At 32.3% G+C, this 69,561-nt stretch overlaps 2 protein-coding genes, 1 long non-coding RNA gene and 1 pseudogene across 4 annotated transcripts; 2 read left to right on the top strand and 2 right to left on the bottom strand.

Moving 5' to 3' along the window:
• Positions 1 to 19,060: 19,060 nt before the first annotated feature.
• On the bottom strand, positions 19,061 to 21,027 carry LOC145796584 (uncharacterized). Its single transcript, XM_082881799.1, has 3 exons — positions 20,694 to 21,027; positions 19,729 to 19,768; positions 19,061 to 19,380 (listed from the first exon to the last, which is right to left on the bottom strand). The coding sequence occupies exons 1-3, from the start codon at positions 21,005 to 21,007 to the stop codon at positions 19,093 to 19,095; spliced, it is 642 nt and encodes a 213-aa protein (XP_082737925.1). The 5' UTR covers positions 21,008 to 21,027; the 3' UTR covers positions 19,061 to 19,092.
• A 2,622-nt stretch (positions 21,028 to 23,649) lies between these two features.
• On the top strand, positions 23,650 to 34,399 carry LOC145796978 (protein LAZY 1-like; annotated as a pseudogene). The gene is made up of 6 exons (XR_014337836.1): positions 23,650 to 24,208; positions 24,424 to 24,835; positions 27,242 to 27,383; positions 31,074 to 31,134; positions 31,771 to 32,597; positions 33,342 to 34,399. The product of XR_014337836.1 is annotated as a protein LAZY 1-like (transcript).
• Positions 34,400 to 51,226: 16,827 nt separating this feature from the next.
• Positions 51,227 to 52,792, bottom strand: LOC145796583 (uncharacterized). Its single transcript, XR_014337069.1, has 3 exons — positions 52,681 to 52,792; positions 51,716 to 51,755; positions 51,227 to 51,367 (listed from the first exon to the last, which is right to left on the bottom strand). It is a non-coding gene; the product is annotated as an uncharacterized LOC145796583 (long non-coding RNA).
• A 2,849-nt stretch (positions 52,793 to 55,641) lies between these two features.
• Positions 55,642 to 67,583, top strand: LOC114271754 (protein LAZY 1). The gene is given in 11 exon segments (XM_082882833.1): positions 55,642 to 56,196; positions 56,412 to 56,823; positions 59,230 to 59,371; positions 63,063 to 63,123; positions 63,784 to 64,586; positions 65,345 to 65,448; positions 65,450 to 65,629; positions 66,335 to 66,534; positions 66,916 to 66,997; positions 67,084 to 67,205; positions 67,283 to 67,583. Coding segments are annotated over 5 exon segments (1,110 nt in total). The 5' UTR covers positions 55,642 to 56,196; positions 56,412 to 56,823; positions 59,230 to 59,314; the 3' UTR covers positions 65,535 to 65,629; positions 66,335 to 66,534; positions 66,916 to 66,997; positions 67,084 to 67,205; positions 67,283 to 67,583.
• Positions 67,584 to 69,561: the final 1,978 nt, after the last annotated feature.

Raw genomic sequence — 69,561 nt, 5'->3', positions numbered from 1 at the left:
TGACGTTTTGTCTTATTAACTTTTCAACTTATTTTATCATTTTATAACTATTTTAACCCAAAATTGGAATGCCAAATGAAGGCATTGTAGATTCCTGGCTTCATCTAGAATATGCAGAGCATTATTACGTAATAAAAAACAATAATAACATAGTAATTAGATTTATATATTTTTTTTATATTTCACTATATTGTTATTGTATTAATTTAATAGGTCTAACTTCTTTTTGTTGGCAAATTACACTAACAGTCCCTGTAGTTTGAGACTCGTGTCACTTTAATTTTTGACTTTTCAATTATGATACATTTGACTCTGAATTTTGAATATTGTTCCAAATAATGACTATTAAAGATACCATTGCTCAATTTCCAGGGCAAAATCGTTAATTTGATAAAATATAAACTAATTTGACAAAAATAAATGTTAAAAAAATATTTTTGAATTTTTAAAATTTTTTCGACCCACCACAAACAAAATTATGAAAAATTGATAAATCTTGTAGACATTTATTTATTTACTAAATTAACTTTTATTATGTATTTGGATAATAATCATGTAATGAGTGATAGTTAGGCTTTTAATGTGTGATCGATATATTTAATATATAAAATATTTTTAGTCTTGAATTTTTTGATTTAATGGATTAGTTTAATAATAATATCAAAGTTGTCGCCATATTTGATTTTTTAAAAAAAGAATGTTATTGTGATATTGTAAACAGATATGGTTGGGATATGAATTGAATGAAATTATGTGTTAAGTCTATGATTAAGAATGTTAAGCAAGTAATTAAATGAAATTATGTGTTAAGTCTATGATTTGCATAGCTTATTGAAATACAATAATATCTTATTGATTAATTGAGATACAAATATTTGAAAAATAATTTTCTAATAAATTCTCCTTAAAACTACTAGTATAATTTTTCAAAAAAAATATATTGTTTTGTGTCACATATTTTGAATTTTCATAAAATGTACCTGTAATTAATGGTTATGTAAAAAAAGAAGAGAATACGACTTAAAACTAAGATAATAAATTTAGCAAATTAAGCCCTTACCACTTGAGTGAGTAATAAATATTTTATGTATATTTTTTTAATCATTATTTTTATATTATTATTATTATTTTTTTTAAATCGCACCTGCATTAAATGTACAACCCGTTAATATATATATATATATATATATAGAATTCAAATACAACCTAACGGACCTTCATTCTGTCTAGTATAATTATTCTATATATACATGGGCATCTTGAACACAACTTGCAAGTTGAGTGATCAGGTTCATTAACAGCTTGCATACTGCATAAGCTCATAGCCCAGTCTTCTCTCTCTGGTGATCCGCCGGAATCCATGGGTACCATGGTCATCTCTACCGAAATTCGGTACTCGAGCTTGCCTGAAAGTTATGTCCGGCCGGAGTCGGATAGGCCGAAACTGTCCGAAGTGGAAGACTGCCAAAACGTTCCGATAATTGACTTGGGTTGTGAAGATAGAAGCTTAATAGTCCACCAAACAGGCCAGGTTTGTCGATTCTATGGATTTTTCCGGGTTTTTATTCATCCCCTTTTCTTTTAAGTTATTCAACTCATACAAAAAATCAATTACAAAATCAGATATAATCATTTTATACAGACGTGTGACCCATAAAAGAGTAAAATTTTTTGTAGGTTATGTCCGATTTTATAATTGATTTATATGTTATTAGACATTTTGTTTTCTTCTTCTTCTTCTTCTTCTTCTTCTTCTTCTTCTTCTTCTTCTTCTTCTTCTTCTTCTTCTTCTTCTTCTTCTTTGGCATAAAATATATGTTAGTGAATTAATAATTTAATTATTGCACAAGTCGGTATCTCTTCATATACTCAAATTGAGAGTTTACTGAATCGAGTGAACGGGATGAGATTCAAACCCTCATCAACAATGACATTTCTTAAACCTAAACTCTGTGTTTGGTTGGGGTTTTTGGGGTGGGATTTGGAAAAGGAATGAGAAATGTAATCCTATTTATGTTTGATTATAATAAAAAATATATGGAAAAAGAAACGGGGTGAGAAATAAATAAAGAAATAGGAGACCTTTTAGGACATCAATTCTATTTTATAACCAACACAACCAAACATAGTTGGGATTTGGAATTCTATTAATTATTTCTCGTGTTCCTTTCATTTCCATTTCCCTTTCCATTTCCCTTCCCAAATCCCCCAACCAAATACAGCGTAAATTGTTGTAGGTGATAAATCATGGAGTATCAATGGAGGCAGTGGAGAAAATGCAACAAGTGGCGAATGAGTTTTTCAATTTATCGGTGGAGGAGAAGATGAAGCTCTACTCGGACGACCCGTCGAAGACGATGAGACTCTTTCAACAAGTTTTAATTTGAAGAAGGAAATGGTTCACAATTGGAGAGACTATCTCAGACTCCATTGTAATCCTCTTGACCAGTATGTGCCTGAGTGGCCTTCCAATCCCCCTTCCTTCAAGTAACACACCTCTCTCTCTCTCTCTCTCTCTCTCTCATATTTACAATTAATTAATTTAATTTTTATTTTTTCATAGATAGCTAAACAGATCGATGACATAAACAAATAAGTAAAAGGAGAAATTACAATTAAGTAGAAAGTCCAAAAAAATTTTTTACAAATTAATGGTAAAACTTAGCAATTTTAATAATTAACATTACAACATATAAGAGTTTTAGAGATCAAATTTTTTGATTCCTAAAAGTAAAAATTTTGTTGTAAAAGACATTTAGGAACTAATTTTTATTGTCGTGAGGATAGTCGTTAAAAGGTCGGTTCAAAAAATAAAAATAAAATTTTTAGTGACAAAATTTAAAAAATGTCACTAATAAATATATTTTTAAGAACAAAACAATATAATTTAAAAAACAAAATTTAAGACAAAAAATTTAGTCCTAAAAAATAATTATTCACCACTCGTACAAAAATTGTACTTGGACATAGAAGGAGACAAAACAGCGTGAAAAGTGTCAACTCTTATAAAATTAAACCATTTAAAAAAGTATTGTCTACAAAACCATTTAGGGCTAGTTTGGCATGTACTAAATAAGTCAAAAAGTCAAAAAGTCACTATCTTATTTAAGTCACATCATCTTATTTAAATCACATCACCTCTCTAACACATCACATCAAACCCAACCCAAACCCAACCCAAACCCACCAATAAGTCAAAAAGTACACTTTTTTAGGACATCCCAAACCAATCCTTACTCTTCACTAATCTATTCATTTATTTAGAAATTAAGAAAAAAATAGTTAGTCAAATTGAGCTATATTCAAATATTGTACGAAATTTATTCTAATGTACCAAAATATTTTATGTAACTATGTGAATATGCTTTTGGAAAAATTATAAAATATTTTTAAAATATCACGTATTTATATTCTTAACTAATTATCATTTAATATATATATTTTTTTATGTTTCTCAATCAATTAATATAATCCAACATCTATTTATCTTCTTTATTAATTATAATGGTATAAAATATCATATATTTATATTTTAAATTATTGAATAATTGTCCTTTCGTCGTACCAACAAAATCCGTGCGGGTCATGTGCCGTCATCACTCAAATATCTTTCTCGACTCTTCGAATTTCTTAACGCTCCACAGTTATTGGCCATGGTGCAATAGTGACGTAAACCAATGATGTCACTATGGGTAAAAAAAAAAAAAAAAAAAAAAAAAAAAAAAAAAAAAAAAACTTGGTCATACAAAAATTAAATTGGGTTTGAAATTTTTTTATAACTGTTTTTTTGAAAAAAAAAAATTTGATATTTTTGACAAATGTTAAAAAGTTCTTTTTTATTAGTTACAAAGTTGAGTGGATTATTTCATTTTTTTTCATTTCTCAGCTAAATAAATAATTACTAAAGCCACAAATTTTTTTTTGGCTGAAACCGAAACTAATTAAGTGTTAAAATTGTATTATTTTATGTAGGTTATGTATTAGTCAAACAGTAATGTTAAGTATTATAAAAAAAAATTATAAAAATAATCATGAAAATTTCATAATTCTTGAATTACACCTAAAATAAAATATCACACATTAATCAAAATAATTTAAGAATCATAAATTTTTCATAATTATTTTCGTAAAAAAAATTTCATGACCTCTAACTCGTTGTTAGTGGTGGTGACAACTCTTATAACACATGAAAGATGTGAATTACATTCTTATTGACTTGAATTCTATCTTGAAAAATGTTAGAGGTCCCAAATTTTCTACCAAATAAATGACCAAATGTCTCACATGGGTGTGGAGCCCACAAAATTGCGGACCCCACACCCATGTGAGACATTTGGTCATTTGTTTGGTAGAAAATTTGGTGCCCCTAGCATTACCCATCTTCTATCTTGGACTAATTGGTGATTCTGTGGGGTGCACCTGTACGCGTTGACGTAAGCAAAACTGAATCATGTGATGCATTATTTTATTTAGTACGTGTCAAACCATCGCATTAGCCGTATGTGACACGAAACATTTTTAGGCCCCGTTTAGGAAAAAGATTAGGATTAAAATAGTTTTATGCGAGAAAATATGTTATTTTAATTAAATAAAATAAAATATCATATTTAATTTATAATTATTTTATTTTATTTTTTTTAAAAATTAAAAAAGTCAAAAAGTCTATCTTTAATAAGATTTTTTAATCTTAAATTAAAATAATTAAAAAGTCAAAAAGTCAATTCACATCTCAAACGAACCCTTAGTAGATGTTTGGAAAAAACTAAAAAAGTATACTTTTATATATATATATATATATATATATATATACATACACTTATTTAGATGAAATCAATCAACATCTTCTCTTTATTTTTCTAACAACATTCTCTACTTTTTTACCTTTTTACTTATTTGTTAAAAATTAAAATACACTTATTTAGAATATTTTAAACCGCACCTATGGTAGTTTGCAATGTTGCCTAGCTTTACTACTTCTAGAAAATGCAATAACATTTTTTAGAAAAATAAAATTTTATAAGCGAGACACCCACCCAGGTAAAATATCTTTTATTGAAAAAAATTTATCTGATGATCTTTGACAAATTTACATGGTATTTCAATTTAATAATTATTAATTATAATATTAGGAATTGATACTTTTTATTAAGATTTGAAAAAATAATTTGACACATTAAATGACAAATGATATATGAATAATTTGGCACATTAAATGACAAATGAAAATTAACTTTTTTTTAATGATTTTTTAATTTTTTACAAAATGAATTTTAAAAAAGTAAAAGGAATAATTAATTTCTTTATAAGGATTTTTAACTAAAATAGTGACTTCTCAAAATAAGCCTTAATCAACAATATTTTTCTTGTTTATTCTGATATTATTATTATTATTATTATTATTATTATTATTATTATTATTATTTTAGGTATTGGAGAATGGAGAAGCCTTTGTTTAGAAAGAAACTATCACCTTCAGATGTTAGAACCTGCTTGGAGATACCTCGGAGGATTGCACTTGATTTACCCATGTACGAGGTCGAGGGATCCAATGGTAAAGCCGAGATGGTTATGCGAGTACGAGATCAAACTGGAAGGAATTGGAGGTTTCGTCGTGGATCAAGGAGAGATGGTAGAGGTTTCTTGGTGAAGAATTGGAAGAAATTTATAACTCAACATTGTCTCAAGGTTGGTGACAGTGTCGAGTTTTATCTCTCTGCCAATCCTCTTGAATATGAATGTTTTGTCGAGTTTCAAACCTATGAACGCCACACCCAGAACTTTTTTCGTTGATTTCTCTGAACAACGAAACATGTTTGGTCTGGTCTGGTGTGAAAGAAAGAATGCTGTTGTTGTTTCTCTTCCGTTTGTGCAGTTGTTTCTCTTAGTATTTCCAGAATATAGACAAATGCTATGTTTTGATTGCATGAAAGGAATAAAGAGCTAAGTAATTGATAATTGACTTGGAATATGGTATTGTGAAATTATTGAATAATTTTTCCTTTAGAAATAGGCTATTTCAATTAGTTTTTTATTTTGTTATTAATTTTTTTTAATTGTTTTAACTTGATTAAAAAAAGTTATATTCAGAATGATAGTTGGTTTTTTTATTTGGTTTTTTTTAATTGATTTGATGATTGTAAGAGAAAAAATAAAATAATTATAATGTTAATGTGACATTTTATTATATTAATTATTTTAATTTATTTTATCAGTATTTATTATTTTAACTTAACTTCTTAAACAAGCCTGTGCTCGGTTATTGTTGTATCCAAACAATCACTTAATTTTTTTTTGTTTTTCTCTAGTGCTGTTTTGTTAATCATAGTTAGTTTATGTGGAGTGTAATTTGTGAAGGATATAATGTTAGAAATTTCAGGAGTTTATTAATTTTTTTATCATATACTTATATGAAAAAAATTTGATAAAACTCTTGGGTCACTATTTTTATTTTTATTTTTATTTTATTATTAGTGTAAATTATAAATAATCACTTAAAATTTGTTTAAAATACGAATTGCCCTTTATGGTTTAAAAAATTACAAATACCTTCCTATCAAAATTTTTTATTTAACAGAATTAATTGAAAAAGTGAAATTTCTAACTGTTCACCTATACAATAATAAAATTATCTGAATTATTAATTGAAATAAAATTTTAGCATTATTAAAAATTATTAATTAACTTGATGAGTTACTAATAAAAGAACCTAATTGTTACGAAATTAGAAACCTTAGGAGGCATAATGTAATTTTTAAAATTACAGAAATTAATTTGTAATTTAAATAAACCTCAGAAGATATGTTTGTAATTTACCTTTAGGGTAAATTATAATTTAACCTCCTGTGGTTTGCCTAAAAAACACGAAGCCCCCCTATAGTTTCATTTATAACACTTAAACTCTCTATACTTCATACTAAAGTGCAATTTTCGACGGAACTGTTTGTTTAAACAGAACGTGTGCTACACGACCATGAATGGAGAGTGGAACAGTTTTTTCCACCCAAAAACATATGGCAAATGACCAAGATACCCTTATTGCCATATATATATATATATACAAAATGGTGTACTGCAATAAAACATGGATTACACTCTTGGCAAAACATTAACATCTTTATCCCCAAACGAAATTCAGTGTTTGAGCATGGGTTTCATTTACTTCAAGCATTAACATCCTTTGAGCATTGGTTTCATTTACCTCAAGCATTAATATCCCTTGGTTTGTTTCATTTACCTCAAGTTCTCTCTCTCTCTCTCTCTCTCTCTCTCTCTCTCTCTCTTATTATATAAATATACAACACCATAATCTTCCATGCAAAACCACCACCATCACCTTTTGTTTCCCCTCTCATCTCACCACCATCACCTTCCATGCAAAATCACAACCAACCAACATCACAACCATCATATTCCATGCAAAACCACAACCAACTTCTTATTCCATGCAAAACCACCACTCAAAATCACCACCACAGCTTCTCTCTCTAAAAATTATCCACAACCAACTTCTTATTCCATGCAAAACCACCACTCAAAATCACCACCACAACTTCTCTCTCTAAAAATAATCCAAACCCACTTTTCTTCTTATAATTCAAATTAGTAACAAACCCAACCCATGAAATCAAACAATTAATATGTGTAAACATTTAGATTTTTGAAATAGCATTGATGGGATTCATACCAATCAAACCCACTTTTTCTTCCCATTTTTTATATTTCTTTGGCCCATCTTTCGGACTCCATAACTTTCTCAATTCTTAACGATTTTATCTCGTTCTTTCACCAATCTCCTCACCTTGCTGTATAATTCATTCTACGCTACCTCGTTTTTTCACTTCTTCCTGAAATGGGTGGTTTCGACATACCGAAAGTTGTCCAAAAATTTCACACATTTCAAAAAAATATCTCCAAATCTATTTCTTTCTTTTTCATCATCCACTCTCTTCTCTTGCTTCATCTATAGCACTTTGTAAATGGTGGTTCTTGGTTTTGACAAAGCTGGGCAATGGTGGTGATGATGGTGGTCGCGGTGAGAGAGAAGATATATATATATATATATATATATATATATAGAGAGAGAGAGAGAGAGAGAGAGAGAGAGAGAAGAATTCAAAGCTTGGATTTACCATTTATCCTTCTCCTCAAGTACACATGTTAACTTATCCATGCTTGGGTTCACCACTATCAAGACCAAACGGGCTGTACAATTTGTTGATTGGTGGTTTATAATGGCATTAAGAAGAAAATTCGAGAAATAAATTAGGGTAATTTAGATTTTTTACAATTTCTGTTACATCCGTCCAAAATTGTACTTTGGTATGAAGTATAGGGGTTTAAGTGTTACAAATGAAACTATAGGGGGGCTTCGTATTTTTTGGGTAAACCACAAGGGGTTAAGTTATAATTTACCCTTACCTTTATTATATTATATATATATATATATATATATATATATATATACATATTTTTGAAGCATTGCTTCAAAACTGGCCAATAACCTCCACTACTCTATTGCTAGAGAAGTTATTCAGGGCCTCTGGACCGAACTAGAACGAGATTGGTGATTGAAAGAACAGTAGAAAGACTCTGGCAATTAATGGTTGGTTTATGACGTAGTCACCTGATTTCCATGAGGCACCCGATAATTTTGAAAATTATCAACTAGTAAGTGTATTGGCGGATTGGTTGGGCCTTCCAAACTTTTAATACGTTATTCGTCCAAAACTAGTTAAATTAGAAAAAATTAATTCGTAATCGTCTGCCAAATTGACTGATAGATGTGAATCGGTTTGATAATTTATATTTTTACAAATTTTTAACATAATAAAAACCTATCAACATAAATTATTTTTTTTTGTTGGATAGCAATCCAATCTATCTTCTATAAACATGGATAATAATCCAATCTATCTGCAAACATGGATAATAATTCAACAAACATCTATCTTAACATTTACTCACTACAACAAATGTCACTTTTGGCAACTAAATTTTTAGTCGCCAAAAGTCACATTTTAGTCGTCCAAACCTTTTGCAAACTATATTTTTTGGTCATAAGCTTTGTTGTTGAATGATTGTCGGGAAAGGTAATTGGTGACTAAAAAAGATTTAGTCACTGAAAATTCACAATTGTCGACTAATTTTTTAGTCGCCAAAAGCTTTCAATTAAATTTAACATGACGTTTTCAACAACTAACATTTTGTGTCGTCAAAAACATAAATTGTTTAGCTACTAAATTTTTAGTGGCCTAAGCACTACTAAAAAGCAGGGCTTTTGAGTCGGCAGCTTGCCGTCGCAAATAGCGGATTTGCCAACGCAAAAACTTTTTGCGACGGCGTTTCGACGGCAACTCAAGCGACGAAAATGATGGGGTCGCAAAAAGTTTTTGAGTCGGCAATCTGCCGACGCAAAAAGTTTTAATTTTTTGAGACGGTAGATTGCCGACTCAAAAAGTGGTTAAATGTTTTAAAAAATTTAACTCATAATTTTCTCACTGAGGCTCCCAAGGTTCGAACACACACCCATTTGGACAAGTTGACCCAAGGTCAACGCACTACACCCACTTCACCACCACACCTCTTTCAGATATTAAACGAGATATATATTATTTATAGTATATACACTCAATATTAATATAAAAGTATATGTATAAATAAATATATTTATTAAATATAATCAAGTAAATAAATATATATCTTGGTTATAAATATTTTTTTTTGCTACGGCATCAGTTGCCGACACAAAAAGGTCTAATTTTTTGCGTCGGCACAAATTTGCCGACGCAAAAGGTCTATGCCGACTCAAAAGGTCTAATTTTTTGCGTCAGCACAAATTTACCGACGCAAAAGGTCTATGCCGACTCAAAAGGTCTATCTTTTGCGTCGGTAAATTCAACCGACTCAAATAATACTATCAAATATTAATTTTTTGTGTCGGCCAACGGTGCCGACACTAAAGGTTTGGTATTTGAGTCGGTAACTCGGTGCCGTCTCAAAAAGGCTACCTTTTGCGACGGTAAAATTTGCCGACTCAAAAAACCGACTCAAAAGACCCTTTCTTTAGTAGTGAAGGTATAATATTTTTGTTTTGGCTACTAAATATTTTGTCACCAAAAGTGTTTTATTTATTTATTTTTTATTTTTTATTTTTTGGCTACTAAATCATTAGTCGCCTAAAGTCTTATTTTTTATGATTACCAAATATTTAATTGCCAAAAGATTTGTTTTCATTTAATAGTGAAAACCCATTATCAACAGTGAAAATGATATACATAAACCATTTCCTAATAAACAAGACATGTCTCACAAAAAATGTCTCACTTGAGTGAAACCCCCAAACTTTGAACTGCGTATACAAATAAAGAATTTTCAGATCAAGTTTACAAGGAATAAACGGAAATGGAGATGGAGATTACACACATAGGATGGGATGGAACTACTACTACTACAAACACCACCAACAATCCTATGAGAAAATTAGTGAAAAATTCAATTTAAAAATGGTACAAGGCATTAGATTTTAAGTAAAATCTTATTTGGTGATAAGAACAAGCCGGAATAGTACTGAAAAAATCGCTGAAAATTTTCGTCGACGCTGGGAAAGTTGTTGGCAGCTACGGTGACTAGCGGCAGCAGGTGATGGTAATGAGATAGAGAAATGCGTACTATTCAATAAATAGGGTGTTGAATGAGTGACATATGCCATATTTTAACAAATAAATAGTTTGGTGAATTTCAACAGATAGGAATATAAGCTTGGTGAATTTCAATAAATAGACAAATTAGGTAATTTCAAGATATTGAGTGATTTTAATAAATAGACAGATAGGTTGATTTTAACTGATAATTGTCCTTTTGAACAAATTGTATCCTTTTAATCTAAAAATATTAAAACTTATTAAGAAATGAATTTATGACCTGAATGTTATTGATTAAATAACACACAAGTGCTTTTCTACACCTTATTGTTTAATTTTTACATAAATATGGAGGCTAAGGACGACCTATTTGGCCATATGTTTAAAATAATATACTGTAATACCTTATGAATAATAAATTTTTGAACAAATTACGTTGATAGTCGTGTATTTTGGTCTTTGTGTTATTTTTGCTTCTATAATTTTAATTAGCTCAATTTTGACTATATATTTATAATTTTGTCTCAATTTAATCTAATTGCTTACAATTGTTAATATTTTTTAATGAAAAATATTTACATGAGTGCCATATGTCATATCTTTTAAGGTAAAATTATAAATTTGTTCAACTCAATGAATTAATTTCAATCAATTTAATGATAATTTTTTATCAAAAACACAAACACCGTTATCAATTGATCTAAATTGAGCTAATTGAAAATGTAGGGATCAAAATGACACAAGAAGTAAATGTAAGGACTATTAGTGTAATTTTCTTTTTTTTTTTTTTTTTTGGCCATATCTAGAAACATAAAAACTTTCTTGAATAATTCTATGATACTTATTATTAAAAACGTAAGAGAACAAATTTGATTGATTGTCAAACAAAATAATGATACTTGGTCATTTAATAATACTTGGATGCATGTATTTTTAATAATACAGAATTTTAGTAATTTTTTAGATACTATTAATCATGACGTGTTTGCGCACATACGCATACCACGTCAGCCGCCGGCGTCTAATTAGCCGGTAAAATTGATAAATGTTGAAATTGCTCAATTTCAAAACGTCTTTTACCTCTCATTATTCGAAAGGTGAGGAAAAAAAAAACAATTAAATATGACTATTGTGGAAGAAACCAATTTTGGAAGATAATTTTTTTTTAAAACAGTTTGAAAATTTATTTGATTGAATATTTTAAAAATAATTTTGGTATGATTTATAATTTTTTTTACAATTGTAATTTTTTTTTTATATATCGCAATGTATGAATCTATATAATAATAATATGGGTAAATTAAAAATACACTTATAAAATTTGATTAAAATACGAATCACTCACTATGGTTTTGAAAATTACATTCCACCTTTTGAAGTTTCTAATTTTATAACAAATCGTTTATTTTATTAATAAATCATTAAGTCAATTAACAGTTTTTAATGATGTTAAAAATATATTTCAATTAATAATTTAAATAATTTTATTATTATATGGGAGAGTAATTATGAATTTTATTTTTTTTAATTAATTATGAATAAAAATTCTAATAAAAAGTATTTATAATTTTTTAAATCATAAAAAATAATTTATATTTTAAACAAATCTTATAAATATTTTTTTAATTTACCCTAAAAAATTCATCGAGTTAGTTAGAGAAGTGAAGTAGCATTAGGGGTGTCCGCGGTTTGGTTTAGGACAGTTTGCGGTTCGGTTTGGACCCGCCCGCATCTATGCGGTTTGGGAAAAAATCAACCCGCAACTGCCCGCAATGCGGTTTGCGGTTTGTGCGGATAGGGTTCGCGGTTGTGCGGGCGGTTGCGGGCGGTTTGCGGATTGAACTTTTTTTTCAAAAAATTATTTTTAAACCTTTTTTTCCCCCTATTTTGTCAATCTTTATTTTAAACCTTTTTTCTCATATTTTCTAAAATGCTCCAACATTAATAATTAATAAACTAAAATTTATAAAATAAAAAAACACAACAAATTCAATTCGTAACCTAAACAAATCATTCAAAATCTACATTCTATCATTAACTTACATTCATCCTATCCTACATTCATCATTCATAATCCAAATAAGAAAATCTTACATTAAAAATTCAACATTCATCATTCCAATCTTACATTAAAAATTCAACATTCATTATTCCTAACCTCCCAAAAAAAAAAAAAAAAGAAGAGTAATTCTTCATTAACTTACATTCATCCAAAATGCAAAAAAAAAAAAAAAAAAATTCATTAAGTTACATTCATCCAAAACCAAAACGCAATTAAAAAAAAAAAAATTGTTGTCAAACTTAAACTTCATTCAATACAAACCCATGAAATAAAATTAAAACACTTCTAAGATATCAAACTTCATCTTCATGAATCACATCCAATTCAACTTTCGCAAATTTCAATTCTAATTCCATGCATTTGGTTGATGAACCTTACACAAACAAATTGAAAAAATATAAACTTTAATCTTCAATTATAGATAGTAAGAAATGAAAAAATAAACAAATGTCTATATATTGCATCTCAATATAGTAAGAAAATGTGTTGATATGAAAAAATTACCAATGAGTAAATGGATATTAGACATCAATTATAGCATCAACATTATAGGTTGAAGTTGAAGATGAGCTTGACTCCAAAGTACCTAATTAGAAGTCAAGAAGAGAAGATTAATAAAACTTACATTAGAAAATGAATAATAATACAAATTAAAATAAAGATAAATAAATTCTCATTTACCCGAGTCATATTGCTCAAATTCTTCCACATCATCCATCGCCTTTCGAAGAGAAATTGGAAGGTTGCTCCGAAGCCAATTTTGAGTACATACAAGAGCTTCAACCCATAAAAGGCGAGAGTGAACTACGAAATGGGTCAAGAATACGTCCTCCCGTACTAAAAGCCGACTCCGATGCAACGGTAGAAATAGGCATGGCCAACACATCCCTAGCAAGTTGTGATAACACCTTATATTTGGTTGCATTCAACTTCCAATAATCTAAAATCTCAAATGTTTGATTCTTTGCAAAATATTGAACCTCGGATAAATATTGTTCCAATTCCAACTTAGATCCACTAGTGCATCGCCCCTCCAAATAGGAATTAAATTGGGAGTCAACTAAAGAATAGGGATCATCATCATCATCATCTTCCACCATATTCACAACTTCACTCACACTTGGAAATTTCTCATTTGAAGGATAAAATGTGACATAATGGCTATACAAACGATTCAAGCAACTCTTAACCTTGTCTACCATCTCTTCCACCTTCCTATTATCTCCAAGAAACAAATTGGAAAAAACAAAACTCTAAGTATGCCATTTTTTTGGTAGGATCAAGAACCACCGCAACATACAACAACAAATTGATTTTGCTTCCATCTCCCCAATACTTGCTAAACTTTAGCTTCATAGTCTTTGCCATTGTGCTCAAAATATCATCCTCCTCCAAAATTAATTGGTTAATTTTGTTTTCAATAACAAACATCTCTTTGTAAAAAGCATTGGAAGTAACAAAGAGAGACCCCGAAAATTTCTTGGTTGCAACATAAAATAATTTTAGAAACCTCAAAAAAATTCTACACTTTTTCCAATCCAACTCATTCGGACTTCTTCTTATGCCACCATCAACATCCTTAAAATAAGGTTCAAAGTTGGAATCCACTAACTTCAATCGGTTAAAAGCCTTCTCATACTTTTCGGCGGCCTCTAACATCAAATAGGTAGAGTTCCACCTAGTTGGTACATCTAGGCATACAAGAGCTTTTGAATCAAGTTTGAGTGTGGCCGCACACTTCTTAAAAACATCATGCCTATGAGGAGAAGACCTCACATATCTCACCGCAAGTCTAATGTTGGAAATAGAATCATCCATTTCTTTCAACCCATCACTCACAACGAGATTAAGAATATGTGCACAACAACGCATATGAATAAACTCATGTTGCAAAATAGTCCCCTTCCAATCTTTGGTTATCGTTTTCAAATATTGAATGGTAAGATTATTTGAACTAGCATTATCAACTGTTAAGGTGAATATGCTATCAATGTTCCACTCAATTAAACACGACTTAATTTTTCGACCCAATGCTTCTCCTTTGTGATCTTCAACTTGTTGAAAATTTATGATTCGTTTTTGAAGTTTCCAGTTATCATCAATGAAATGAGCAGTCAAACACATGTAACACAAATTTTGAATAGATGCCCAAGTGTCCGTAGTAAAGCAAATTCTACGACCCTTCACGGCCTTCTTTAACTTATCCCTTTCATTCTTGAATATGTTGAGCACTTCTCTAGATATGGTTTGACGAGAGGGAATTGGTGTGAATTTGGGTTGCATGACATTACAAAATCTTCTAAACCCAACACCCTCCACAAATCTAAATGGTAACTCATCAATGACAACCATCTCCGCAAGAGCCCTTTTACAAGTATCAAAATTAAAAATTGTTGCTACAACCTCAACACCCTCTTCATTTTGTTTCGGTTTAAGATTTAATGTTTGTTGACCATCTGTATCCCTATTTGGATATTCTTTACAATTGGGTGTATGACTCCTTAAATTGCTAGTCCCATAAAGTCTAGAGTCAGCCATATACTCTTTCTTACAATATTTACATACGGCTCTACGCTTCCCATCGGTCCCTATAACCTTGTCAAAATGATCCCAAACTGTGGATGGTGCTCTCCCCCCTCCACCCTCACTCTTTCTCTTTGGGGGTCTAGGAGGCTTAGGTTCAGGTTCATGTTCGGGTTCGACTAAGAGGGGATTCATTTGAGAATTAGAGGATTCCGGAGGTACAAGATTGATTGCGGGAGATTGAATACTATCCTCTATTTAAACTGGATTACAAAAACAGTCAATGATTCAATTTTAATTCAATCAAACAGATTAATTCAACAGATTTAATCAAAAATTCCCTAAACAAACACAAACACAAACTATCAAGAAGACTGGATTAACTCTTCTTTCTTGCACATAACACAAACTATCAAGAAGACGTTTGAAAAGTTGAAGGTATATAATTAGGCAATCTGGATATCATATTAAATTCAAACAGGCTGTGCAGTTCTGCAACTGCAATGCATTAAAAGGGAAAAGTTCACCTTCTGGAAGAAAGACATTACAGGAGTTGGAATCATCATCATAATTTATGTATTACATATAAAAAAAAGTGATCACAGAAACTTAAAATGGCCATGTATTTACATGCACTTTAAGGATGAAAACTTGTCCACAATATCAGCATTATGACTACTAAAATGCACTTTAAAATACAACTTGGTAGGCATTTATAGGCTAAAATGCACTTTTAGTCATTTTTTTTATTAAAATTCAGTTTTTGACTAAAATTCCCTAAAAACAGACAGATTTAAAATTCCCTAAAATTCAACAGATTTAATCAAAAATTAATTCCAAAAAACAAAATTATTTTTAATAACAGATTGAATTCCAAACAGATCTATGAAGTTGCAAACAGATCTATGAATTCCAAAAGTGTAAACCATGCTTCTATACGAATTCAATACAGATCCAACACAGACAGATCTATACAAATTCAATACAGATTCAACACAGACAGATTTAAATCAACATAGACAGATCTATACAAATTCAACACAGACAGATTTAAATCAAAAAATCTGTTGCTTAAATCCAAAATTAAATCAAAGATTATACATTCCAAACAAACAAACACAGACAGAGATCGGGGCGAGAGAGAGAGAGAGAGAGAGAGAGAAAGGCTTACCTGTGAGAGAGAGCCGATCGGTGTGGATGCAAAACCAGAGAGTAAGAGACTGAGATGAGATAGTGAGGGAGATGAGATAGTGAGGGACACAGATCAGAGTCAGAGAGAGACAGATCTCATATGTTCGAAAAAAAACCAAAGATCGGGGAGAGAGAAACATAGACAGAGATCAGAGAGAGGGGCTTTACCTGTGTGCGATGAGGTCGATCGATCGGTCGATCTTGTGAGAGAGAGATTCGATCGCTGAGTGAGTGCACAGATGAAAATCGCGAGTGAGAGTGAGAGAGAGACCGAGAGGAACAGAGGAGATAGATAGATACAGTTCTGATGATGAGTGATGAGTGAGTGGGTTTGATTAGGTTAGGGTTTTCTTTGTTTTGGACGATCAGATTTAAAGGGGCAAAAAAGAGGTAATTTTGAACGGTCAGATCAGATTAAAAAAAAAAAAAAGAGTTTTATGCGGGCGAGTTGGGCGGGTGCGGGTCAAACCCGCAACCCGCCCGCAACCCGAAATTTACATAAAATCCAAACCGCACCCTACCCTAATGTGTTTGCGAAACAGCCCATACATGCGCGGTTCGGATCTGGTAGGGCAGTTTGGGCGGTTCGGATGACCCTATGCCCAGCCCTACATGCAACCGACTTAAAAGAAAGAGAATGCAAATGCTTTAAAAAAGCAAAGTGCAAGCTCAGAAAACAAAGACATATATAGAGTCAAAAAAGTTGCGACGAAAATAAAATAAATAAATAAATAACCTTACTTTCGAATGTTCTTTTTTGGGGGTTTGTAACTGCTAATAGTACTGGTCCGTAGAGTTTAGATTTTGTTTGTTTCCGTTTGTTGTTTTCTTTCACCTGTCTTTTGAATATAAATATATTATATGATATACATTATGATTAAAATTAATATTGATTATAAATTACTATAATATTTAGTATAAAAAATCAATATATTTGGATTTTTTTATATTTTTTAATATACAAAGTGTATAAATAAAAAGTGTGAAAATAATATTTTTTATTTACGTTATATTTTTTTAATTAAAATAATATCTTTTCAAATTTATAAGTGTATCTTATTTTTTAAATAATTTTTTATAGAGATAATATGACACCAACAATTCAGTTCGACGTTTCGACGTGACCCTTTCGTAATCACATGACACATGTCTTTACAACCACAAAATTTGTGAAATGTCAAACCACCTTTGCACTCTTTGTTTTTAAAAAATAAAAAAACTTTTACTCTTTGGCTGGCCCTATTTTGTGTCACTTAGCCAAACACAATTTTCTTTTTTTCTTCTTGCAAGTGCTTCATATTTGTCATGTTGTGTGTTGGACTATTCAATATCATTAATTTTGTGTTGTCTACTATTATGTCACATGATTTGCTTTATCACGTGTTCATCAAATAATTGAAGGGAATGTTCTTATTTATTTATTTATTTTAAATATTTAAATGTGTAATTAGGTACACATGTAATCACATTTATATTTTTTGACTTATTTTATAATTTTAAATTATGGGTCCTAATGATAGTTTTAAAAAGGGTCAATAAGTGCTGTAAAAATTCAAAAAATTTACATATTTCAATACATTTTTTACACTTTTTTTTTTCAAAATTATCAATAGTTCTAAGAGTTGTTTTTTTATTATTTATTTTTTTTTATATAATTATTATCCCACAATAATGGCAAGGCCACTAATGGGGTGCTGTCCAGCACCCGATTGAATTCATTGTTTCGAAATCTATTGAGTGAGTTTGACGAATGGATGCAGACTAAATTGATGGATTGAACAAATCTTTGTTTACAATAAAAATGATAATTTTTACAAAACAAATACTATTTTGCAAAGAGAGAGAGAGAGAGAGAGAGAGAGAGAACACTAATTTTTTAAACTAACGAGAAGTGAGGGTTATGCTTTTTCTAAAAATTTAAAAAATAATTATATTTCATGATCTCTAACTTTTCCCAAGAACAAATGCTTTGCACCCTCACACAGACACCAAACTCTTTACACTTTTTGCTTTTAATCATTGAGAAAATTATTTTGTAATAATTTATAAAGATTGAGAGTTAAATATTTTAGTTAAAAAATATTCTCAAACATAAATTGTCACAATATTCTTTTCATTTTTTATATAAATTTTTTTAAAAAATTAAAAAAATTAATAAAATAACATATTCTCAAACCAACAGTCATTGAAATAAGACTGCGGATAGCTACACTAAATTTATTCTTACTCGAGTGGGTCCCCTTCTGTTGTGCATGGTTTGGTTTTTCCACTAATTCATTATTATATGCAAGGAGAGAATGGAAAAGAAAAAAAAAAAAAAAAAGGTCACTTTGCTTTGCACAACGACATTCATTTATCATTTCTTTAATGTAAAACGCACATGATATGATATATTTTTTATAAGTAAAAAAATCGTTTTATTGATGAAATGAAAATACAAATCATACAAATATCAATAAAACAAAGGAAACGTAGCTTAGCAAATCTGGAGGTGACACATGATATGATAATACAAACGAAACAAAATCTATTGCAAGCACATCCACTGATATATATATATATATATATATATAATAACAGGTTACCAGGCACAGAAACAAAATCTATTGCAAGCACATTCACTGAAACGAGAAAGAAACTTGTTGTTGCAGGTCCCTCATTTAGTTCTTCATCGTATCAAAGGAACTGACGAGTCGGGATGCGGTTAGGGCCTTCACATTCGGCAGAATATGTTCCTTCAGTGAGAGAGTAACGAAGCTTCAGTGTTTCTCCTGCCTCCAGTTCATTACGAGGTACAAATTGAATCCATTTTTCGCGATTCAACATCTTTTTATTACCATTATCACCACCTATTGCTATCTGAAACCTCCACTGCATATCTTTTTGATCCCACACAACCATGACGGGCTGGTTGTTCTCATGAATCAGTGGTATATTCATGTCGGTTAAATCTTCTTCGGAGAGCTTCTTCTCAAAGCTTATTCATCCACTGCTATGTTATCTTCCCAAAGGTGTTTTCTGGTTGCACCTCTTGCACTTTGGATTGCACACTTTGTTTTCTGGATGCACATGCACATCATCCCACATGAGATGGCAATATATCTCATAGCTAAATATTCAACAGTATAGAAGCACAGAAATGGAAGTCTAAAAGCAAGCAAAACAAATGCCCATATCCATAGAGAACAGAGTCTTTTCACATATAGAGTCCTTCTGGCACCCCCTCTTTCTTCTTGAACATGACCTTATCTTTAGCCTTCTTGAAGTCTGAATGCGTAAACCTTCATACGGCGCTCTCTTAGAGCAAGTAACCTTCTTCTCAAAGCTTATTCTGGAAGTAGTTCTCCAACCACTGAACAAATTAGACGATGTGATGATGAATCAAAATATATGTTCTTAAAAAAAAAGAAAAAAAGAAAAAAAGAATTGAATGTATTGTATATGTGCATAAAATAACATAAACTCATCCGAACAAAAAAGAAAAGAAAAGAAAAGACAATATGAGTTTAGAGTGAAAGAGATAGAGCAAACATATAAACCAATTGACGTGGTAGATTTGATATTACAAAATTACCCACTTTCTAACTTAGAAACAAGTAGTAGTAGCCTCATTCACAGAGAGGTAGTAGATGATAAGAAAGGAGAATATGTAGAATAATTTAGAGAGAGAGAGAGAGAGAGAGAGAGAGAGAGAGAGAGAGAGAGAGAGAGAGTACTCCGGAAAAAATCCCGACATAGTACTCCGGACCCACCGACGACGACACGATGGCGTGATTCTCATCGATCAGCTCCTCGAGATTGCCAACGCTCATCGGCGAGCCCCGCAGATCGTCGACCTTAGATCGATCCTCCTCAGTCTTCTCCTCTTGGGGCTTCAATCTCTCCTGATTGGTCACGAACTCTTCTTCCATCAAAAGATAGTCCTTGATTCGCTCCAGCTTCAACAGCCTCAGCTTGCACTTCGTCAGCGGCGTCACCGTCGGAAGCAGAAGCCGGGCGGCGGCCTCGGGCCCCTTCTGCTTCCGCTGCGCTTCTTGTTTCTACTTCAATCATTTATATTGTCGGCTTATATATCCGGCCCTACCCCCTCAAGTCAATTAACCCCTCTAACAATTTTACTCATGTTTCAAGCTTATCTTTATACTTTCAGCTCAAATTTTTTTTCTTTATAAAATTTTTAAAATTTTAATAAAATACTTTTAGTTGAAGTTCAAAATTTTTTAAAAATTAATAATAGTTTCTATAAAGACAAAAAGAAAAAGAAATTCAAACCCGACCTGAGCAGTTGGCCTTTCAATTCCACGTAATATAAATTTTCATTGGGATTGAAATAAAACTTGACAATAACACCTTTCATGAGACCATGAGCCTTAGTAAACTGGCTCCATTCGCCTTGCAACCTTTTTTGCTTCTCATCATCCTTTATCGCCACCTCAAACTTCCATTTCCTTCCAGTTTGATCCTTTACAACCATCACTTCTTTGCTTTCTTCTGGTAAATTAGTTGCGGAACGAGGTACCTCCAAGATGGTTTTGGTAGCATCTGACATCGAGAGTACCTTCTCAAAGCAAAAGAACATTCTTGAACTCATTCCCAAGACCTAATCAAATTAAAATGACGTTTTAATTAATTAAAAGTATGAATGCATTTGCAGAGAATAACAACAAAAATTAATCCAAAAAGGGAAATAAAAAAGGTACACATGTGTTTTGAGTTCTCACGTTAAAAAAACAAACAATAAATCAATTGATAAAAAAAAGGCCGACAGTATACTAAAGCCAAAATATAAAAGCTGACTGACTGATAAGAGAGAGAGAGAGAGAGAGAGAGAGAGATTAGTTACATACTCTAACCTTTGATTTGCTTTGAAAGATTTGAGTGAGCAAGCAAGTAAGCTGAGGTTAGTATTTATAGGGACAGTGGTGAGTTTAATTAATTAATTAATTAATTGTTTTGATGGGGTCATTCGTAGTGACGATGTGAGTGAGTGAGCTTAGAACGTGACAAAACTCTTTGTTTGTGCGTATTATTCTTTTGATGGGATGTCTTAACTAGGTTTTTATTAGTTAAAATAATGAGATTTATTATTTTTTATTAGATCGAGAAAAGATTTTTTTTTTATTAGGAAAGAAGTGGCACACTGTTAAAAAATTCTATTGATTTTTAAAATTTATTAATATGGCAGTCTATTAGAATATGTAAGGTAATTTTTTGTTTATGTCTTTTTTAATTATTCATCAATTATCTCACTTTTTCTTTTTTTACAAAGATATAGTGTTAATATGTTAATATAGTTAGATTATAACTAAAAGGGTTCGTCATTACTCTATCAGGTCGAACCTCTGACCATCCCCTCACCACACCTTAAGTTTGTATACCATTTTCTTATAAATAATGTGAAGTATTGTTTTAAAACCACTAAGCTGTCATGTTTGTGATTGTCTCAAAGCTAGTTACTCGCAATTATTATAATAATAATAATTTAAAGACGGAAACATTGCCTTTTCTATATGGGATTTGCATGGTGCTTAATACAAGAATAATATGAAATTTTTAAAGATAAGTTACATTAATTTTTTTGAAGTTTAATGAATTGCAAAAACTTTTTTTTTTTTTTTAATTTTTGAAATGATTTAAACCTCCTTTGAGGTTAATAAAATTGTTAAATTGACATAAATCTTTCTTAAAGTTTAGTTTTTAAAATGTCTGAAATGACAGGTTTAGGTTTTTATTATAAAATCACCCATCTATTACTTTACTATATTGACTATCATTCACAGTCATGCATGAATCGCACGGCCTAATTGTGAATTGAAAATCTAGGTGAATGTATATCATGTGAGATTTGGTCATTACCCCACACCTAAATTTTAGTCTGACATGGACATCTTTATAATAAATATAAAATAAAACTTTAAGCTGTAGCCTATCTAAAATTTTTCAAATAAAAAAATGTAATCAGTTGAAATATGCTGTTGTTTAGTTTTCTTCCTAACATGTGACAAAGAAAGCAAATCACCAATGTCCTCAAAAGAACATTCACTACAGGAAAACGTTGTCAATTACAGTAACGTTTAATATTTTTGTCATTGATGTAACCGTCACAATAACTTTACAACGTTTAAAAAATGTCGCTAAAAATATTAGGTGGCATTTTGACGCCTACTACCATTTCTGTTACAAAATAGCATATGACGTCATGATGATGTCATTTAAAGGCGTTTTTCCAACAAACACCATTTTATTTATTTATTTTTATTTTTTTGATTCTAAAATATAGCATAATATGGCCAAAGAATTTAACTAAAATATAACACAATACAGGACCAAAGAATTTAACAACATGTATGCTTGAGAATTTGACTACCTGTATACAAGAGCAATAGCATGTACAATCTGTGATTTGGCAAAAAAAAAATAATAATCTCAAACCACACCCTTAAAGCTGCTCTCACCAAAAATTAAAAGAATAATCAAATCAAAGAAAATAAATTAAAAGGACGTGCAAAAAAGAAAAACAAAAAAAAAAAAAAAAAGAAAAGGAAAAAAAGAAAAAAGCAAAGGACCAATCACAATCATACTCAATATAGGAGCATGATTAGATATATAGAAAAATCTACCTCCCTACAATTCATTCAAAATTGTCCAACGAAGAATCTAGACTTTGTCAACAATCATACTCAATATAGGAGTATTAGATTAGATATATATTACAAAAAAAATTTGAATTAACAGATCCTCCCTATATCTAACCCATCTTCATCTCTAGCGATGCCACACTACAAGAATTCTCACATTTTACGACCACTTTTACCGATCAAAAAAATTTTGGTCACAAAAAAATTACATTTGGCGACTAAATATTAATTAGTCGCGAATGATCATTATTTTTGGCGACCAAATATTATTGGTCGCAGAAGGTTATATTTTGGCGACTAAAAAATGAGTTGGTCGTAGAAAGTGGTATACTTTTGCCGACCAACTACAAATTTGGTCGCGGAAAGTCACATATTTTTTGGCGACCAAAAATTTGGTCGCCAAAAACATATTTTCAACAACCAAAAAAAATTAGTCGCCAAATTTGTACTTTTAGCGACTAATATTTTAGTCGCCGTTGATTGAGATTTGGCGACTAAAATAGTTTGTCGGCGAAGGTACCTTTTCTGCAATTAATGTGGTCTTTTGGTCGCCAAAAGTTTGGGAGGGAAATTTGATTTTTAGTGGGGCAAGAATTGAAATTTTTTTGCGACAAATAAATTTGGTCGCCAATTTTAAAACGACGTCGTTTAATACCATGAAAGCAGAAAAAAAAATTAAATAAAAAAAAGCCCTAATCTCCTTGACTCTATCTCGCTCTTTGTGTCTCGGTCCGCCCTCTCCCTCTCTATGTTCTTTCTCTCAATCGGTGCCCACTCTCTCTGGCTCACCGAAGTCCCTCACCACCGTTGCTCACATCCGTCGCACATCGCCACCGCCGCAAATCGCCATCGCCCTCTGTCTTTCTCTCAGGGTGTTACATGGACAACAAGTTCTATGTGATTGGTGGGCGAAACGAAGATGGCGAACTCACCTATGGAGAATTTTTTGATGAAGCTATGAACAGGTGGAACTTGATCCCTGACATGGAACTCTCTCTCTACAAATGACCACAAAACACGCTTGAAAAAAATTCTGTCAAAAACGTAAAAACACTGTTCGATCAATGCCAAAACCAAAAGCTAAACACTATTGTGTCAATCTCTCAATCTCTCTCTCTCAGATTCCATTCCTTTCCGCGCCAGAGCTCCAATCGGTAAGTTCTTTAATCCCTCTCTTTTAATCATCCTTTCTCTCTCTGGATCAATCTTCCTCTCTTCCCAACTCTCCTCTCGAGTCGATTTCAATATGACACTATTTAGGAGGTTAGGGTCAGGGTTTGTAGTCACAGCACCGATCGCTTTTGGATTGGTGTATAACCACTGTTTTGATCTTAATTTGTTCAATTCATTTCTGTTTTTGATCGTATAGATGGGGTTTTGTGGGGATTTTAGTAGTTTGTTGCACTTTATGCTTCCTAGAAAGAGACCTGTTCAAGAAGGCGACTCTAGTGACGGAGAAAACTTGCTCAAGAAGCATAGTGTCGGTTGTTTCATCTCTTCATCGGAATCCTCCACCGAAAAATCAACAGCCACCGAAGCTAATCCGATGCCCAAGGACTGTAACAAGAGTGATAGCAGCATTATCGATAGTAGCAGTAGTAACCTAAGCAGCGCTAGTATTAGAGTATTGCCGGATATGGCTTTTGGTAATAGGAATCCGATGGATATCGATGAAGATCTGCACAGCAGACAGTTAGCTGCGTACGGACGCGAGACTATGAGGTGGCTCTTCACCTCTAACGTCCTTGTCTCTGGGATGCAAGGCCTCGGTGTCGAAATTGGTACGACTTTTGAACCTTGCTGGTTGTTAATTTTGTGTAATTTTAGTGATTAACACAATAGGATGGATTGTGTGATTTTGAACCTAGAGTAGTTTTTGACATCTAATTATGGAGTTGCATATTCTTAACTTATGCATCAGATTTGTTACATTTTTATTCAGATCATTCTTCATTTAGAGAATGGTCTAAATAAAACTTTTGAGATCACTAAATTTTCCGTTGTCGAATGGAAGTGTGTCATGTTTCAAAACGTGTATACTAATATATAATTTGCTAGGGTATTAGTATTTTCTGGGAACACAAATTTAGACCCTATGCCCATTCACCCTACTGATTCGTATTTATTTGTTTGTTAATCTAACAGCTTATGTTATTTGATTTTTGGTTTCTTTCCAAAAAGGAATCTATATATATTTTTTTTGTTTTTTGTGTGGTTATGTTGAACTCTCATATTAGAATTAAGTGTGTGATTTTCTACAATTCAACGCTTTCCTCTATATATGCATCAAACTGTTAATATTTTTCCAACTTGTGTCAGGAATTCGACTAAGATATTAGTAATAATAAGAACAAACAGTTATGAAAAAACAATTTTAATAGAGTTGTGTTCCTTATTTATTTAAATTATGGGTTTTTTTATATTAAAAAAAAATGGGCACCAGCAATGGGCATGAGATCGTGCACCTTGCGCGGCCATCTCAAGAGTATATATTAGTTACTGAAGTGTGCCAATTTGATTGAGAAACTTAGTTCTGGGTTTGATTCTAAAGGTAAAGATTTTGGTTATCTGATTTAGAATTTCTCTTAACCCTTGAGCTTCACCGTTGATGCTCACAACTGATGAACCACATGCTTAATTAAATGTTGTATATAAATACCATAAAATATTATTTTATGTTTAGTTGTAAATACCACATGCTTAGTTATGTGCTCTGTAGCACCGTATCAAATTTTGAAATTAGTTCCTCTAGTACTTGCAATACATGTTGGTTGTACAAATACTTGAAATGTTATGAGAATATAGCTGTTGGCATTTTTTGCTGTGGGCTTTTATGCAAGATCAACACAGTTTTAGTTTTCCCATCACATATTTGAAATGCAAGTTCTATTTTTTTTTTTTGCTTGGGTAGTTCTCTTGGATGGCATTACAATGCGTGGTTGTGCATGAATTTCAGTCCATGGGCATTTCATGTCGCAACTGATAAAACTGTATATATTGTTTCAGTGAAGGAATAATGCATGTAATTTCATAACCCAAAAAGTGCTCACACTTGTTTCTAATGATCTCTCATCTTTAAACTGTCATTTTTCCTTCTTTATTTTTATTTTTTAAAGATGGGGAGCTTTAAGAAATCTTTAAGTCAATTTCAGAGAGAGGAAATAAAATATGCATGAGATCCCTAAATCATAGGATTACCATCACCTGCATTAAGGTTTAAACATTTAATTTTATCTAGGTGGAGATGGGAGGTTGATGGGGTTATGCTTAAAGGAGCTTAAATTTCCTTTTTAAACTAACCATTGCCCTTAAAGCTTCTTCTAAAAGTACAAACTTGCAGAATTTGCTGCATCATTCATTTTGAAGTGTGGTTCAGAAAGCCCAAGAGATCATAAAGTTTGTTCACATTTGTATAGTTGAAGGAATAGCCCATAGGCGTGATAGCGTAGCAATGGCTTTCTCCTAAAATTGTTTTGAGGGTTATGGATCTTGATGTCATTGGTTAATGGATGATTTTTAAAGTCCTGAAAGTGTGAAAGAGACCTTAAAAATTTGTTTGAAATTTTTGGACGAGAAGGGAAAGAAAACATCTATTAGTATTTTTGATTGACTACCATAATTTTTTGAAAAGGCTTCATTATATGAGTATTTCTATAACCATATTTCAACAAAAGAAGATGGATGAATAATGACTTGGAATTTTTGATGGACTACGATAAGTTTTCTATCTGAAAAACTGATCTAGAAGAAGTAATATTTTTCTAATTTCTTTGAATTGGATAATAAAGCTTCGAACTGTCTATGTGTTTGACCATGCTTATATTTGGCTTGATTCTTCTAGTATTCAGATTTTGATATGAAGAACTCTGATAGATGGTCTGGTGGAGGTGGTGGAGAGGAAGCAACACAGGATAATAAAAAAACAAGGAGTCTAGGGCCAAAAAGACATGTACTTTTTGCCCATTGATGCATTTTGATGCAAGTTTTTTTAAAAAAATTAGTGAGAATGGAGATATAATTCATTATACAAGATATAGTTTTACAAAGAAATTTGCAATAGAAATTATCCCTTTTAGTATCTGTCCTGTTTAAGTATTGATTAGATTCATGACTTGATTTTTCTGCTCTAGAAATTTTTAGTTCACACATTAATTCTCAAGTTGTAGAATGACTCTTATGTTTTCCAGTCAACATATTACAAAATCAAGGGACTACCAAGGGACTTAAACTAGGGAATTGATCTGCTGTTTTCTTACCATTGGAAGCTGCTAGATGGCAGAGAAAGCATGTGTAAAGCGCCTTCAGAAGGAATATAGAGCCCTTTGTAAAGTATGTCTTATTTCCTTTATATGTTTGCCAACTATAATGACCATAATCTATTATATATTATTCTCCCTTAGAACTTTAGTTTTTGTTTCCATTCTACTTTCCATCTACCGTTATGAAAAACCATCCTCTGGTTTATAGTTCAATTTCCTGTAGGACAGTGCTATTTGTGCTTCACTTCTTTATGGTTTTGTACCCCCTTTGCTTTATTGATTTTCAACCTGCACTTATTATGTGGAAAGTGGGACTATTGCTTGGTGCAATGGTGATAATGCGGAGAGCATGAAGCTGATGTTGGGTTGCTTGAAAACTTTTTTCTTCTTTGTGGTTAAAATTATGTTTCAATTTCTTTTGCTCTACAACTTTTCCTGCTCTGCAAAATTTGTGGCCATTAGCTTGTCCTTTTGACTTTGCTTCTGTGCAATGCTTATTGTATTGTGTTATGTCCTACTAATATTGTTGATGAATAGGCCATTCACCACCAAAATTTTACAGTGCTTTGACTTTTTGTTATTTTCTATTTTGTATTTGCAGATGATAACTAAATCTAAATATGATGAAATTGATGGGACTTAAGGCTTGGTTTGGTTTGGTTTGGTTTGGTTTAAATGTGATGAAATTCCGTGTATTGATTTAGGGGGGGGGAAAAAAATTTATCAGATTGGTTTTGAAACTATTATGAGAGGCAAACCCTAAGTATATCTAATTGGTAGTTTTCTTTTCTTGTCTGCCTAAGGATTGAATAACTAAGAATTTTCATGTATTTACTAATAATATTGTGATAGTTTAAAAGAATAAAAATGTAAGATCTACTTACAAATTAATCATTCTTCATCTTGTTTTCACAACATCAATGTAAACTGTGTCTAGACAAGTGATGATTCAAGCTGCTTTTTTTTTTTTTGTTTTTTTTTTTTTTGTTTTAGATGCTGAAGTCCGATTACAAAAGTGCTTTTTTTTTTTTTTTTGGCCATAAAACATGAGAAAATCAAGGTAATTGTCTCAAAAACTTTCTCACTCTACTAATTTTTTTTTTATTCAGACCAAATGTTATAATAATGCAGAATTGTTCATTTGTACCTCGAAAAATTTCTAGAATATTGTCCCATACAGGTGTTTAGAAATTGTTATAATGGTAATGGGTTTTGGTTAATAATTTTAGTTTTTATTTATGGATCGGGCGTAATGGGTGACAGGTCCAGTCAGTTTTAAAATTCTGATTAAGGAATTTAAAGCAGTGTGCTTCAAGTGAACTAGGAAAATGCAATCTCATTTGTGTTCCATCTTTTATTCTAACAGTGCCGTAAATGAACGTCAACGTGCTATATTAGAAGAATTGGCGAAGGAGGAAATTATTTGAGTATATACAGATGGCAGGAATTTTTGTTGTGGGTCGAAATTATTATGGTGTGTTCCCGTTGAGAGGTAAATTGCTTAATGTGAGGGAAGCAAGCCATAAACAGATCATGGAGAATGCTGAAATTTAGAGCATCAAGCAGATTCTTGGACTTCAGCATGGAAAATAGTATGACAGTGTGAAGACTTTGAGATATGGTCATTTGATGATCATGACTGATCAGGTTTAAAACATTTAACTTCTTCTTTTGTTTTTTCTTTTGGTTTTATCTATATGTTGTTAAGAGTCATTTTGTTATTTTTATTACTATATGGTTTACTGGAGTGGAATTTTAAGTGGTTTTCATTGATCAAAATTTTAATAAACAACAGAGAGTCTTAGTAATTAATTTCTGCTGTTAAAGATTTTGTATACCATAAATTTCTGTTGAACAATGCATGTGGTTTAAGGATGTGATACAAAGTGTTGCTCTGTTTTTGTCTTTTCTTTTTTTCTTTTTCCCTTTAAATTAAAGAAAGTACATGGTTGTTGAAGTTGGGGAGAGTTTTAATTTTGTTGTTTATTTTATATGGAAGAAAGGCCTTTCTGGTTATATTTTTCTTCTAATCTCAGTTGTGTATAAATTTTCTGCAAAGTAGAATGAATATTATGTCATGCTAATATATTATTCATTTTATTGTGTTGTCCATGTCAGAAAGCTTTTTATGTGTTCTCTAATAAGTAATGTTTCATTATAGTTGGCTTATTGACTCAAGTATTTATGAGTAATGAATCTTCCCAAACCCACCTATGATAGACATTTTGTAATTTGGTATCTTCTAGCATTAGTGGGAGCATTCAGCAATTTGTGATCATGGTTCTTGAGGTATACAATTATCCATGTTATCTTTTTGCCTTTCCTAACTTAGGAATTGTTTGGTTGTCTTTTTTAATTACTTTTTGTCTATTTAAGAAAAAAAAATTAGATCATTTTGCTTGTTTGCAATTCCTTTTGTACTTTATTCAACCAGACAAGTTTTATTAATTGCTCATGCACAAATTAAGAGGTACTTCTATATTCTTCTAATTGCATGAACCAATTGATTTGATTTGGTGGGTCCACTTTGAATTTGAGCATTGTTTATTTATTTGCATTTTCCTATTTGATCCCATTATTGATGGTAGAGAACTACAGATCTCATTTGACAATTTTCCATATTATTTATGGTAGAAGCCTTCCACACAACTGTAATCTTTCCTGTATAGTCATTTTATGTACTTATTCTATGTTCTAACATCCACTGCAGATCTCTTATCATAATTCAGTTTTTGAGTATGTTAGCATATTCCACAGTACTTTTGAACTTGATAACTAGTTCTTATATAAGATGTTGACTAGTTCCCTTCTTCTGCAGGATAGGTAATATAATGATCTAAATGGAAGCACATATTTACACTGAAATTGATACAAGTTCAATTGATCAGTTTGCTTGTAGACATTGGATTGGATGAGAAACATTTTTCTTTTCATCACACTATAACAAAAAACACATTTTATAGCATTCGATGAATGCTATCAAAAGTAAGTAATAGCATTCGTTGGAATGCTATGTTTGCCCATGTTATTAAAAGTGTATCATTTTTAATAACATTTATCGAATGTTATTGTTGAACGCTATCGTAAATATATTATAACAATTTTTGAATGCTATGAAATAGTTAAAAGTTACTAAAAATACCAAAGGATAACATTTTGTTAAGCCTATGAAATTGTTTTTATAGCAATCTAGTAATGTTACAATTTACCATATCATAACTAACTAAGAATGTTATAATAAAGCATGATAATAATCAATTTAACATAGCTCTGGACTCCACTCAAATTGGAAATTCCAATGACATAACTATAAGAAGGCATCTGTCCTGATAGGTGCAGACCAAACCGCTAACCATGTACTAAACCAGGAGACCAACCTCACAAGTGCACAGCCAGATAAAATCATGAGCTCATGGGGTCCTCTGACCCCACTCCCCATTAGGCCACATTATTCGATTTTGACACAAAATAGCCAACCAAATCTTGTAACTTTCTCAATGTTTCTCTCTACCTGCCTTAATTTGAGGTCCTTGGAGCCTTTCAGGACACATTTTTGGCGTCACATTCATTAAATAGTCATAGTCCTTAATACGAAAAGCACATCATTTCTCACTTCCTCCTACTGCCGAAGTGATCTAAATCAAGCACTCTGAAGAAAGATAAAAAAAATGAACGTAACTCCAATTTATGTTGAAATTTGGATGATGAAAACTGTTCTTAATATTTTCTGAGTTCATATTTTCATATATCTTGATTGCAGTTACTTGGTTGGATGCATCGCAAGTTCCGGGCCAATGAACCACTGAAGGATTTTAGCGTAGGTAAGTCATGTATACCCTTACATATTTTTCTGCTAACGCTTTGCTAAAGCAATAATGAAAAGATTGGTGCACATATTAGAGTAAGACTGTAAGTGCAAGATTAAACATAATCATGAGTAGTCATTATAATATTTGTGGTAAGACCAATATAATCTAGTAGCATAATCAGTAGATCACTGGAAATTCGATAAGTCAAGAGTTGTTTAGGAAAGACAGCTTCAAAGCAAAGTAGCTGTTACATACCTGGAAATAATTAACCGCATAAGACCAGTGTACTTAGCAACTCTCCATGCTGCATGCTTATTTATAGCTGGAGTACAGCTTCAAGTTCAACTGAATGAACTACATACTGTAAGATTGTTACACTTGACATTCCCTTTTGAGTATAATGCTAATTGTTTTCCCAATCAATATTCCTCCATTGCTATTTCTACATGTCCCCGATTCCTGTACTGAAAATTGAGATAATGGTAAGCATCAACAAGCCCATGAGTCATGATCCATAATATTTAAAACAACAGCAAAGCATAATATGCCATTAATTCTTTTGAGATGCATTTGAAAACACAAACCTACATGACATCCCTCCCAACTAACCTCACCATTATCCCAATTATTTAACATTTCTTCTGTCAGGGATTTCTTGTACTTGTCTTTCAGGGAAGCCATCACTGGATGACCAACAGTATTACCCAAAGTCAAATTTTGGCACTAAATCCTTAGGCAAAGCACAAAGAGACAACCATCTGCAAAAATCATTTTCCAGCCTAGAAGTAGCAAGAGTAGAAGCAGACGACTTTGAAGAAGAATCTTCAGTTGCGATTTCCGAGCTCTTCCATGGCTTCCTTACCATAGGTACTCTTGGTTCGGACCCAGTCATCACAGACCCATCAACGCCAACATTTGCCACATCAGTTGAGAACATAACTGAAAAAGAAACAGAAGTAACAGAGAATGAACTGAAGCTTATTAATGATGAGTTGGAGAAGGTGATAGGGGCTAAAGGAGACGGTTGCAATGACTCATCTGGGAGAAACAGTCATGTTAGTACTGGAAGAAACAGTTATGTTAGTACTGGAAGAAGCAGCCATGGTAGCACCATTACACTTAGCGGAAAGCCATTGGAAGGCACAGAGACCAATGAGAATGGAACAACAATCTGTCCACTCCAGGGCTATCTGTTTGGATCAGCAATTGAGTTGCCAGAAACAACCACAGTGGTAAAGAAGGAACATAGAACATCGCTTGGGGAGCTGTTTCAGGGGACAAAAATAGCAGAGGAAAATTATGTAGACAAAAGCGAGAGGGGAGAAAAATGGACAGAAAAGGAGACAGATAAATCAGCCATACACCCCAGGAAAAAGATACTGAAGAAAAGAATGGTTCATGGTTCTTCTCGGAGCTGCACCATATCGACTGGGGGAAATGTTGACTCTGCTTCATCTGAGACAAAACTGCATAAGGTATGTGTACTTCTAGTTTAGACCTCTATTACATGAACTTGGGTGCAATGCATATCAAAATGCCGGACCCAACAAATCTCAAATTTAAGGTATGCAAACTCGGCAAAAAAAGGTCAATTTTTTTATATATTATTTTTAATATATTATGTGAGACAAAATGGAAACATATAGTGTCAAAAAGGCATTTTACTTATTTTAAATCAATTATACAACAATATATATATATATATATATAATGATAGTGTTAAATGTAAATATGTAAGAAGCATCCGATGGAAAGTGTCAGACACATACAAATATTTGATTTATTTTGAAGTGTCTACCTAACATAGGCTTAGATACTAAATCTTCTGAAATGAGCACACACAGCACTGCATCTCCTAGACGTGGTTTTGTTGGTACCATTAAGATAAAAAAAAAAAATCCCCATAATTGAGGATGTTAGGAGGGATAGACTGGATACAGACTTGATCTTCTATATAATATGCACAAAGTGGCTGCCCTCATATTGAAACCCATGTTCTCATGCTTGGCATCCCGAGCATCTTACCATTGCTCCAAGCACAATATCATCTGTAATTCAATTACAAAGAACATAATGTGAAGTGTCAATAAACCAATCGGATGGTTGTCACTAAGCTTTTCTGAGTATTTCACTGAATCTGAATCCTACAGGATGCATTAGCAAGTCCAGGTTATGTATTCTCTGATTGGTTTCCTAATTCAACAAATTACTGCATACAGATCCTCCACATGTTCCGTAGGAAAGTCCATCCTGAAAGCTCCACGGCTGCACGAAAATCTCTTAAGCCTCGTAAAAATGACATAAAGAACAACATCACCTATGAGGGGGGTTTACAATAATGAAGATGGAATGCTCCCAGACGAAGATATCATGATATTTCCTCAGAGAGCCCTCTCAAGAGAGCATTAGACTCTTCAAGAGCCACTCCAACCCACCCCAAGTCACACTCAGTGGAAGCGATTCAAATGCGAACAGGGAATTCTGGATCAAAACAGATGCAGGCTGTAAGTACATATATATCTCCCATCCCAAAGTCCAATCTACATTCCAGAGTCTGGTGATTATAGTGTGACAGAGACTAGACTATGGACCGTAGATCTTGGAATTTATTATCACTATTTGGCTGCTGAAGATGTAACTAAATTTTCTCGATATGCATGAAGGGAAGCCATCCTACTTGAGGCCCCAATCTAGTTTCACACTTACATTCTCTAATTAGTACAAGTCATATATGGGTTCAGATATCATGTCCTCCTGAAAATTTGTAGCATGTAAGGCACTAATGTAGATATAATTATTACAGTGGTCCAACTATTTTCGTAATTAACCTCACTTAGTTCTATTGTTTACACTGCAGACTTGGTGTTGGAGCTGTAGAGGGTAGAAGATGCATTCTGAAGTGTGGTTATGATATATTAGTATTAAATAGTAAGCAGTGTATTATATTTATAAATATTCTCCTCCTGGATGATTATTTTCTAGCAATATTTGAGTGGTTATATCCTAATAAGCTAGAGAATGATAAAAGAATAAAAGAGGTCCCTCTCTAAATACCCATGAGTATATGTCAAGATTGAGGTCTATCCGTCTGTTAGTAAACATGGTTCAATTATTCTAACTGTCTAACTATCTAACAACTTGTCTAACAAACTTGTAACCAATCTTCTAACTAATATCTAACTCTAACAAATATCTAACATCTCTAACAGACAGATATAGGAACAGAAGCTGAGCTGGATCTGAAGCTGCAGCTGTGAGATGGGCGTGAGTGCTGCTGATATGGTGGTGGCACTGAGTGGCCTTCCATTGTAATCCTCTTGACCAGTATGTGCCTGAGTGGCCTTCCAATCCCCCTTCCTTCAAGTAACACACCTCTCTCTCTCTCTCTCTCTCTCTCTCATATTTACAATTAATTAATTTAATTTTTATTTTTTCATAGATAGCTAAACAGATCGATGACATAAACAAATAAGTAAAAGGAGAAATTACAATTAAGTAGAAAGTCCAAAAAATTTTTTTACAAATTAATGGTAAAACTTAGCAATTTTAATAATTAACATTACAACATATAAGAGTTTTAGAGATCAAATTTTTTGATTCCTAAAAGTAAAAATTTTGTTGTAAAAGACATTTAGGAACTAATTTTTATTGTCGTGAGGATAGTCGTTAAAAGGTCGGTTCAAAAAATAAAAATAAGATTTTTAGTGACAAAATTTAAAAAATGTCACTAATAAATATATTTTTAAGAACAAAACAATATAATTTAAAAAACAAAATTTAAGACAAAAAATTTAGTCCTAAAAAATAATTATTCACCACTCGTACAAAAATTGTACTTGGACATAGAAGGAGACAAAACAGCGTGAAAAGTGTCAACTCTTATAAAATTAAACCATTTAAAAAAGTATTGTCTACAAAACCATTTAGGGCTAGTTTGGCATGTACTAAATAAGTCAAAAAGTCAAAAAGTCACTATCTTATTTAAGTCACATCATCTTATTTAAATCACATCACCTCTCTAACACATCACATCAAACCCAACCCAAACCCAACCCAAACCCACCAATAAGTCAAAAAGTACACTTTTTTAGGACATCCCAAACCAATCCTTACTCTTCACTAATCTATTCATTTATTTAGAAATTAAGAAAAAAATAGTTAGTCAAATTGAGCTATATTCAAATATTGTACGAAATTTATTCTAATGTACCAAAATATTTTATGTAACTATGTGAATATGCTTTTGGAAAAATTATAAAATATTTTTAAAATATCACGTATTTATATTCTTAACTAATTATCATTTAATATATATATTTTTTTATGTTTCTCAATCAATTAATATAATCCAACATCTATTTATCTTCTTTATTAATTATAATGGTATAAAATATCATATATTTATATTTTAAATTATTGAATAATTGTCCTTTCGTCGTACCAACAAAATCCGTGCGGGTCATGTGCCGTCATCACTCAAATATCTTTCTCGACTCTTCGAATTTCTTAACGCTCCACAGTTATTGGCCATGGTGCAATAGTGACGTAAACCAATGATGTCACTATGGGTAAAAAAAAAAAAAAAAAAAAAAAAAAAAAAAAAAAAAAAAAAACTTGGTCATACAAAAATTAAATTGGGTTTGAAATTTTTTTATAACTGTTTTTTTGAAAAAAAAAAATTTGATATTTTTGACAAATGTTAAAAAGTTCTTTTTTATTAGTTACAAAGTTGAGTGGATTATTTCATTTTTTTTCATTTCTCAGCTAAATAAATAATTACTAAAGCCACAAATTTTTTTTTGGCTGAAACCGAAACTAATTAAGTGTTAAAATTGTATTATTTTATGTAGGTTATGTATTAGTCAAACAGTAATGTTAAGTATTATAAAAAAAAATTATAAAAATAATCATGAAAATTTCATAATTCTTGAATTACACCTAAAATAAAATATCACACATTAATCAAAATAATTTAAGAATCATAAATTTTTCATAATTATTTTCGTAAAAAAAATTTCATGACCTCTAACTCGTTGTTAGTGGTGGTGACAACTCTTATAACACATGAAAGATGTGAATTACATTCTTATTGACTTGAATTCTATCTTGAAAAATGTTAGAGGTCCCAAATTTTCTACCAAATAAATGACCAAATGTCTCACATGGGTGTGGAGCCCACAAAATTGCGGACCCCACACCCATGTGAGACATTTGGTCATTTGTTTGGTAGAAAATTTGGTGCCCCTAGCATTACCCATCTTCTATCTTGGACTAATTGGTGATTCTGTGGGGTGCACCTGTACGCGTTGACGTAAGCAAAACTGAATCATGTGATGCATTATTTTATTTAGTACGTGTCAAACCATCGCATTAGCCGTATGTGACACGAAACATTTTTAGGCCCCGTTTAGGAAAAAGATTAGGATTAAAATAGTTTTATGCGAGAAAATATGTTATTTTAATTAAATAAAATAAAATATCATATTTAATTTATAATTATTTTATTTTATTTTTTTTAAAAATTAAAAAAGTCAAAAAGTCTATCTTTAATAAGATTTTTTAATCTTAAATTAAAATAATTAAAAAGTCAAAAAGTCAATTCACATCTCAAACGAACCCTTAGTAGATGTTTGGAAAAAACTAAAAAAGTATACTTTTATATATATATATATATATATACATACACTTATTTAGATGAAATCAATCAACATCTTCTCTTTATTTTTCTAACAACATTCTCTACTTTTTTACCTTTTTACTTATTTGTTAAAAATTAAAATACACTTATTTAGAATATTTTAAACCGCACCTATGGTAGTTTGCAATGTTGCCTAGCTTTACTACTTCTAGAAAATGCAATAACATTTTTTAGAAAAATAAAATTTTATAAGCGAGACACCCACCCAGGTAAAATATCTTTTATTGAAAAAAATTTATCTGATGATCTTTGACAAATTTACATGGTATTTCAATTTAATAATTATTAATTATAATATTAGGAATTGATACTTTTTATTAAGATTTGAAAAAATAATTTGACACATTAAATGACAAATGATATATGAATAATTTGGCACATTAAATGACAAATGAAAATTAACTTTTTTTTAATGATTTTTTAATTTTTTACAAAATGAATTTTAAAAAAGTAAAAGGAATAATTAATTTCTTTATAAGGATTTTTAACTAAAATAGTGACTTCTCAAAATAAGCCTTAATCAACAATATTTTTCTTGTTTATTCTGATATTATTATTATTATTATTATTATTATTATTATTATTATTATTATTATTTTAGGTATTGGAGAATGGAGAAGCCTTTGTTTAGAAAGAAACTATCACCTTCAGATGTTAGAACCTGCTTGGAGATACCTCGGAGGATTGCACTTGATTTACCCATGTACGAGGTCGAGGGATCCAATGGTAAAGCCGAGATGGTTATGCGAGTACGAGATCAAACTGGAAGGAATTGGAGGTTTCGTCGTGGATCAAGGAGAGATGGTAGAGGTTTCTTGGTGAAGAATTGGAAGAAATTTATAACTCAACATTGTCTCAAGGTTGGTGACAGTGTCGAGTTTTATCTCTCTGCCAATCCTCTTGAATATGAATGTTTTGTCGAGTTTCAAACCTATGAACGCCACACCCAGAACTTTTTTCGTTGATTTCTCTGAACAACGAAACATGTTTGGTCTGGTCTGGTGTGAAAGAAAGAATGCTGTTGTTGTTTCTCTTCCGTTTGTGCAGTTGTTTCTCTTAGTATTTCCAGAATATAGACAAATGCTATGTTTTGATTGCATGAAAGGAATAAAGAGCTAAGTAATTGATAATTGACTTGGAATATGGTATTGTGAAATTATTGAATAATTTTTCCTTTAGAAATAGGCTATTTCAATTAGTTTTTTATTTTGTTATTAATTTTTTTTAATTGTTTTAACTTGATTAAAAAAAGTTATATTCAGAATGATAGTTGGTTTTTTTATTTGGTTTTTTTTAATTGATTTGATGATTGTAAGAGAAAAAATAAAATAATTATAATGTTAATGTGACATTTTATTATATTAATTATTTTAATTTATTTTATCAGTATTTATTATTTTAACTTAACTTCTTAAACAAGCCTGTGCTCGGTTATTGTTGTATCCAAACAATCACTTAATTTTTTTTTGTTTTTCTCTAGTGCTGTTTTGTTAATCATAGTTAGTTTATGTGGAGTGTAATTTGTGAAGGATATAATGTTAGAAATTTCAGGAGTTTATTAATTTTTTTATCATATACTTATATGAAAAAAATTTGATAAAACTCTTGGGTCACTATTTTTATTTTTATTTTTATTTTATTATTAGTGTAAATTATAAATAATCACTTAAAATTTGTTTAAAATACGAATTGCCCTTTATGGTTTAAAAAATTACAAATACCTTCCTATCAAAATTTTTTATTTAACAGAATTAATTGAAAAAGTGAAATTTCTAACTGTTCACCTATACAATAATAAAATTATCTGAATTATTAATTGAAATAAAATTTTAGCATTATTAAAAATTATTAATTAACTTGATGAGTTACTAATAAAAGAACCTAATTGTTACGAAATTAGAAACCTTAGGAGGCATAATGTAATTTTTAAAATTACAGAAATTAATTTGTAATTTAAATAAACCTCAGAAGATATGTTTGTAATTTACCTTTAGGGTAAATTATAATTTAACCTCCTGTGGTTTGCCTAAAAAACACGAAGCCCCCCTATAGTTTCATTTATAACACTTAAACTCTCTATACTTCATACTAAAGTGCAATTTTCGACGGAACTGTTTGTTTAAACAGAACGTGTGCTACACGACCATGAATGGAGAGTGGAACAGTTTTTTCCACCCAAAAACATATGGCAAATGACCAAGATACCCTTATTGCCATATATATATATATATACAAAATGGTGTACTGCAATAAAACATGGATTACACTCTTGGCAAAACATTAACATCTTTATCCCCAAACGAAATTCAGTGTTTGAGCATGGGTTTCATTTACTTCAAGCATTAACATCCTTTGAGCATTGGTTTCATTTACCTCAAGCATTAATATCCCTTGGTTTGTTTCATTTACCTCAAGTTCTCTCTCTCTCTCTCTCTCTCTCTCTCTCTCTCTCTCTTATTATATAAATATACAACACCATAATCTTCCATGCAAAACCACCACCATCACCTTTTGTTTCCCCTCTCATCTCACCACCATCACCTTCCATGCAAAATCACAACCAACCAACATCACAACCATCATATTCCATGCAAAACCACAACCAACTTCTTATTCCATGCAAAACCACCACTCAAAATCACCACCACAGCTTCTCTCTCTAAAAATTATCCACAACCAACTTCTTATTCCATGCAAAACCACCACTCAAAATCACCACCACAACTTCTCTCTCTAAAAATAATCCAAACCCACTTTTCTTCTTATAATTCAAATTAGTAACAAACCCAACCCATGAAATCAAACAATTAATATGTGTAAACATTTAGATTTTTGAAATAGCATTGATGGGATTCATACCAATCAAACCCACTTTTTCTTCCCATTTTTTATATTTCTTTGGCCCATCTTTCGGACTCCATAACTTTCTCAATTCTTAACGATTTTATCTCGTTCTTTCACCAATCTCCTCACCTTGCTGTATAATTCATTCTACGCTACCTCGTTTTTTCACTTCTTCCTGAAATGGGTGGTTTCGACATACCGAAAGTTGTCCAAAAATTTCACACATTTCAAAAAAATATCTCCAAATCTATTTCTTTCTTTTTCATCATCCACTCTCTTCTCTTGCTTCATCTATAGCACTTTGTAAATGGTGGTTCTTGGTTTTGACAAAGCTGGGCAATGGTGGTGATGATGGTGGTCGCGGTGAGAGAGAAGATATATATATATATATATATAGAGAGAGAGAGAGAGAGAGAGAGAGAGAGAAGAATTCAAAGCTTGGATTTACCATTTATCCTTCTCCTCAAGTACACATGTTAACTTATCCATGCTTGGGTTCACCACTATCAAGACCAAACGGGCTGTACAATTTGTTGATTGGTGGTTTATAATGGCATTAAGAAGAAAATTCGAGAAATAAATTAGGGTAATTTAGACTTTTTACAATTTCTGTTACATCCGTCCAAAATTGTACTTTGGTATGAAGTATAGGGGTTTAAGTGTTACAAATGAAACTATAGGGGGGCTTCGTATTTTTTGGGTAAACCACAAGGGGTTAAGTTATAATTTACCCTTACCTTTATTATATTATATATATATATATATATACATATTTTTGAAGCATTGCTTCAAAACTGGCCAATAACCTCCACTACTCTATTGCTAGAGAAGTTATTCAGGGCCTCTGGACCGAACTAGAACGAGATTGGTGATTGAAAGAACAGTAGAAAGACTCTGGCAATTAATGGTTGGTTTATGACGTAGTCACCTGATTTCCATGAGGCACCCGATAATTTTGAAAATTATCAACTAGTAAGTGTATTGGCGGATTGGTTGGGCCTTCCAAACTTTTAATACGTTATTCGTCCAAAACTAGTTAAATTAGAAAAAATTAATTCGTAATCGTCTGCCAAATTGACTGATAGATGTGAATCGGTTTGATAATTTATATTTTTACAAATTTTTAACATAATAAAAACCTATCAACATAAATTATTTTTTTTTGTTGGATAGCAATCCAATCTATCTTCTATAAACATGGATAATAATCCAATCTATCTGCAAACATGGATAATAATTCAACAAACATCTATCTTAACATTTACTCACTACAACAAATGTCACTTTTGGCAACTAAATTTTTAGTCGCCAAAAGTCACATTTTAGTCGTCCAAACCTTTTGCAAACTATATTTTTTGGTCATAAGCTTTGTTGTTGAATGATTGTCGGGAAAGGTAATTGGTGACTAAAAAAGATTTAGTCACTGAAAATTCACAATTGTCGACTAATTTTTTAGTCGCCAAAAGCTTTCAATTAAATTTAACATGACGTTTTCAACAACTAACATTTTGTGTCGTCAAAAACATAAATTGTTTAGCTACTAAATTTTTAGTGGCCTAAGCACTACTAAAAAGCAGGGCTTTTGAGTCGGCAGCTTGCCGTCGCAAATAGCGGATTTGCCAACGCAAAAACTTTTTGCGACGGCGTTTCGACGGCAACTCAAGCGACGAAAATGATGGGGTCGCAAAAAGTTTTTGAGTCGGCAATCTGCCGACGCAAAAAGTTTTAATTTTTTGAGACGGTAGATTGCCGACTCAAAAAGTGGTTAAATGTTTTAAAAAATTTAACTCATAATTTTCTCACTGAGGCTCCCAAGGTTCGAACACACACCCATTTGGACAAGTTGACCCAAGGTCAACGCACTACACCCACTTCACCACCACACCTCTTTTAGATATTAAACGAGATATATATTATTTATAGTATATACACTCAATATTAATATAAAAGTATATGTATAAATAAATATATTTATTAAATATAATCAAGTAAATAAATATATATCTTGGTTATAAATATTTTTTTTTGCTACGGCATCAGTTGCCGACACAAAAAGGTCTAATTTTTTGCGTCGGCACAAATTTGCCGACGCAAAAGGTCTATGCCGACTCAAAAGGTCTAATTTTTTGCGTCAGCACAAATTTACCGACGCAAAAGGTCTATGCCGACTCAAAAGGTCTATCTTTTGCGTCGGTAAATTCAACCGACTCAAATAATACTATCAAATATTAATTTTTTGTGTCGGCCAACGGTGCCGACACTAAAGGTTTGGTATTTGAGTCGGTAACTCGGTGCCGTCTCAAAAAGGCTACCTTTTGCGACGGTAAAATTTTCCGACTCAAAAAACCGACTCAAAAGACCCTTTCTTTAGTAGTGAAGGTATAATATTTTTGTTTTGGCTACTAAATATTTTGTCACCAAAAGTGTTTTATTTATTTATTTTTTATTTTTAATTTTTTGGCTACTAAATCATTAGTCGCCTAAAGTCTTATTTTTTATGATTACCAAATATTTAATTGCCAAAAGATTTGTTTTCATTTAATAGTGAAAACCCATTATCAACAGTGAAAATGATATACATAAACCATTTCCTAATAAACAAGACATGTCTCACAAAAAATGTCTCACTTGAGTGAAACCCCCAAACTTTGAACTGCGTATACAAATAAAGAATTTTCAGATCAAGTTTACAAGGAATAAACGGAAATGGAGATGGAGATTACACACATAGGATGGGATGGAACTACTACTACTACAAACACCACCAACAATCCTATGAGAAAATTAGTGAAAAATTCAATTTAAAAATGGTACAAGGCATTAGATTTTAAGTAAAATCTTATTTGGTGATAAGAACAAGCCGGAATAGTACTGAAAAAATCGCTGAAAATTTTCGTCGACGCTGGGAAAGTTGTTGGCAGCTACGGTGACTAGCGGCAGCAGGTGATGGTAATGAGATAGAGAAATGCGTACTATTCAATAAATAGGGTGTTGAATGAGTGACATATGCCATATTTTAACAAATAAATAGTTTGGTGAATTTCAACAGATAGGAATATAAGCTTGGTGAATTTCAATAAATAGACAAATTAGGTAATTTCAAGATATTGAGTGATTTTAATAAATAGACAGATAGGTTGATTTTAACTGATAATTGTCCTTTTGAACAAATTGTATCCTTTTAATCTAAAAATATTAAAACTTATTAAGAAATGAATTTATGACCTGAATGTTATTGATTAAATAACACACAAGTGCTTTTCTACACCTTATTGTTTAATTTTTACATAAATATGGAGGCTAAGGACGACCTATTTGGCCATATGTTTAAAATAATATACTGTAATACCTTATGAATAATAAATTTTTGAACAAATTACGTTGATAGTCGTGTATTTTGGTCTTTGTGTTATTTTTGCTTCTATAATTTTAATTAGCTCAATTTTGACTATATATTTATAATTTTGTCTCAATTTAATCTAATTGCTTACAATTGTTAATATTTTTTAATGAAAAATATTTACATGAGTGCCATATGTCATATCTTTTAAGGTAAAATTATAAATTTGTTCAACTCAATGAATTAATTTCAATCAATTTAATGATAATTTTTTATCAAAAACACAAACACCGTTATCAATTGATCTAAATTGAGCTAATTGAAAATGTAGGGATCAAAATGACACAAGAAGTAAATGTAAGGACTATTAGTGTAATTTTCTTTTTTTTTTTTTTTTGGCCATATCTAGAAACATAAAAACTTTCTTGAATAATTCTATGATACTTATTATTAAAAACGTAAGAGAACAAATTTGATTGATTGTCAAACAAAATAATGATACTTGGTCATTTAATAATACTTGGATGCATGTATTTTTAATAATACAGAATTTTAGTAATTTTTTAGATACTATTAATCATGACGTGTTTGCGCACATACGCATACCACGTCAGCCGCCGGCGTCTAATTAGCCGGTAAAATTGATAAATGTTGAAATTGCTCAATTTCAAAACGTCTTTTACCTCTCATTATTCGAAAGGTGAGGAAAAAAAAACAATTAAATATGACTATTGTGGAAGAAACCAATTTTGGAAGATAATTTTTTTTTAAAACAGTTTGAAAATTTATTTGATTGAATATTTTAAAAATAATTTTGGTATGATTTATAATTTTTTTTACAATTGTAATTTTTTTTTTATATATCGCAATGTATGAATCTATATAATAATAATATGGGTAAATTAAAAATACACTTATAAAATTTGATTAAAATACGAATCACTCACTATGGTTTTGAAAATTACATTCCACCTTTTGAAGTTTCTAATTTTATAACAAATCGTTTATTTTATTAATAAATCATTAAGTCAATTAACAGTTTTTAATGATGTTAAAAATATATTTCAATTAATAATTTAAATAATTTTATTATTATATGGGAGAGTAATTATGAATTTTATTTTTTTTAATTAATTATGAATAAAAATTCTAATAAAAAGTATTTATAATTTTTTAAATCATAAAAAATAATTTATATTTTAAACAAATCTTATAAATATTTTTTTAATTTACCCTAAAAAATTCATCGAGTTAGTTAGAGAAGTGAAGTAGCATTAGGGGTGTCCGCGGTTTGGTTTAGGACAGTTTGCGGTTCGGTTTGGACCCGCCCGCATCTATGCGGTTTGGGAAAAAATCAACCCGCAACTGCCCGCAATGCGGTTTGCGGTTTGTGCGGATAGGGTTCGCGGTTGTGCGGGCGGTTGCGGGCGGTTTGCGGATTGAACTTTTTTTTCAAAAAATTATTTTTAAACCTTTTTTTCCCCCTATTTTGTCAATCTTTATTTTAAACCTTTTTTCTCATATTTTCTAAAATGCTCCAACATTAATAATTAATAAACTAAAATTTATAAAATAAAAAAACACAACAAATTCAATTCGTAACCTAAACAAATCATTCAAAATCTACATTCTATCATTAACTTACATTCATCCTATCCTACATTCATCATTCATAATCCAAATAAGAAAATCTTACATTAAAAATTCAACATTCATCATTCCAATCTTACATTAAAAATTCAACATTCATTATTCCTAACCTCCCAAAAAAAAAAAAAAAAGAAGAGTAATTCTTCATTAACTTACATTCATCCAAAATGCAAAAAAAAAAAAAAAAAATTCATTAAGTTACATTCATCCAAAACCAAAACGCAATTAAAAAAAAAAAAATTGTTGTCAAACTTAAACTTCATTCAATACAAACCCATGAAATAAAATTAAAACACTTCTAAGATATCAAACTTCATCTTCATGAATCACATCCAATTCAACTTTCGCAAATTTCAATTCTAATTCCATGCATTTGGTTGATGAACCTTACACAAACAAATTGAAAAAATATAAACTTTAATCTTCAATTATAGATAGTAAGAAATGAAAAAATAAACAAATGTCTATATATTGCATCTCAATATAGTAAGAAAATGTGTTGATATGAAAAAATTACCAATGAGTAAATGGATATTAGACATCAATTATAGCATCAACATTATAGGTTGAAGTTGAAGATGAGCTTGACTCCAAAGTACCTAATTAGAAGTCAAGAAGAGAAGATTAATAAAACTTACATTAGAAAATGAATAATAATACAAATTAAAATAAAGATAAATAAATTCTCATTTACCCGAGTCATATTGCTCAAATTCTTCCACATCATCCATCGCCTTTCGAAGAGAAATTGGAAGGTTGCTCCGAAGCCAATTTTGAGTACATACAAGAGCTTCAACCCATAAAAGGCGAGAGTGAACTACGAAATGGGTCAAGAATACGTCCTCCCGTACTAAAAGCCGACTCCGATGCAACGGTAGAAATAGGCATGGCCAACACATCCCTAGCAAGTTGTGATAACACCTTATATTTGGTTGCATTCAACTTCCAATAATCTAAAATCTCAAATGTTTGATTCTTTGCAAAATATTGAACCTCGGATAAATATTGTTCCAATTCCAACTTAGATCCACTAGTGCATCGCCCCTCCAAATAGGAATTAAATTGGGAGTCAACTAAAGAATAGGGATCATCATCATCATCATCTTCCACCATATTCACAACTTCACTCACACTTGGAAATTTCTCATTTGAAGGATAAAATGTGACATAATGGCTATACAAACGATTCAAGCAACTCTTAACCTTGTCTACCATCTCTTCCACCTTCCTATTATCTCCAAGAAACAAATTGGAAAAAACAAAACTCTAAGTATGCCATTTTTTTGGTAGGATCAAGAACCACCGCAACATACAACAACAAATTGATTTTGCTTCCATCTCCCCAATACTTGCTAAACTTTAGCTTCATAGTCTTTGCCATTGTGCTCAAAATATCATCCTCCTCCAAAATTAATTGGTTAATTTTGTTTTCAATAACAAACATCTCTTTGTAAAAAGCATTGGAAGTAACAAAGAGAGACCCCGAAAATTTCTTGGTTGCAACATAAAATAATTTTAGAAACCTCAAAAAAATTCTACACTTTTTCCAATCCAACTCATTCGGACTTCTTCTTATGCCACCATCAACATCCTTAAAATAAGGTTCAAAGTTGGAATCCACTAACTTCAATCGGTTAAAAGCCTTCTCATACTTTTCGGCGGCCTCTAACATCAAATAGGTAGAGTTCCACCTAGTTGGTACATCTAGGCATACAAGAGCTTTTGAATCAAGTTTGAGTGTGGCCGCACACTTCTTAAAAACATCATGCCTATGAGGAGAAGACCTCACATATCTCACCGCAAGTCTAATGTTGGAAATAGAATCATCCATTTCTTTCAACCCATCACTCACAACGAGATTAAGAATATGTGCACAACAACGCATATGAATAAACTCATGTTGCAAAATAGTCCCCTTCCAATCTTTGGTTATCGTTTTCAAATATTGAATGGTAAGATTATTTGAACTAGCATTATCAACTGTTAAGGTGAATATGCTATCAATGTTCCACTCAATTAAACACGACTTAATTTTTCGACCCAATGCTTCTCCTTTGTGATCTTCAACTTGTTGAAAATTTATGATTCGTTTTTGAAGTTTCCAGTTATCATCAATGAAATGAGCAGTCAAACACATGTAACACAAATTTTGAATAGATGCCCAAGTGTCCGTAGTAAAGCAAATTCTACGACCCTTCACGGCCTTCTTTAACTTATCCCTTTCATTCTTGAATATGTTGAGCACTTCTCTAGATATGGTTTGACGAGAGGGAATTGGTGTGAATTTGGGTTGCATGACATTACAAAATCTTCTAAACCCAACACCCTCCACAAATCTAAATGGTAACTCATCAATGACAACCATCTCCGCAAGAGCCCTTTTACAAGTATCAAAATTAAAAATTGTTGCTACAACCTCAACACCCTCTTCATTTTGTTTCGGTTTAAGATTTAATGTTTGTTGACCATCTGTATCCCTATTTGGATATTCTTTACAATTGGGTGTATGACTCCTTAAATTGCTAGTCCCATAAAGTCTAGAGTCAGCCATATACTCTTTCTTACAATATTTACATACGGCTCTACGCTTCCCATCGGTCCCTATAACCTTGTCAAAATGATCCCAAACTGTGGATGGTGCTCTCCCCCCTCCACCCTCACTCTTTCTCTTTGGGGGTCTAGGAGGCTTAGGTTCAGGTTCATGTTCGGGTTCGACTAAGAGGGGATTCATTTGAGAATTAGAGGATTCCGGAGGTACAAGATTGATTGCGGGAGATTGAATACTATCCTCTATTTAAACTGGATTACAAAAACAGTCAAGGATTCAATTTTAATTCAATCAAACAGATTAATTCAACAGATTTAATCAAAAATTCCCTAAACAAACACAAACACAAACTATCAAGAAGACTGGATTAACTCTTCTTTCTTGCACATAACACAAACTATCAAGAAGACGTTTGAAAAGTTGAAGGTATATAATTAGGCAATCTGGATATCATATTAAATTCAAACAGGCTGTGCAGTTCTGCAACTGCAATGCATTAAAAGGGAAAAGTTCACCTTCTGGAAGAAAGACATTACAGGAGTTGGAATCATCATCATAATTTATGTATTACATATAAAAAAAAGTGATCACAGAAACTTAAAATGGCCATGTATTTACATGCACTTTAAGGATGAAAACTTGTCCACAATATCAGCATTATGACTACTAAAATGCACTTTAAAATACAACTTGGTAGGCATTTATAGGCTAAAATGCACTTTTAGTCATTTTTTTTATTAAAATTCAGTTTTTGACTAAAATTCCCTAAAAACAGACAGATTTAAAATTCCCTAAAATTCAACAGATTTAATCAAAAATTAATTCCAAAAAACAAAATTATTTTTAATAACAGATTGAATTCCAAACAGATCTATGAAGTTGCAAACAGATCTATGAATTCCAAAAGTGTAAACCATGCTTCTATACGAATTCAATACAGATCCAACACAGACAGATCTATACAAATTCAATACAGATTCAACACAGACAGATTTAAATCAACATAGACAGATCTATACAAATTCAACACAGACAGATTTAAATCAAAAAATCTGTTGCTTAAATCCAAAATTAAATCAAAGATTATACATTCCAAACAAACAAACACAGACAGAGATCGGGGCGAGAGAGAGAGAGAGAGAGAGAGAGAAAGGCTTACCTGTGAGAGAGAGCCGATCGGTGTGGATGCAAAACCAGAGAGTAAGAGACTGAGATGAGATAGTGAGGGAGATGAGATAGTGAGGGACACAGATCAGAGTCAGAGAGAGACAGATCTCATATGTTCGAAAAAAAACCAAAGATCGGGGAGAGAGAAACATAGACAGAGATCAGAGAGAGGGGCTTTACCTGTGTGCGATGAGGTCGATCGATCGGTCGATCTTGTGAGAGAGAGATTCGATCGCTGAGTGAGTGCACAGATGAAAATCGCGAGTGAGAGTGAGAGAGAGACCGAGAGGAACAGAGGAGATAGATAGATACAGTTCTGATGATGAGTGATGAGTGAGTGGGTTTGATTAGGTTAGGGTTTTCTTTGTTTTGGACGATCAGATTTAAAGGGGCAAAAAAGAGGTAATTTTGAACGGTCAGATCAGATTAAAAAAAAAAAAAAGAGTTTTATGCGGGCGAGTTGGGCGGGTGCGGGTCAAACCCGCAACCCGCCCGCAACCCGAAATTTACATAAAATCCAAACCGCACCCTACCCTAATGTGTTTGCGAAACAGCCCATACATGCGCGGTTCGGATCTGGTAGGGCAGTTTGGGCGGTTCGGATGACCCTATGCCCAGCCCTACATGCAACCGACTTAAAAGAAAGAGAATGCAAATGCTTTAAAAAAGCAAAGTGCAAGCTCAGAAAACAAAGACATATATAGAGTCAAAAAAGTTGCGACGAAAATAAAATAAATAAATAAATAACCTTACTTTCGAATGTTCTTTTTTGGGGGTTTGTAACTGCTAATAGTACTGGTCCGTAGAGTTTAGATTTTGTTTGTTTCCGTTTGTTGTTTTCTTTCACCTGTCTTTTGAATATAAATATATTATATGATATACATTATGATTATAATTAATATTGATTATAAATTACTATAATATTTAGTATAAAAAATCAATATATTTGGATTTTTTTATATTTTTTAATATACAAAGTGTATAAATAAAAAGTGTGAAAATAATATTTTTTATTTACGTTATATTTTTTTAATTAAAATAATATCTTTTCAAATTTATAAGTGTATCTTATTTTTTAAATAATTTTTTATAGAGATAATATGACACCAACAATTCAGTTCGACGTTTCGACGTGACCCTTTCGTAATCACATGACACATGTCTTTACAACCACAAAATTTGTGAAATGTCAAACCACCTTTGCACTCTTTGTTTTTAAAAAATAAAAAAACTTTTACTCTTTGGCTGGCCCTATTTTGTGTCACTTAGCCAAACACAATTTTCTTTTTTTCTTCTTGCAAGTGCTTCATATTTGTCATGTTGTGTGTTGGACTATTCAATATCATTAATTTTGTGTTGTCTACTATTATGTCACATGATTTGCTTTATCACGTGTTCATCAAATAATTGAAGGGAATGTTCTTATTTATTTATTTATTTTAAATATTTAAATGTGTAATTAGGTACACATGTAATCACATTTATATTTTTTGACTTATTTTATAATTTTAAATTATGGGTCCTAATGATAGTTTTAAAAAGGGTCAATAAGTGCTGTAAAAATTCAAAAAATTTACATATTTCAATACATTTTTTACACTTTTTTTTTTCAAAATTATCAATAGTTCTAAGAGTTGTTTTTTTATTATTTATTTTTTTTTATATAATTATTATCCCACAATAATGGCAAGGCCACTAATGGGGTGCTGTCCAGCACCCGATTGAATTCATTGTTTCGAAATCTATTGAGTGAGTTTGACGAATGAATGCAGACTAAATTGATGGATTGAACAAATCTTTGTTTACAATAAAAATGATAATTTTTACAAAACAAATACTATTTTGCAGAGAGAGAGAGAGAGAGAGAGAGAGAGAGAGAGAGAGAGAGAACACTAATTTTTTAAACTAACGAGAAGTGAGGGTTATGCTTTTTCTAAAAATTTAAAAAATAATTATATTTCATGATCTCTAACTTTTCCCAAGAACAAATGCTTTGCACCCTCACACAGACACCAAACTCTTTACACTTTTTGCTTTTAATCATTGAGAAAATTATTTTGTAATAATTTATAAAGATTGAGAGTTAAATATTTTAGTTAAAAAATATTCTCAAACATAAATTGTCACAATATTCTTTTCATTTTTTATATAAATTTTTTTAAAAAATTAAAAAAATTAATAAAATAACATATTCTCAAACCAACAGTCATTGAAATAAGACTGCGGATAGCTACACTAAATTTATTCTTACTCGAGTGGGTCCCCTTCTGTTGTGCATGGTTTGGTTTTTCCACTAATTCATTATTATATGCAAGGAGAGAATGGAAAAGAAAAAAAAAAAAAAAAAGGTCACTTTGCTTTGCACAACGACATTCATTTATCATTTCTTTAATGTAAAACGCACATGATATGATATATTTTTTATAAGTAAAAAAATCGTTTTATTGATGAAATGAAAATACAAATCATACAAATATCAATAAAACAAAGGAAACGTAGCTTAGCAAATCTGGAGGTGACACATGATATGATAATACAAACGAAACAAAATCTATTGCAAGCACATCCACTGATATATATATATATATATATATATATATATATATAATAACAGGTTACCAGGCACAGAAACAAAATCTATTGCAAGCACATTCACTGAAACGAGAAAGAAACTTGTTGTTGCAGGTCCCTCATTTAGTTCTTCATCGTATCAAAGGAACTGACGAGTCGGGATGCGGTTAGGGCCTTCACATTCGGCAGAATATGTTCCTTCAGTGAGAGAGTAACGAAGCTTCAGTGTTTCTCCTGCCTCCAGTTCATTACGAGGTACAAATTGAATCCATTTTTCGCGATTCAACATCTTTTTATTACCATTATCACCACCTATTGCTATCTGAAACCTCCACTGCATATCTTTTTGATCCCACACAACCATGACGGGCTGGTTGTTCTCATGAATCAGTGGTATATTCATGTCGGTTAAATCTTCTTCGGAGAGCTTCTTCTCAAAGCTTATTCATCCACTGCTATGTTATCTTCCCAAAGGTGTTTTCTGGTTGCACCTCTTGCACTTTGGATTGCACACTTTGTTTTCTGGATGCACATGCACATCATCCCACATGAGATGGCAATATATCTCATAGCTAAATATTCAACAGTATAGAAGCACAGAAATGGAAGTCTAAAAGCAAGCAAAACAAATGCCCATATCCATAGAGAACAGAGTCTTTTCACATATAGAGTCCTTCTGGCACCCCCTCTTTCTTCTTGAACATGACCTTATCTTTAGCCTTCTTGAAGTCTGAATGCGTAAACCTTCATACGGCGCTCTCTTAGAGCAAGTAACCTTCTTCTCAAAGCTTATTCTGGAAGTAGTTCTCCAACCACTGAACAAATTAGACGATGTGATGATGAATCAAAATATATGTTCTTAAAAAAAAAGAAAAAAAGAAAAAAAGAATTGAATGTATTGTATATGTGCATAAAATAACATAAACTCATCCGAACAAAAAAGAAAAGAAAAGAAAAGACAATATGAGTTTAGAGTGAAAGAGATAGAGCAAACATATAAACCAATTGACGTGGTAGATTTGATATTACAAAATTACCCACTTTCTAACTTAGAAACAAGTAGTAGTAGCCTCATTCACAGAGAGGTAGTAGATGATAAGAAAGGAGAATATGTAGAATAATTTAGAGAGAGAGAGAGAGAGAGAGAGAGAGAGAGAGAGAGAGAGAGAGAGAGAGTACTCCGGAAAAAATCCCGACATAGTACTCCGGACCCACCGACGACGACACGATGGCGTGATTCTCATCGATCAGCTCCTCGAGATTGCCAACGCTCATCGGCGAGCCCCGCAGATCGTCGACCTTAGATCGATCCTCCTCAGTCTTCTCCTCTTGGGGCTTCAATCTCTCCTGATTGGTCACGAACTCTTCTTCCATCAAAAGATAGTCCTTGATTCGCTCCAGCTTCAACAGCCTCAGCTTGCACTTCGTCAGCGGCGTCACCGTCGGAAGCAGAAGCCGGGCGGCGGCCTCGGGCCCCTTCTGCTTCCGCTGCGCTTCTTGTTTCTACTTCAATCATTTATATTGTCGGCTTATATATCCGGCCCTACCCCCTCAAGTCAATTAACCCCTCTAACAATTTTACTCATGTTTCAAGCTTATCTTTATACTTTCAGCTCAAATTTTTTTTCTTTATAAAATTTTTAAAATTTTAATAAAATACTTTTAGTTGAAGTTCAAAATTTTTTAAAAATTAATAATAGTTTCTATAAAGACAAAAAGAAAAAGAAATTCAAACCCGACCTGAGCAGTTGGCCTTTCAATTCCACGTAATATAAATTTTCATTGGGATTGAAATAAAACTTGACAATAACACCTTTCATGAGACCATGAGCCTTAGTAAACTGGCTCCATTAGCCTTGCAACCTTTTTTGCTTCTCATCATCCTTTATCGCCACCTCAAACTTCCATTTCCTTCCAGTTTGATCCTTTACAACCATCACTTCTTTGCTTTCTTCTGGTAAATTAGTTGCGGAACGAGGTACCTCCAAGATGGTTTTGGTAGCATCTGACATCGAGAGTACCTTCTCAAAGCAAAAGAACATTCTTGAACTCATTCCCAAGACCTAATCAAATTAAAATGACGTTTTAATTAATTAAAAGTATGAATGCATTTGCAGAGAATAACAACAAAAATTAATCCAAAAAGGGAAATAAAAAAGGTACACATGTGTTTTGAGTTCTCACGTTAAAAAAACAAACAATAAATCAATTGATAAAAAAAAGGCCGACAGTATACTAAAGCCAAAATATAAAAGCTGACTGACTGATAAGAGAGAGAGAGAGAGAGAGAGAGAGAGATTAGTTACATACTCTAACCTTTGATTTGCTTTGAAAGATTTGAGTGAGCAAGCAAGTAAGCTGAGGTTAGTATTTATAGGGACAGTGGTGAGTTTAATTAATTAATTAATTAATTGTTTTGATGGGGTCATTCGTAGTGACGATGTGAGTGAGTGAGCTTAGAACGTGACAAAACTCTTTGTTTGTGCGTATTATTCTTTTGATGGGATGTCTTAACTAGGTTTTTATTAGTTAAAATAATGAGATTTATTATTTTTTATTAGATCGAGAAAAGATTTTTTTTTTATTAGGAAAGAAGTGGCACACTGTTAAAAAATTCTATTGATTTTTAAAATTTATTAATATGGCAGTCTATTAGAATATGTAAGGTAATTTTTTGTTTATGTCTTTTTTAATTATTCATCAATTATCTCACTTTTTCTTTTTTTACAAAGATATAGTGTTAATATGTTAATATAGTTAGATTATAACTAAAAGGGTTCGTCATTACTCTATCAGGTCGAACCTCTGACCATCCCCTCACCACACCTTAAGTTTGTATACCATTTTCTTATAAATAATGTGAAGTATTGTTTTAAAACCACTAAGCTGTCATGTTTGTGATTGTCTCAAAGCTAGTTACTCGCAATTATTATAATAATAATAATTTAAAGACGGAAACATTGCCTTTTCTATATGGGATTTGCATGGTGCTTAATACAAGAATAATATGAAATTTTTAAAGATAAGTTACATTAATTTTTTTGAAGTTTAATGAATTGCAAAAACTTTTTTTTTTTTTTTAATTTTTGAAATGATTTAAACCTCCTTTGAGGTTAATAAAATTGTTAAATTGACATAAATCTTTCTTAAAGTTTAGTTTTTAAAATGTCTGAAATGACAGGTTTAGGTTTTTATTATAAAATCACCCATCTATTACTTTACTATATTGACTATCATTCACAGTCATGCATGAATCGCACGGCCTAATTGTGAATTGAAAATCTAGGTGAATGTATATCATGTGAGATTTGGTCATTACCCCACACCTAAATTTTAGTCTGACATGGACATCTTTATAATAAATATAAAATAAAACTTTAAGCTGTAGCCTATCTAAAATTTTTCAAATAAAAAAATGTAATCAGTTGAAATATGCTGTTGTTTAGTTTTCTTCCTAACATGTGACAAAGAAAGCAAATCACCAATGTCCTCAAAAGAACATTCACTACAGGAAAACGTTGTAAATTACAGTAACGTTTAATATTTTTGTCATTGATGTAACCGTCACAATAACTTTACAACGTTTAAAAAATGTCGCTAAAAATATTAGGTGGCATTTTGACGCCTACTACCATTTCTGTTACAAAATAGCATATGACGTCATGATGATGTCATTTAAAGGCGTTTTTCCAACAAACACCATTTTATTTATTTATTTTTATTTTTTTGATTCTAAAATATAGCATAATATGGCCAAAGAATTTAACTAAAATATAACACAATACAGGACCAAAGAATTTAACAACATGTATGCTTGAGAATTTGACTACCTGTATACAAGAGCAATAGCATGTACAATCTGTGATTTGGCAAAAAAAAAATAATAATCTCAAACCACACCCTTAAAGCTGCTCTCACCAAAAATTAAAAGAATAATCAAATCAAAGAAAATAAATTAAAAGGACGTGCAAAAAAGAAAAACAAAAAAAAAAAAAAAAAAGAAAAGGAAAAAAAGAAAAAAGCAAAGGACCAATCACAATCATACTCAATATAGGAGCATGATTAGATATATAGAAAAATCTACCTCCCTACAATTCATTCAAAATTGTCCAACGAAGAATCTAGACTTTGTCAACAATCATACTCAATATAGGAGTATTAGATTAGATATATATTACAAAAAAAATTTGAATTAACAGATCCTCCCTATATCTAACCCATCTTCATCTCTAGCGATGCCACACTACAAGAATTCTCACATTTTACGACCACTTTTACCGATCAAAAAAATTTTGGTCACAAAAAAATTACATTTGGCGACTAAATATTAATTAGTCGCGAATGATCATTATTTTTGGCGACCAAATATTATTGGTCGCAGAAGGTTATATTTTGGCGACTAAAAAATGAGTTGGTCGTAGAAAGTGGTATACTTTTGCCGACCAACTACAAATTTGGTCGCGGAAAGTCACATATTTTTTGGCGACCAAAAATTTGGTCGCCAAAAACATATTTTCAACAACCAAAAAAAATTAGTCGCCAAATTTGTACTTTTAGCGACTAATATTTTAGTCGCCGTTGATTGAGATTTGGCGACTAAAATAGTTTGTCGGCGAAGGTACCTTTTCTGCAATTAATGTGGTCTTTTGGTCGCCAAAAGTTTGGGAGGGAAATTTGATTTTTAGTGGGGCAAGAATTGAAATTTTTTTGCGACAAATAAATTTGGTCGCCAATTTTAAAACGACGTCGTTTAATACCATGAAAGCAGAAAAAAAAATTAAATAAAAAAAAGCCCTAATCTCCTTGACTCTATCTCGCTCTTTGTGTCTCGGTCCGCCCTCTCCCTCTCTATGTTCTTTCTCTCAATCGGTGCCCACTCTCTCTGGCTCACCGAAGTCCCTCACCACCGTTGCTCACATCCGTCGCACATCGCCACCGCCGCAAATCGCCATCGCCCTCTGTCTTTCTCTCAGGGTGTTACATGGACAACAAGTTCTATGTGATTGGTGGGCGAAACGAAGATGGCGAACTCACCTATGGAGAATTTTTTGATGAAGCTATGAACAGGTGGAACTTGATCCCTGACATGGAACTCTCTCTCTACAAATGACCACAAAACACGCTTGAAAAAAATTCTGTCAAAAACGTAAAAACACTGTTCGATCAATGCCAAAACCAAAAGCTAAACACTATTGTGTCAATCTCTCAATCTCTCTCTCTCAGATTCCATTCCTTTCCGCGCCAGAGCTCCAATCGGTAAGTTCTTTAATCCCTCTCTTTTAATCATCCTTTCTCTCTCTGGATCAATCTTCCTCTCTTCCCAACTCTCCTCTCGAGTCGATTTCAATATGACACTATTTAGGAGGTTAGGGTCAGGGTTTGTAGTCACAGCACCGATCGCTTTTGGATTGGTGTATAACCACTGTTTTGATCTTAATTTGTTCAATTCATTTCTGTTTTTGATCGTATAGATGGGGTTTTGTGGGGATTTTAGTAGTTTGTTGCACTTTATGCTTCCTAGAAAGAGACCTGTTCAAGAAGGCGACTCTAGTGACGGAGAAAACTTGCTCAAGAAGCATAGTGTCGGTTGTTTCATCTCTTCATCGGAATCCTCCACCGAAAAATCAACAGCCACCGAAGCTAATCCGATGCCCAAGGACTGTAACAAGAGTGATAGCAGCATTATCGATAGTAGCAGTAGTAACCTAAGCAGCGCTAGTATTAGAGTATTGCCGGATATGGCTTTTGGTAATAGGAATCCGATGGATATCGATGAAGATCTGCACAGCAGACAGTTAGCTGCGTACGGACGCGAGACTATGAGGTGGCTCTTCACCTCTAACGTCCTTGTCTCTGGGATGCAAGGCCTCGGTGTCGAAATTGGTACGACTTTTGAACCTTGCTGGTTGTTAATTTTGTGTAATTTTAGTGATTAACACAATAGGATGGATTGTGTGATTTTGAACCTAGAGTAGTTTTTGACATCTAATTATGGAGTTGCATATTCTTAACTTATGCATCAGATTTGTTACATTTTTATTCAGATCATTCTTCATTTAGAGAATGGTCTAAATAAAACTTTTGAGATCACTAAATTTTCCGTTGTCGAATGGAAGTGTGTCATGTTTCAAAACGTGTATACTAATATATAATTTGCTAGGGTATTAGTATTTTCTGGGAACACAAATTTAGACCCTATGCCCATTCACCCTACTGATTCGTATTTATTTGTTTGTTAATCTAACAGCTTATGTTATTTGATTTTTGGTTTCTTTCCAAAAAGGAATCTATATATATTTTTTTTGTTTTTTGTGTGGTTATGTTGAACTCTCATATTAGAATTAAGTGTGTGATTTTCTACAATTCAACGCTTTCCTCTATATATGCATCAAACTGTTAATATTTTTCCAACTTGTGTCAGGAATTCGACTAAGATATTAGTAATAATAAGAACAAACAGTTATGAAAAAACAATTTTAATAGAGTTGTGTTCCTTATTTATTTAAATTATGGGTTTTTTTATATTAAAAAAAAATGGGCACCAGCAATGGGCATGAGATCGTGCACCTTGCGCGGCCATCTCAAGAGTATATATTAGTTACTGAAGTGTGCCAATTTGATTGAGAAACTTAGTTCTGGGTTTGATTCTAAAGGTAAAGATTTTGGTTATCTGATTTAGAATTTCTCTTAACCCTTGAGCTTCACCGTTGATGCTCACAACTGATGAACCACATGCTTAATTAAATGTTGTATATAAATACCATAAAATATTATTTTATGTTTAGTTGTAAATACCACATGCTTAGTTATGTGCTCTGTAGCACCGTATCAAATTTTGAAATTAGTTCCTCTAGTACTTGCAATACATGTTGGTTGTACAAATACTTGAAATGTTATGAGAATATAGCTGTTGGCATTTTTTGCTGTGGGCTTTTATGCAAGATCAACACAGTTTTAGTTTTCCCATCACATATTTGAAATGCAAGTTCTATTTTTTTTTTTTGCTTGGGTAGTTCTCTTGGATGGCATTACAATGCGTGGTTGTGCATGAATTTCAGTCCATGGGCATTTCATGTCGCAACTGATAAAACTGTATATATTGTTTCAGTGAAGGAATAATGCATGTAATTTCATAACCCAAAAAGTGCTCACACTTGTTTCTAATGATCTCTCATCTTTAAACTGTCATTTTTCCTTCTTTATTTTTATTTTTTAAAGATGGGGAGCTTTAAGAAATCTTTAAGTCAATTTCAGAGAGAGGAAATAAAATATGCATGAGATCCCTAAATCATAGGATTACCATCACCTGCATTAAGGTTTAAACATTTAATTTTATCTAGGTGGAGATGGGAGGTTGATGGGGTTATGCTTAAAGGAGCTTAAATTTCCTTTTTAAACTAACCATTGCCCTTAAAGCTTCTTCTAAAAGTACAAACTTGCAGAATTTGCTGCATCATTCATTTTGAAGTGTGGTTCAGAAAGCCCAAGAGATCATAAAGTTTGTTCACATTTGTATAGTTGAAGGAATAGCCCATAGGCGTGATAGCGTAGCAATGGCTTTCTCCTAAAATTGTTTTGAGGGTTATGGATCTTGATGTCATTGGTTAATGGATGATTTTTAAAGTCCTGAAAGTGTGAAAGAGACCTTAAAAATTTGTTTGAAATTTTTGGACGAGAAGGGAAAGAAAACATCTATTAGTATTTTTGATTGACTACCATAATTTTTTGAAAAGGCTTCATTATATGAGTATTTCTATAACCATATTTCAACAAAAGAAGATGGATGAATAATGACTTGGAATTTTTGATGGACTACGATAAGTTTTCTATCTGAAAAACTGATCTAGAAGAAGTAATATTTTTCTAATTTCTTTGAATTGGATAATAAAGCTTCGAACTGTCTATGTGTTTGACCATGCTTATATTTGGCTTGATTCTTCTAGTATTCAGATTTTGATATGAAGAACTCTGATAGATGGTCTGGTGGAGGTGGTGGAGAGGAAGCAACACAGGATAATAAAAAAACAAGGAGTCTAGGGCCAAAAAGACATGTACTTTTTGCCCATTGATGCATTTTGATGCAAGTTTTTTTAAAAAAATTAGTGAGAATGGAGATATAATTCATTATACAAGATATAGTTTTACAAAGAAATTTGCAATAGAAATTATCCCTTTTAGTATCTGTCCTGTTTAAGTATTGATTAGATTCATGACTTGATTTTTCTGCTCTAGAAATTTTTAGTTCACACATTAATTCTCAAGTTGTAGAATGACTCTTATGTTTTCCAGTCAACATATTACAAAATCAAGGGACTACCAAGGGACTTAAACTAGGGAATTGATCTGCTGTTTTCTTACCATTGGAAGCTGCTAGATGGCAGAGAAAGCATGTGTAAAGCGCCTTCAGAAGGAATATAGAGCCCTTTGTAAAGTATGTCTTATTTCCTTTATATGTTTGCCAACTATAATGACCATAATCTATTATATATTATTCTCCCTTAGAACTTTAGTTTTTGTTTCCATTCTACTTTCCATCTACCGTTATGAAAAACCATCCTCTGGTTTATAGTTCAATTTCCTGTAGGACAGTGCTATTTGTGCTTCACTTCTTTATGGTTTTGTACCCCCTTTGCTTTATTGATTTTCAACCTGCACTTATTATGTGGAAAGTGGGACTATTGCTTGGTGCAATGGTGATAATGCGGAGAGCATGAAGCTGATGTTGGGTTGCTTGAAAACTTTTTTCTTCTTTGTGGTTAAAATTATGTTTCAATTTCTTTTGCTCTACAACTTTTCCTGCTCTGCAAAATTTGTGGCCATTAGCTTGTCCTTTTGACTTTGCTTCTGTGCAATGCTTATTGTGTTGTGTTATGTCCTACTAATATTGTTGATGAATAGGCCATTCACCACCAAAATTTTACAGTGCTTTGACTTTTTGTTATTTTCTATTTTGTATTTGCAGATGATAACTAAATCTAAATATGATGAAATTGATGGGACTTAAGGCTTGGTTTGGTTTGGTTTGGTTTGGTTTAAATGTGATGAAATTCCGTGTATTGATTTAGGGGGGGGGGAAAAAATTTATCAGATTGGTTTTGAAACTATTATGAGAGGCAAACCCTAAGTATATCTAATTGGTAGTTTTCTTTTCTTGTCTGCCTAAGGATTGAATAACTAAGAATTTTCATGTATTTACTAATAATATTGTGATAGTTTAAAAGAATAAAAATGTAAGATCTACTTACAAATTAATCATTCTTCATCTTGTTTTCACAACATCAATGTAAACTGTGTCTAGACAAGTGATGATTCAAGCTGCTTTTTTTTTTTTTGTTTTTTTTGTTTTTGTTTTAGATGCTGAAGTCCGATTACAAAAGTGCTTTTTTTTTTTTTTTTTGGCCATAAAACATGAGAAAATCAAGGTAATTGTCTCAAAAACTTTCTCACTCTACTAATTTTTTTTTTATTCAGACCAAATGTTATAATAATGCAGAATTGTTCATTTGTACCTCGAAAAATTTCTAGAATATTGTCCCATACAGGTGTTTAGAAATTGTTATAATGGTAATGGGTTTTGGTTAATAATTTTAGTTTTTATTTATGGATCGGGCGTAATGGGTGACAGGTCCAGTCAGTTTTAAAATTCTGATTAAGGAATTTAAAGCAGTGTGCTTCAAGTGAACTAGGAAAATGCAATCTCATTTGTGTTCCATCTTTTATTCTAACAGTGCCGTAAATGAACGTCAACGTGCTATATTAGAAGAATTGGCGAAGGAGGAAATTATTTGAGTATATACAGATGGCAGGAATTTTTGTTGTGGGTCGAAATTATTATGGTGTGTTCCCGTTGAGAGGTAAATTGCTTAATGTGAGGGAAGCAAGCCATAAACAGATCATGGAGAATGCTGAAATTTAGAGCATCAAGCAGATTCTTGGACTTCAGCATGGAAAATAGTATGACAGTGTGAAGACTTTGAGATATGGTCATTTGATGATCATGACTGATCAGGTTTAAAACATTTAACTTCTTCTTTTGTTTTTTCTTTTGGTTTTATCTATATGTTGTTAAGAGTCATTTTGTTATTTTTATTACTATATGGTTTACTGGAGTGGAATTTTAAGTGGTTTTCATTGATCAAAATTTTAATAAACAACAGAGAGTCTTAGTAATTAATTTCTGCTGTTAAAGATTTTGTATACCATAAATTTCTGTTGAACAATGCATGTGGTTTAAGGATGTGATACAAAGTGTTGCTCTGTTTTTGTCTTTTCTTTTTTTCTTTTTCCCTTTAAATTAAAGAAAGTACATGGTTGTTGAAGTTGGGGAGAGTTTTAATTTTGTTGTTTATTTTATATGGAAGAAAGGCCTTTCTGGTTATATTTTTCTTCTAATCTCAGTTGTGTATAAATTTTCTGCAAAGTAGAATGAATATTATGTCATGCTAATATATTATTCATTTTATTGTGTTGTCCATGTCAGAAAGCTTTTTATGTGTTCTCTAATAAGTAATGTTTCATTATAGTTGGCTTATTGACTCAAGTATTTATGAGTAATGAATCTTCCCAAACCCACCTATGATAGACATTTTGTAATTTGGTATCTTCTAGCATTAGTGGGAGCATTCAGCAATTTGTGATCATGGTTCTTGAGGTATACAATTATCCATGTTATCTTTTTGCCTTTCCTAACTTAGGAATTGTTTGGTTGTCTTTTTTAATTACTTTTTGTCTATTTAAGAAAAAAAAATTAGATCATTTTGCTTGTTTGCAATTCCTTTTGTACTTTATTCAACCAGACAAGTTTTATTAATTGCTCATGCACAAATTAAGAGGTACTTCTATATTCTTCTAATTGCATGAACCAATTGATTTGATTTGGTGGGTCCACTTTGAATTTGAGCATTGTTTATTTATTTGCATTTTCCTATTTGATCCCATTATTGATGGTAGAGAACTACAGATCTCATTTGACAATTTTCCATATTATTTATGGTAGAAGCCTTCCACACAACTGTAATCTTTCCTGTATAGTCATTTTATGTACTTATTCTATGTTCTAACATCCACTGCAGATCTCTTATCATAATTCAGTTTTTGAGTATGTTAGCATATTCCACAGTACTTTTGAACTTGATAACTAGTTCTTATATAAGATGTTGACTAGTTCCCTTCTTCTGCAGGATAGGTAATATAATGATCTAAATGGAAGCACATATTTACACTGAAATTGATACAAGTTCAATTGATCAGTTTGCTTGTAGACATTGGATTGGATGAGAAACATTTTTCTTTTCATCACACTATAACAAAAAACACATTTTATAGCATTCGATGAATGCTATCAAAAGTAAGTAATAGCATTCGTTGGAATGCTATGTTTGCCCATGTTATTAAAAGTGTATCATTTTTAATAACATTTATCGAATGTTATTGTTGAACGCTATCGTAAATATATTATAACAATTTTTGAATGCTATGAAATAGTTAAAAGTTACTAAAAATACCAAAGGATAACATTTTGTTAAGCCTATGAAATTGTTTTTATAGCAATCTAGTAATGTTACAATTTACCATATCATAACTAACTAAGAATGTTATAATAAAGCATGATAATAATCAATTTAACATAGCTCTGGACTCCACTCAAATTGGAAATTCCAATGACATAACTATAAGAAGGCATCTGTCCTGATAGGTGCAGACCAAACCGCTAACCATGTACTAAACCAGGAGACCAACCTCACAAGTGCACAGCCAGATAAAATCATGAGCTCATGGGGTCCTCTGACCCCACTCCCCATTAGGCCACATTATTCGATTTTGACACAAAATAGCCAACCAAATCTTGTAACTTTCTCAATGTTTCTCTCTACCTGCCTTAATTTGAGGTCCTTGGAGCCTTTCAGGACACATTTTTGGCGTCACATTCATTAAATAGTCATAGTCCTTAATACGAAAAGCACATCATTTCTCACTTCCTCCTACTGCCGAAGTGATCTAAATCAAGCACTCTGAAGAAAGATAAAAAAAATGAACGTAACTCCAATTTATGTTGAAATTTGGATGATGAAAACTGTTCTTAATATTTTCTGAGTTCATATTTTCATATATCTTGATTGCAGTTACTTGGTTGGATGCATCGCAAGTTCCGGGCCAATGAACCACTGAAGGATTTTAGCGTAGGTAAGTCATGTATACCCTTACATATTTTTCTGCTAACGCTTTGCTAAAGCAATAATGAAAAGATTGGTGCACATATTAGAGTAAGACTGTAAGTGCAAGATTAAACATAATCATGAGTAGTCATTATAATATTTGTGGTAAGACCAATATAATCTAGTAGCATAATCAGTAGATCACTGGAAATTCGATAAGTCAAGAGTTGTTTAGGAAAGACAGCTTCAAAGCAAAGTAGCTGTTACATACCTGGAAATAATTAACCGCATAAGACCAGTGTACTTAGCAACTCTCCATGCTGCATGCTTATTTATAGCTGGAGTACAGCTTCAAGTTCAACTGAATGAACTACATACTGTAAGATTGTTACACTTGACATTCCCTTTTGAGTATAATGCTAATTGTTTTCCCAATCAATATTCCTCCATTGCTATTTCTACATGTCCCCGATTCCTGTACTGAAAATTGAGATAATGGTAAGCATCAACAAGCCCATGAGTCATGATCCATAATATTTAAAACAACAGCAAAGCATAATATGCCATTAATTCTTTTGAGATGCATTTGAAAACACAAACCTACATGACATCCCTCCCAACTAACCTCACCATTATCCCAATTATTTAACATTTCTTCTGTCAGGGATTTCTTGTACTTGTCTTTCAGGGAAGCCATCACTGGATGACCAACAGTATTACCCAAAGTCAAATTTTGGCACTAAATCCTTAGGCAAAGCACAAAGAGACAACCATCTGCAAAAATCATTTTCCAGCCTAGAAGTAGCAAGAGTAGAAGCAGACGACTTTGAAGAAGAATCTTCAGTTGCGATTTCCGAGCTCTTCCATGGCTTCCTTACCATAGGTACTCTTGGTTCGGACCCAGTCATCACAGACCCATCAACGCCAACATTTGCCACATCAGTTGAGAACATAACTGAAAAAGAAACAGAAGTAACAGAGAATGAACTGAAGCTTATTAATGATGAGTTGGAGAAGGTGATAGGGGCTAAAGGAGACGGTTGCAATGACTCATCTGGGAGAAACAGTCATGTTAGTACTGGAAGAAACAGTTATGTTAGTACTGGAAGAAGCAGCCATGGTAGCACCATTACACTTAGCGGAAAGCCATTGGAAGGCACAGAGACCAATGAGAATGGAACAACAATCTGTCCACTCCAGGGCTATCTGTTTGGATCAGCAATTGAGTTGCCAGAAACAACCACAGTGGTAAAGAAGGAACATAGAACATCGCTTGGGGAGCTGTTTCAGGGGACAAAAATAGCAGAGGAAAATTATGTAGACAAAAGCGAGAGGGGAGAAAAATGGACAGAAAAGGAGACAGATAAATCAGCCATACACCCCAGGAAAAAGATACTGAAGAAAAGAATGGTTCATGGTTCTTCTCGGAGCTGCACCATATCGACTGGGGGAAATGTTGACTCTGCTTCATCTGAGACAAAACTGCATAAGGTATGTGTACTTCTAGTTTAGACCTCTATTACATGAACTTGGGTGCAATGCATATCAAAATGCCGGACCCAACAAATCTCAAATTTAAGGTATGCAAACTCGGCAAAAAAAGGTCAATTTTTTTATATATTATTTTTAATATATTATGTGAGACAAAATGGAAACATATAGTGTCAAAAAGGCATTTTACTTATTTTAAATCAATTATACAACAATATATATATATATATATATATATATATATATATAATGATAGTGTTAAATGTAAATATGTAAGAAGCATCCGATGGAAAGTGTCAGACACATACAAATATTTGATTTATTTTGAAGTGTCTACCTAACATAGGCTTAGATACTAAATCTTCTGAAATGAGCACACACAGCACTGCATCTCCTAGACGTGGTTTTGTTGGTACCATTAAGATAAAAAAAAAAAATCCCCATAATTGAGGATGTTAGGAGGGATAGACTGGATACAGACTTGATCTTCTATATAATATGCACAAAGTGGCTGCCCTCATATTGAAACCCATGTTCTCATGCTTGGCATCCCGAGCATCTTACCATTGCTCCAAGCACAATATCATCTGTAATTCAATTACAAAGAACATAATGTGAAGTGTCAATAAACCAATCGGATGGTTGTCACTAAGCTTTTCTGAGTATTTCACTGAATCTGAATCCTACAGGATGCATTAGCAAGTCCAGGTTATGTATTCTCTGATTGGTTTCCTAATTCAACAAATTACTGCATACAGATCCTCCACATGTTCCGTAGGAAAGTCCATCCTGAAAGCTCCACGGCTGCACGAAAATCTCTTAAGCCTCGTAAAAATGACATAAAGAACAACATCACCTATGAGGGGGGTTTACAATAATGAAGATGGAATGCTCCCAGACGAAGATATCATGATATTTCCTCAGAGAGCCCTCTCAAGAGAGCATTAGACTCTTCAAGAGCCACTCCAACCCACCCCAAGTCACACTCAGTGGAAGCGATTCAAATGCGAACAGGGAATTCTGGATCAAAACAGATGCAGGCTGTAAGTACATATATATCTCCCATCCCAAAGTCCAATCTACATTCCAGAGTCTGGTGATTATAGTGTGACAGAGACTAGACTATGGACCGTAGATCTTGGAATTTATTATCACTATTTGGCTGCTGAAGATGTAACTAAATTTTCTCGATATGCATGAAGGGAAGCCATCCTACTTGAGGCCCCAATCTAGTTTCACACTTACATTCTCTAATTAGTACAAGTCATATATGGGTTCAGATATCATGTCCTCCTGAAAATTTGTAGCATGTAAGGCACTAATGTAGATATAATTATTACAGTGGTCCAACTATTTTCGTAATTAACCTCACTTAGTTCTATTGTTTACACTGCAGACTTGGTGTTGGAGCTGTAGAGGGTAGAAGATGCATTCTGAAGTGTGGTTATGATATATTAGTATTAAATAGTAAGCAGTGTATTATATTTATAAATATTCTCCTCCTGGATGATTATTTTCTAGCAATATTTGAGTGGTTATATCCTAATAAGCTAGAGAATGATAAAAGAATAAAAGAGGTCCCTCTCTAAATACCCATGAGTATATGTCAAGATTGAGGTCTATCCGTCTGTTAGTAAACATGGTTCAATTATTCTAACTGTCTAACTATCTAACAACTTGTCTAACAAACTTGTAACCAATCTTCTAACTAATATCTAACTCTAACAAATATCTAACATCTCTAACAGACAGATATAGGAACAGAAGCTGAGCTGGATCTGAAGCTGCAGCTGTGAGATGGGCGTGAGTGCTGCTGATATGGTGGTGGCACTGATGCCTTAGACTGTAGCAGCATAAGCTGTGACTTTAGAACGCAAGAGAGGGGTCGTGCAAGAGATGGAAACTGATGGAAAAATCGCGGCAAATTTAGAGCGCCTTTTTTGTTCAGGTTTCAATAGCATTCTTTCCTTGCTATAGTCTGTAGAACTAAGTTCCGTATGAGCAAACCTTTAACATTGTTTTTCAATTGCCATTAAAATATAAAACATTGCTATAAAAAATTGCAAACCTTTAACGTTGAGTTCGGTTCACTATTTTGTTCCTGGTTGTTTCTTATTTTGGGGTTGTTTATAGCTCTAATTGCTTGGTTTTGCATTTATATATAGGCTAAATCAGCAGATGTTCGTAAAACAGATTAAGTATGCATTGCTGAAATTTTCAGAGTTTGTGGTCCTGATACAGTATGTAGACAAAAATTTTTGGTGCCTCCTTTGGTTTTTGTGAAAAAACTAGCAGAACTCCTGAGTTTATTGTCTTGTTACATGACTAGGTGACCAAGAATTTGAAAGATATTCAAGGACCTGCCTTAGCTATTGTTCTTGAACGACTGAAGCACTCTGGGGCTTTTCAAGGTATGTTGTAGTGAAGTTTGTTGAGATTTTATTATCTTTGTTTGGTAGTGCTGTTTCATAGTGACATAATTTTTCTTTGTTCCCAGAAACATTTGACGTGGCTAAAACAATATCGATGGGGCCATCATTGAAAAATGGATCAAAAGTTGGGAAATCAAGCTCTAATGGTAATGGTGACCGATGGGCTGGAAATAGGGCTGTTTCTTCGGTATGTTCTTACCCTGTTTAAGTTATTTTCTTTTTGAACAATAATAAAGATATTGATTTTTTTCATGGTTTGGGTAGAGAGTAACTTCAACAAAGGGTTCAAGGCCAGAATCAATCATGTCTGTTCACGAACTAGACGACCATCCTCCCCAACATATTTCTAAACAAGTTCACGAAGTTAAATTGTACAAGACTACTTGGCAGTATAAGCATTTTTAGGAGGATTAAATATTTTTGGATGGATGTGTATGGATAACAAATATTAGTAGTTTTATTTGTTGATAGCTGCGCATGGATAACAAATAGTTATGTTTCAAATTGTTATGCTAGATGGATGTGACTGGCGAATGAAAACTTAGAATAGTTGTATTGTGTCGAATGTTAATGAATTATGTATTGTGTCGAATGTTAATGATTCAGTTAATTTGAATGACGATTTAAAATTATAGGTTTATTATGGATTGAATGAATTATTAGGAATTACAGGTGTATTGTTTGCCTGCTTTGGCGACCAATTTATTAGTCGCGACAAATAAATAATTTTTTTTCGCAAAAAATGACAATTGCCGACCAAGAGTTTTGGTCGCAAAAAACACATCTATTGCCGACCAAAACAGCTCTTGGTCGTGGAAACTCATTTTTGCCGACCAAAAGTTTTGGTCGCGAAAAGTAACAAATGGTGACCAAATTTTTTGGTCGTGAAATGTGATAATTGGCAACCAAAAAACTTGGTCGCGAAATGTGATAATTGGCGACCAAACTTTTTGGTCGCGAAATGTGACAATTGGCGACTAAGAAATTTGGTCGGGAAAATATCACTTTTCGCGACCAAAGTGTTTTAGCGACAAAATGAATTAGTCGCGGTCATTAAATATTTAGCGACCAAAAATTTAGTCGGCAAATCTAACTTTTGCCGACCAACCAAAATTTTGGTCGCGAATTACTTTTGCCGACCCTCAATTGGCGACCAAAGTAGCGACCAAAAAAATTGGTCGCGGATAATTTTTGCCGACCAAAAATTGACTTTTAGCGACCAATTTTTTTGTTGCCAAAAGTGTTAATTCTTGTAGTGCCAACAGTTTCAGCAACAATGTTTCTGACATCAGACGATCTATCAGCCACTCGTCTTCTCATTTCTCCACAAGAGCAATATGTACAAGAGCAATATGTAAATTTTCTACATTTGATCTCCTGTGGAACGTACTCTTTGAACGCATTCCATGGTATGAGGCTCTTGGAGCAGTTCTTCGGCTCTTCCTCCTGTATGCTCATATTACAATGACATCTTATTGCAATTTCAGTTTCTCGTTGCCCATCCACGATCAACATGTATGTGTCATCCACTGAAGAACAGAAAAGCAAAAGATCAACAACTAGAACAATTAAATTTCATATCTTTTTTTTAAATTGGAAGCTAGAAACAGAGCATTCATGCAATTATCACTACAACAAAACTGAGTTTTTACAGCTCCACATTAATGATATACAATAAATGCAAGCCATGATTTCTCACTTTTACGACTTGCTTTTTTTGTATGTTGTAAATAATTCCCCAACCACGTGTCTATTGCGTAGTCCGTGAATGCTAATAATGATGATTTTTTTACGACTTGCAATATTAGCTGTAAATAATAAAACTTTCTACAACGTGCATTTGGCATGCCGTTAATACATCAACTATGCATGACATGCGTACACCAGCCGTTAAAAATATTGAACATTTCACGGCGCACAAAAAGTCAGCCGTTAAAAATATTACACTTTTTACGATGCACAAAAAGTCAAGCGTTAAAAAGTACACTTTTCACGATGCATATATACAAGCCGTTAAAAATATTTACTTTTTACGACATGCAATTTCTATTGTGAATAATATGACCAAAATAAAAATAGACGCCAAAATAAAACTTTTGAGCTCCAAAAAAAAAAAAAAAAAAAAAAATCAAAAACTCCAACTCTTCAACCCCAAAACCCTAACCTCCTACTCATCATCATCAAAAAGAAAACCCCAACTCTTCAAACCCATACACGGTTACACTTCCTCTCTCTCCCCTGTGCCGCCGACACCACCGCCACTGCCACTGTGACTGTTGGGCCACCGCCATCACCTTCATTACCTCTCTCTCTCTTCTTGGCCTGTTGCTTCAGGACATCGATTCGCTTCCGGTGGCTTACTTCTTTCTACATTTTTTCTCTCCTCATCTTCTCTTTTCCTCACCAGATCGATGACAATCTCCCCGCCCTTTACCCTTTTCCATGGCCACCGCCGTCTTCACCCTCACATCCATCGCATACCACCACTACCACCATCTTCGTGCCATTCTCGGATGACGACGATATGAGATGTGAAGGCTTCA

The sequence above is a fragment of the Camellia sinensis genome, chromosome 8 (genome assembly GCF_055761805.1).
Source record: "Camellia sinensis isolate YWXY chromosome 8, ASM5576180v1, whole genome shotgun sequence".
Classification (NCBI taxonomy): domain Eukaryota; kingdom Viridiplantae; phylum Streptophyta; class Magnoliopsida; order Ericales; family Theaceae; genus Camellia; species Camellia sinensis.
The sequence above is the reverse complement of the archived record's forward strand: the minus strand, read 5'-3'. Positions and strand labels throughout refer to the sequence as shown.

Bases quoted from the DNA above. Each gene is read 5' to 3' on its own strand.
- LOC145796584 (XM_082881799.1), bottom strand. From the start codon at position 21,007: ATGAGTTCAAGAATGTTCTTTTGCTTTGAGAAGGTACTCTCGATGTCA. The intron at 19,769-20,693 runs GTCGGGTTTGAA...TAATTTGTTCAG, and splicing joins TTGAAAGGCCAACTGCTCAG to TGGTTGGAGAACTACTTCCA. The intron at 19,381-19,728 runs GTTACTTGCTCT...TTTGAGAAGAAG, and splicing joins GAATAAGCTTTGAGAAGAAG to CTCTCCGAAGAAGATTTAAC.